The sequence below is a fragment of the Hemiscyllium ocellatum genome (genome assembly GCF_020745735.1).
Source record: "Hemiscyllium ocellatum isolate sHemOce1 chromosome 27 unlocalized genomic scaffold, sHemOce1.pat.X.cur. SUPER_27_unloc_1, whole genome shotgun sequence".
NCBI lineage: Eukaryota > Metazoa > Chordata > Chondrichthyes > Orectolobiformes > Hemiscylliidae > Hemiscyllium > Hemiscyllium ocellatum.
In genome coordinates this window covers 5,362,806-5,418,757 of record NW_026867476.1, presented here as the reverse complement: position 1 = coordinate 5,418,757, position 55,952 = coordinate 5,362,806, and the positions used below count along the sequence as shown (strand labels likewise).

The window sequence follows — 55,952 nt, the reverse complement described above, 5'->3', positions numbered from 1 at the left end:
ATCCTTTTTAGGGAAGGAACTGCCGTTGTGGGAAAGGATTCACTCAGTCGTCCCAGCTGCATCCTTTACCCGGTCTGGCCTTTGCGTGACTCCAGACCCACAGCAGTGGCACAGGTTTTCTGTGAGATCTGAGGGGCAACTTTTCCCACACAGAGTATGGTGCATGTATGGAATAAGCTGCCAGATGAAGTGGTGAACGCTCGTACAATTGCAACATTTAATAGGCATCTGGATGGGTTTATGAATAGGAAGGGTTTGGAGAGATATGGGCTAGGTGCTGGTAGGTGGGACTAGATTGGGTTGGGATATCTGCTTGGCCTGGACAAGTTTGAGTGAAGGGTCTGTTTCTAAGCTGTACATCTATGGCTCTATCTATTTGATTACAGATGCTGCTCCTCTCTCTCAATGAAGATTGAGCTTCATCCCAGACTGCAACTTTCTTCCTCTGTCCAACATCTGTGAGTACAACACACTCTTTTCTCACCTACTTTTTCAATTTATTTGTCATTCTGGGGTTCAATTGTTGACTTGCAGCAACTGAAAGGAAAGCGAGTGACCCCAGGGAGGGGACAGATTCTGGAACAGTTGGTCCAGGTTGTGTCTCAATTGGTAATATAGACAGGCAGGAGGCTGGAAGAACACAGCAAGCCAGGCAGCATCAGGAGGTGGAGAAGTCGACATTTCAGGCGTAACCCTTCTTCAAGACAGGGGATGGGTGTAGGGGGAGATGCAGATAAAAGGGTGCCGGGGACAGTGTGTTGAAGTGGGGACTGGTGAAGACAGAGGGTGCAACCTAGTTGGTCAATGGGAGAAAGGAATCTAGTTGATGGCAGGGAAGAGTGGATAGGAGGGGCAGAGGCTGCAAAGGGAGTCAGGGGGTGGGAGGGGAGAAATTAGAGAACTCAATGTTAAGTTCTCAGTGCTGTACTGTGCCCAGGTGGAAGATGAAGTGGTGTTCCTGCAATTTGCAGATTGGTTCATTGTGCAATGAATGAGGCCAAAGTTGGTCATGTCAGAAAGGGAGAGGGAAGGGGAATTAAAATGGGTGGTGACTGGGACATCTGGTCAGCCTCTGCAGACCTTCTTGCCCTTCCTTGTTTTAGCAAAATGCAACCTGTGGCTTTTATGCTCTCTCCTATTTCCTTGTTTTAGCAAAATGCAACCTCTCCTATGCACATGCTCTCTCAGCCACACACACAGCCCTAATACTTACCCTTGCACAGGCTGATACTCCATGACACTCACTTCACCAAGCAACCACACATGCAAAAATGCTCTTATGCGCATTCTCACGCACAAACTCACATGGAGATACCTGTGCTGCCCTGCATGGTTTGCAGAAATCTCTTCCCTTCAGTCAAAGCTTCAGCAGAAATCTGGTAGAGTTGAGAACAGACTGACATCTCATGCTGTGGGAGCAGGGAGATCAGAGGTCAAAGAAATGAGGACCTGAAATCAGAGCAGACACCAGATTATCCTGTGGTCAGTGTTTTGATTAGCAGCACCAACCCTCTACCTAGCTTCCCACTTGACTACGTCCTCGATATTCAGGATACAATCCTTGTCATCCCGAAGCCATGTCTGTGTAAGGAGTCTCAGATCATAATTCATCTCTTCGGTGTGTACAGTCAACTCATTTACTTTTGCTACAGTGTAGCACACATGCAGACACAATTTCTTTTTCCATTTTTGTGATCTTTAGAATTCGGTTTTGCTTGCTGGTACATTTACTCTCCTTATCCCTTTATCATTCTCTGATGCTCATTTTCCACATCACTACATTGCTCGCCGGTCTTGATTTGGATTGGCCTGGCTAAATTACCCATGTCCAGGGATGTGCAGGTTAGGTGGGTTAGCCATGGGAAATGCAGGGTTATAGTTTCATAGTAATAGAAGCAGGAGTAGGCCTTATGGCCCATCCAGCCTGCTCCGCCATTCATTAAGATCATGGCTGAACTATCCATCGTCTCAGCTCCTCCTCCCTGCATTATCCTAACTACCCATAATTAATCTACCATGCAAAAATCCAACCAACTGTGTCTTCAACATACTTAGTGAAGCAGCCTCTACTGCTTCCTTGGGCAGAGAATTCCATAGATTGGCTACTTTCCAGGAAAAGTAGTTCCTCCTCATCTCTGTCTGAAATCCAGTCCCCCAAATTATATGGCCTAATCTAATCCATCAGCAGAAATGACTGGATAGGGTAGGGTTTCATCCCTACAGTGCAATGAATTCCCACTTTCCACCAAAGTCCCAGATTTACTCACTCAAGTTGCTGTCTCACAAATGAAAGATTTCATTGTAACTACTTCTGCTCCCAGTAAGGGCAAGACATCTTTGAAAGTCCAGTCTTCACAACCACATTTCTGCTTTCACTGAAGACTATTAGAATCGTACAGCACGGAAATAGATCCTTTGGCCCAACTTGTCCTTACCAGGCAAACATCCTGAATTAATCTAATCCCATTTGGCCCATGTCCCTTTCAAACCTTCCAATATATGTACCCACCCAGATGCCTTTTAAACGTTGTAATTATACCAGCCTCCACCATTCCCTCTGGCAACTCATTCCATACATGCACCACCGCCTGCGTGAAAAAATTGCCCCTTAGGTCCCTATTAAATCATTCCTCTCACCTCAAACATATGCCTCTTCATTTTGAACTCCACCATCCTGGGGAAAAGACCTTGGGTATTCACTGTATTCATACCCCTTGTAAACTTCTGTAAGGTTACCTCAGCCTCCGATGCTTTAGGGAAAATATCTGTGGCCTATTCAGCCTCTCCCTGTAGTTCAAACCCTCCAACTCTGGCAACAGCTTTGTAAATCTATTCCGACCCCTTTCAAAGTTTCACAAGTTCTTTCCAATATCAGTGAGACACAGTATTTCAAAAATGCCCTAACCAATGTACAGCACAACAAGACCTCGCAACTCCTTTACTCAATGCTCTGACCAATAAAGGAAAGATTACCAAATGCCTCCTTCACTATCCTATCTACCTGCAACTCCACTTTCAAGGAACCATGAACCTGCACTCCAAGTTTCCTTGCTTCTGCAACACTCCTCTTAACTGTGTCAGTCTTGCCTGGATTGCTTGACCAAAATGCTACACTTCACATTTCTCTAGATTAAACTCCACCTTCCACTCTTCAGCCCATTGCCCATCCCATAAATACTAATTTACAGCAAACTCTCATTCCTCTTATTACTGAGAAGCTGAACATCTCCATCCCACACACTCCCCCTCAGTAGTCACTTTTCTGAACCTAATCCCTGCTCTAACTTAGCATCAAAATACTGACTGGCCTGGACAGAGGGGACGTTGGGAAGATGTTTCCATTGGTAGGAGAGACAAGGACATGATGGTACAGCCATAGAGTAAAGGGAAGACCTTTTAGAACGAAGATAAGGAGAAACTCCTTCAAGCCAGAAAGTAATGAATTTATGGAATTCATGGTCATAGAAGGCTGTGGAGGCCAGGACACTGAGGATATTTAAGACTGAGATAGATAGGTTCTTGAGTAACATCGGGATGGGGGGTTATGGGGAGAAAGTGGAAAAATGGGATTGAGAAACTTATCAGCCACAATTGTGGTACAAGCAGACCTGACGGGCTGAATGGCTGCTTCTATGTCTGATTGTCTCTTGCTGGCCTGGACACACAGGGTGAGAATTGGGAGCAGGAGTAGGCCATTTGGTCTTTCCAACCTGGACCAGCATTGAACCGATCATAACTGATGACCCGCTAACTGCAAGAAGACATCCCACTTCTGAACTCAATTCCTCTTGCGAAGGTACCACTTGCTTTGCTGATTGCTTGCTGCACCTGTCTGACAACTGGCATTGACTGGTGTGGAAGGACACTGAGCCCCCTTTCTACATCCACACATCATTCCTGATGAAGGGCTCGTGCCTGAAACTTCAAACTATCCTGCTCCTCGGATGCTGCCTGACCTCTTGTCCTTTTCCAGTGCCACACTTTGACTCTGATCTCCAACATCTGCAGTCCTCACTTTCTTCACATTTGATTATATATCACCATTTAAACAAAGCACATGCCTTCTGCTTTTTTTTTCACAGCAAAAGCTATAACTTCACATTGTGGTACTGTATTTGCCCCATGTTTGCCAACTATGGTCTTCTCTACAGCGGGAAGACTGAGTGTAAACTTGGGGAACAATTCGCCAAGCATGGCAGCCAAGTCTGCAGAGGCTGCCCAGACCTCCCGATCACCATCCACTTTAATTCCCCTTCCCACTCTCTTTCTGACATGACCATCTTTGGCCTCCTCCATTACCACAACGAACCAAACCATACATTGGAGGAACAAACCTCATCTTTGGCCTAGACAGTCTACTGCCCGGAGGACTCAATATTGAGTTCTCCAATTTCAAATAACCTCCCTTTCCATCCCTGATTCCCTTCCCAGCTCCCCTCTCCCTTCCACTCCTCCTTGCCACTAACCAGATTCCTTTCTCCCATTGACCAACCAGGTTGTACCCTCTACCTTTCTTCACCTATCCCCACTTCACCACCGTGCTCTGAACACACCCTTGATCTGCAGCTCCCTCTACACCCACGTCCAGTCTTGAGCAAAGATCACACATGAAATGTTGACTTCTCCACCTCCTGTTGATGCTTGGCTTGCAGCGTTCTTCCAGCCTCCTGCCTGTCTATTTTGCCAATTGAGATAGGCCTGGGCCAACTTTTCCCAAGGCTGTCCCCTCCCTGGATTCACTCTTTCCTTTCAGGTGCTGAAGTCAACAAGTGAACCACAATGAGAAAATAAATGAAAAAGGGGATGAGAAAAAGAGAGTGCCATACTCAGATGTTGGACAGAGGAAGGAAGTTGCAGTCTGGAGTGAAGTTCAATCTTCATGCAGAGGGAGGAGCAAGAGCAGCAGCGGTGTCGGAAGCTCATGGTCCACTTTCTGCATTCAGATAATAGGTGAGCTCTGTTTGGCAGGAGGACAATCTCCTTCCAGTCCTCCCTGTTGGTCCATTAAAAGAAGGTCTTGAGCCTTTTCTGCCGACAGCAAGGAACATGGCCAATGTTTAGGTTATACCAGTGAACATGCACCCTGCTTGTTGACACGAAGGAGTCTACACAATATGCTCTGTGGCAATGCTGACATTATTGACAGATTCCAAGTGTCCGAATGCCAATGAGAAAAAAGGGTAGATTGTTTTTTATCCCCACGTGGCTTGACATTTTATTGCTTTTGCATTTTGTCTAGCTGCTCAACTTTTTATGTCTTTTCCCCAGTGTAGGGATGAAGTTCAGAACTAGAGGGCATAGGGTGAGGGTGGCAAGATATAAAGTGGCAACTTTTCCATGTAGAAGGTGGTGCGAGTATAGAATGAGTTGCCAGAGGAAGTGGTGGAGGCTGGTACAATTGCAGAATTTAAAAGGCTTCTGGATGGGTATATAAATAGGAAGGGTTCAGAGGGATATGAGCCAAGTGCTGGCAACTGGGACTAGATTAATTTGGATATCTGGTCGGCTTGGATGGGGAGGATGAAAAGGTCTGTTTCCATGCCGTACATCTGCAACTCTAAATAATAGAGTACACTTTCACAAATAACAAACTATATCCATGTTAACAAGGATTAGTACACCATGTACTTTACTAACCATTCTCAACACGTCCTGCCCTTGGATGACTGAATAACATATACATGCTGCTGCATAATCTCCTTCACTAGTATTTACACACTAGCCTGAACTAGTAACTCCAACAGTAAACAGCACAAGGATAAAAAGAAAGTGAGGGTAAAAAGCACAAGCGCCAGTAAAAGCAGATGGAAAGTGAGTGTAAAATGTGACTATGACAGGACAGGCCCCACATTCCTTCCCCTCCGTCCCCCCCACAACCTGCCTCACCTTTCACCTCCCGGGCCCAGTACCTTCCAGGTGGCCCCATAGTTGACACAGGGGCCGCCCCACGACCAGTAGAACTCCACCACCCAGGCGGCCGACCAGTTCCCAAACAGGCCCTTAACCCCATCCGCCTCCAGAATGGTCACCGGCTCCTGCCTGCTGTACAGCCGGCCGGTGTGGCCGTGACACAGCAGCTGCGCCAGGAAGGCGGCGGTGACCAGTGACGGGGGTCTGCCCCGGGCCGCACGGCGCCATTTTCCTAACGGCCGCCGCTTCCCCGCTCGAGCAACTTCTCCTCCCAACCGCCTTCACCCCCGCGTGACGTCTGCACGGGGGGATGGGCGGGGCCGGGGGAGCCTCACCGTCACCAAGCAACAGCCACCTCGCGCTACAACTGCTCATTCACAAAAACAAACTCTCCTGTCTCGCTCTGCAGCTGCAGGGGGGACACTGCCACGTTTCGAGGAGTTCTGTCTATATTACATTGAGCCGTGAGCTTTCACAAAGAGATATTCCTTTAAATGGTCATCTCTACATGGGGAAATTAGCATTTTAAAGGGCATGGACATTTTAACGGATTATTGCTGCAATCAAAGAGATTTAAATGAACAAGATTATATTTCAAAGGGATGAGGGCACATTCAAAGGTGTATCTTATTATCTAAAGTGATGCCGTCAAATCGAAATCAATCTTCATTTCGAAGAGATGTTGCCCTATTTATAAACAGAAATATCCCTTTGAGACAATAGGTGCGAATTCTGTCTGTGTCCCAACCTTGAGTCAGACTGACATTTTTCTTAGAAAAGCTCTGAGAAGTTAATTTACAGATTGGCTGTGCTAAATTGCCCAATCTACCCTATAGTGTCCACGGATGTGCAGGTAAGGGTGAATTCGCCAACAGAAATACGGAGTATGGGGGTGAGCATGGGTAGGATGCTCTTTGGAGGGCCAGTGTGGAACAGATGGGCTGAATGGCCTGGTTCCATATTGGCAGGATTTCCCACAAAGGAGCGTTTTATCTGTATCTGTCCTGTCAAGTCCCTTTCAGAATTCTGCTGGTTTCAATAAGATCAGTTCTGGTTCATAGAGACATACAGCACAGAAACAGACCCTTCTGTCCAACTCATCCGTGCCGACTAAACTAGTCACATTTGACTGCATTTTGGCCCATATCCCTCTAACCCTTTCTATTCATGCACCTATCCAAATGTCTTTAAATGTTGTAACTGTCCCTCTATCTACCACTTCCTCAGCAAGTTCATTCCACATGCAAACCACCCTCTGTCAAAACATTACCCCCTCAGGTTCCTTTTAAATCTCTCTCCACTCACCTTAAAGAAATATGCCTCCTAGTTTTGAGCTCCCCTACGCCATAGAAGAGCCATTTGCTATCCACCTTACCTCCATTACTCACAATTTTATAAATCTCAATGAGGTCACCCCTCAACTTGCTGTGCTCCAGTGAAGAAAGTCCCACCTCTCCTTATAACTCAAACCCTCCAGCCCTGGCAGCATCCTGGTAAGTCTTTACCAAAGCCTCTTTAACAGTATTCTTCCTATTACAGGGCCACTAGAACTGTACCCAGTACTCTGAAAGTGGCCTCACCAACATTCTGAACAATTTGAACATGATGTCCCAATTCCTATACTCAGTGGTGTGAACAATGAAGGCAATGGTGCTAAATGCCTTCTTAATCACCATGTCTACCAGTGATCCAACTTTCAAAGAAATATGAAGCTGAACACCCCCACACCTTTGTTTAATGTGACCCAAAGCCCTACCATTAACAGTACAAGTTCCGCCCTTGCTTGTTTTAGCAAAACACAACCCTCGCATTTATTCATACCGCTCTCTCTCAGACACACACCCCAACACACTCTCAGGCTAAGACTCCATCAGACTCTCACTTTACCAACCATGCACGCACGCACGCGCGCGCACACACACACACGCACACACACACACACACACAAACTTCCATGCACACACACTCTCATATCTCTACAGAGTGACTTTGTATTGGCAGAACTATATTTGCACATACATTCAATTTTGCTTAAAACGCGCACAGTCTACAGGCAGTCAATCCATGTAATATTTTATAAATTCCTACTTTGGGAATAGAACCAGTCTGATTTAAGACTGGGATACTGAGACTCACATCACACACTAATGCATTTTCTGAGCTGAGTTGTCAATTTTTCTTTAAATTAAACCTTAAGTCATCTCAAAAACGTGACTTAAAAGATGTTTGGGAATTTACATATTAATGAACTAAAACCTGCAGCCCATTCTAAAGATGAAAGACTTAACAGCAATCTAGGTTTTTCAATATTTCCCATCAGTTGCATGACACTGATCTTTTGCTATAAAATCTGCGTCTTATGATCCTACTCCACAGCTATCTGATAAAGGAGCAGCGCTCTGAAAGTTAGTGCTTCCAAATAAAACTGTTGGACGATAACCTGGTGTTGTGAGATTTTTAACTTTGTCCACCCCAGTCCAACACAGGGACCTCCGCATCATTTATCGTGAACACAGCCCACACCTCCCGGTGCTGCCATTAAACTTTACAATGCAGATGAAACGACGCAGTCTGCAATCATGAAAGATTTACAATTTCAAACAATTCTAGCTACTCATTCATTGCTCCATCTGATACGTGACATTGTCAGCTTAGTGCAGGAGACTGAAAGAAATGAACAGCTTTAAAACAAAAACCTCTTAGAGTTCAAAGCTTTCAATGAGAGCCTGAGCCCTGGTAACCTTTATTGTGAACCAACTTTGTTACAGCTTCCAATCCCCTCACCAAAGAGGCATACAAAAAGTAACTGGTTTTTAAACAGCTGAAGGTCAAAGTGCGCATGCTCCCTCGCTTTCTTTACTATGGTCAGCATTGAGTTGTTCCATTGTAAATGGATCCTTGGTACAGCCTTAACCCAGAGGAATTATTGCCTCACTAAGCAATTTCAACCCATACCCTGTATCCAAGTAAGTTTCTCCCCACTCATTTGCCAGGGGTGGAGGCAGTATCGAGTCAACCACACTGCTGTGGGTCTGGAGTCACATGTGAGCCAGACAGGGTAAAGGATGCACCTGGGACGACTGAGAGAATCTTTTGCTACAACTGCAGTTTCCTTCCCTAAAAAGGACGTGAGTGAATCAGATGGGGTGTTTCACCCCCGTTACACCCCCAAAAATGGTTTTATCGTTAGATTCTGAACTCCAGATTTCTGACTGAATTCCAATTCCACCATATGCCACGGCGGGATTCAAACCTAGGCATCGCTGGAACTGGGTCAATAATGGCACTCTACCATCACTCCTTCAAATCCCCCTGCGATGGTACATGAACCCGCTGGTGCCTGCGCAGGTTGGAGGAGCGGGTGAAGCCTTTCCTGCACTCAGGGCAGCTGAAGGGCCTCTCCCCAGTGTGGATCTGCCGGTGCGTCAACAGGTTGGATGCCTGGGTAAAGCCCTTTCCACATTCTGGACAGCTGTAGGGCCTCTGCCCTGTGTGGACCCGCCGGTGGGTAAGCAAGTGGGAGGCCCGGGTAAAGCCCTTCCCGCACTCGGGGCAGCTGAAGGGCCTCTCCCCAGTATGGACTCGCTGGTGCCTGAGCAGTATGGAGGAATCGCTGAAGCCCTTCCCACACTCAGGGCAGCTGAACGGTTTCTCCCCAGTGTGGACTCGCTGGTGCCTGAGCAGTATGGAGGAATCGCTGAAGCCCTTCCCGCACTCAGGGCAGCTGTAGGGCCTCTCTCCCATGTGGAGCCGCTGGTGCCTCAGCAGGTTGGAGGAACTGCTGAAGGCCTTCCTGCACTCAGGGCAGTTGAAGGGCCTCTCCCCCGTGTGGATGCGCCGGTGGGTCAGCAGGTCGGAGGAATGGCTGAAGCCCTTCCCGCACTCAGGACAGCTAAAGGGCCTCTCCCCTGTGTGGACTCGTCGGTGGATCTGGAGGGTGGAGGCCTGCGTAAAGCCCTTCCCACACTCAGGGCAGAAGAATGGCCTCTCTCCGGTGTGGATGCGCCGATGAGTCTCCAAGGCAGATGGGACACAGAAACCTTTCCCGCAGTCACCACACTTCCACGGTTTCTCCACAGGGCGGGAGTCCTCGGGTTTCTCCATGGCCGAAGCTAAGCAGCACACAAATGAGTGTAGAGCCTCTACCACGGTGAATTCCTCTTTCCAGGCTGTATTATTGATTCAGGCTCCACACTCACTTCACTGCAACAGTATGGTCTCTTATCCTGTCCTTCTGCTGCTGAAAATGTACTAAAACACGAACCAAAAAAGCTTTGCTCCTTTTCACAGAACCTTAGTTGAAAATCGTGGTCCAGATGGATTCAGTGACTGTCAGACATCGACGTCAAAGTGAGGACTGCAAATACTGAAGAGTCAGAGTCGAAAAGTACAGCACTAGAAAAACACAATGGGTCAGGCAGCATCCAAGGAGCAGGAGAGTCAATGTTTCAGGCATAAGCCCTTCATCTGTTGACTTTGAAACTTCTGTCTTCAGATCTCCAAATACTCTAAAAAGAGATTACAAACATCAATGTCAGTCCAAGGTAGAAATTCAGAACAACGTATTCTACTTTCTGTGGAATATTTTCTTTTGTTATGCCACAAAATTGAAAGCACCATCCCATTCACTCTCTCCCACTTTGTTCTCACTCTGCTCGAACTAATTCTCCTAAAAGGTGCTGATTTAGGATCTCACAGGGCAGAAAAGCTCTCTGAATTTTGGATAACTTCACCTGAGAGTTAATATCTATCACAATATTGGGATAGTGCTGAGAGTAAGCAGGTCTGATTTTGGGAAGCAAAATTAAGAAAAAAAGTGTCTCTATTCAAGGTGAACCTGCAAAGCAGCTTCTTGAGGAACAGCCAGACACAAAATGGTTAATGTACCCAGGAACAGGGGAGAAAATGAGACATCAAGGTATTAATACCAACACCAGAGAGAAACTGAACATAAAGATGCAGCAAATGTTCATGGAAAGCCAGATTCACAAAGATATACAGCACAGAAACAGACACTTAAAGCAAACTCTTCTGCGCTGATCAGATATCCTAAATTAAGCTAGTCGCATTTGCCAGCGTTTGGCCCATATCCCTCCTGAACCCTTCCTATTCATATTCCCATCCTTTTCAATGTTGCAATTGTACCAGCCTGCATCACTTCCTCTGGCATCTCATTCTGGCACCACCCAATGCGTGAAAACAATACCCTTTAGGTCTCTTAAATCCCCACCACTCCCACCCCTGTCCTCACCCTAAACTTATTAACCTCCAGTTTTGGACTCCCCCAACCCAAAGAAAAGACCTTGTCTATTTACTCTGACCCTCTGGATTTTACAAGTCTTTCAGGTCACCCCCGCCCCGCCCGTTCTCTGGCGCGCTGGGGAAAACAGCACCTCCCACCATCCATCCGGTTTTCCTCACCTTGAGTTTGCAATGTCTGCTCCCTCCCTGGGTTCACTCCAGTTGCTACAAGTGAACAGATGCCCCCAGGATGAAGAGTTGCTCAGAGGGAGGAAGTGAGTTTCATTCTGAAACGGACATGGCCACTTCCGTGTTGTGACGTCACCACTGCTGTACTGCGCCTGCTCCGGACGGCGGCCGCCTGGCCCCGCACAGTTTGCAAAATTCTTTCCCTTCAGAGAATCTCCAGCGTGTGGAAGCAGGCCATTCGGCCCATGGAGTCCACACCCATTAGCTTTACATTTAACCCTTACTAATGCACTTCACCTGCCCATCCCCAAACACTATCGATAATTTACCATGGCCAATCTACCCTAACCTGCACATCCCTGAACCCGACGGGACAACTTAGCATGGCTTATCCACCCTAACCTAGACAGATGCCGGCCAGACATCCTAAATTAATGTAGTTCCACTTGCCAGCATTTGGCCCATATCCCTCTAAACCTTTACTATTCATGTACCCAGATGTCTTTTAAATGGTGTCATTTTCCCTCAGGCAGCAGGTTCCATACATCCGCCACCCTCTGCGTGAAAGTTTCACCTCACGTCCCTTTCCCCATTCACCTTAATCCTAAGCCCCTCGAGTTCTGCACTCTCCTACCATGGGGAAAAGACCTTGGGTATTCACCCTATCCATGCCCCTTATGAACTTCTATAAAGTCAGCCCTCAGCCTCTGATAGTCCAGGTAAAATATACCTGATGGGTATTCAGCCTCTCCCTGTAGCTCAAACCCTCCAACTCTGGCATCGGCCTTATAAATCTTTTCCCACCCCTTTCAAAGTTTCACAACATGTTTCCTACAGCAGGGAAACCAGAACTGAATGCAGTATTCCAAAAGTGGCCGAACCAATGTCCTTCACAGCCGCAGCAGGACCTCCCAACTGCTATACTCAATGATCTGACCAATAAAGGAAAGCATACCAAGGTCTCTTTGTTCTGCAACACTCCCTTTAACTATGTCAGTCCTGCATGGATTGCTTGACCAAAATGCAAATCACATTTCTCTAAATTAAACGCCATCTGCCACTCAGCCCATCTGAACAATATAATTTATATCAATTTCCTATCTTATTCCAGAGAGGCTGCAAATCTCCAACCTACACACTCTCCCTCCATTCTCACTTTGCAGAATCTAATCTCTGCTGTGTCTCATCCTAAAGGGTCTGGTTCATGCTGATTAACAGGCCCACACTCAGGGGGGATCTAATTGAAACATACAGAATACTGAACAGCCTGGACAGAGTGGACATTGGGAAGCTGTTTCCACTGGTAGGAGACTCTGGAACCTGAGGGCATAGTCTTAAAGAAAAGGGAAGACCTTTTAGAACAGATCTAAGGAGAAACTTCTTCAGCCAGAGAGCGGTGAATCAATGGAATTCCTTGACACACAAGGCTGTGGGGGCCTGGTCAATGAGGATATTTAAGACTGAGACAAATACATTCTGGAGTATCAAGGGGTACTGGAAAAAAGTGGGAGAATGGGGTTAACAAACTTATCAGACACGTTTGAATGTAACAGCAGACCTGATGGGCTGACTGGCCTAATTTCTGCTCCTATGTCTTAGTTTCTTACTGTCCTAATCACACTGAGAATTGGGGACAGGAGTATGCCATTTGGTCTTTCAAGTTTGCACCAGTGTGGAACAGATCATAACTGGACATGGATCTACCTACATCTAGGGGATAGGCTGGAAATTTTTCACAAGAGGTTGAGAGATGACCTTATAGAGGATTATAAAATCATGAGGGGTATAGATGAGATGAATGGCAGGTGTCATTTCAAGATGAGGGGCAAATTTTTAAGGTGAGTGGAGAAAGATTTTAAGACGATATGAGGAGCACCTTTTTTTCTTTTAAGAGAGTAGTTTGTGTGTGGAATGACTGTCCAGAGGAAATGGTGGATGCAGGTAGAGTAACAACATTTAAAAGATATTTTGATAAGTACATGAATAGGAAAGGTTTGGAGGAATATGGACCAAATCAGGTGGGACTAGTTTAGTTTGTGAAGATAGTCAGCATGACTTGTTGGACTCAAGGGTCTGTTTCTGTGCTGTATGACTAACTGATTTTAAAACCCTTCTATTGCCTTTGTCCATAACCATCCACTTCTTTGTTGTTCAAAAATCAGATAAACTCAGCTTTGAATATATTCAATAACCCTCCAACTGCAGGAAGACATCCGCACTTCTGAACTCAATTCCTCTTGTTAATATACCACTTGCCTTGCTGGTTGCCTGCTGCACCCTGACTGACAACTGGCATTGACTGGTGTAAAAGGACACTGATGCCCCTTTGTACATCCACGCATTATTCCTGACAAAAGGCTCAGACACAAAACATTGACTCTCCTACTCCTTGGAAGCTGCCTGACCTGCTGTGCTTTTCCAGTGCCACACTTTTGACTCTGATCTTCAACATCTGCAGTCCTCACTTTCTCCACTTCCCAATATCACCATTTAAACAATGCCCCTCCTTCCTGTTTTTTTTTCCCCACAGCAAAGGATATAACTTCACCTTGAGGTATTGGATTTGCCAATTGAGACACAGTCCTGGACCAACATTTCCCGAGTCTGCTCCTCCCTGGATTCAATCCTTTTCCTTTCAGTTGCTCTAAGTCAGCAACTGTAGCCCACAATGAAGAAAAGGGCATGAGATAAGAGAATGCCATACTCTCAAATGTTGGACAGAGGAAGGAAGTTGCAGCCTGGAGTGAAACTCAATCTTCATTCAGAGAGATAGGTGCAGGACAACTTCCGCATTCAGACAATAGGGGATGTTCTAATTGGCAGGATGACTATCGAACTTCCGGTCCTCCAGGGATCCCGAGTGGCTTCTAAAGAAGGTCGCGCCTCGTTTCAGCGGACAACTAGGAGCATGCGCATTTTTTTGGTGACAAACTTGAACAAGCGCCGTTCTTGCTGACACCGAGGAGCCCGTGCCGTATGCTCCGTGGAAATGCTGCTATTACTGACATTTTAATGGTCCAAATGCTAATAGGAGAAAAAAAAGGGTCGACCCACAATTTATGTTCCTCCGTGGCTCGACATAACCACGCATGCTCCTCACCTTACCTACACCCCTCACGATTTAAAAAAAATCAATAAAGGTCACCCCACAACCTCCTATGCTTCAGTGAAAAACGTCCCAGCCTCTCCTAATTCAAACCATCCAGTCCTGGCAACGTCCTGGTACATCTTTTCCAAACCCTATCTGTTCTTCCTATAACAGGGCCACCAGAACTGTACTCAGCATTCTAAAAGTGGCCTCACAAACATCCTGTACAACCTCAACATGATGCCCCAACTCCAATATTCAAATGACGTGAACAATGAACGCAAGTGTGCTAAATGCCTTAACCACCCTGTCTACCAGTGATGCAACTTTCAAAGAACTATGGACTTAAACCACGCCCCCATGTCTCTGTTCTACAACGTGATCCAGGGCCCTACCAGTAACTGTACAAGTCCTGCCCTTTGTTTTTGTAGCAAAATGCATTCCTTGCTTTTATTTATACCTCTCTCATACACGCTCACCACCCAATATTCACACCTTCTCACACTCGTCCATTACAAAACACACACTCTTACGCGAACTCTCAGACACAAACTCACATGCGCACACACACTCTCATGCATGCACAGACACACAAGTCCATGGGATAAATATGCATTTGCAGATACATTCAATTTTGATGAAAAAACACACAATCTGTAGGTAGTCAATCCATGTAATATTTTAAAATTTCCTACTTTGGAAATGGAACCAGTCTGATTCAAGACTGGGATACAGACAGACTCGAACCTCACACCGTTCATGTACTGAGCTGAGATGTCACCGATTTTTATAAAATCTTCAGTCATCTCAAGAACGTGACTTAAAAGTACTTCTGGGCTTTACATTTTAGTTACCCGAAACAGCAACCTATTTTAAAAGATGGAAGACTAAACTGCAATCTAGGTTTGTTCAATATAGCCCATCAGTTGCACTACACTGTGATCTTTTCTATAAAATCTGTGTCTTATGATCCTGCTCCACAGCTACCTGATGAAGGAGCAGCACTCCAAAAGCTAGTGCTTCCAAATAAACCTGTTGGACTATAACCTGGTTTTGAGAGATTTTTAACTGTATCCACCCCAGTCCAACAGCAGCTCCTCCACATTGTTTCCAGTGAACACAGCCCACACCTCCTGGTGCTGTCTCTAAACTTTACAATGCTGATGACATAATGCAGTACCTGCACTCCTGAAAAATTTCTAACGATACTGGCTATGCATTCACTGCTGCAACTGATACACAACATTGGAAACTTAGTGCAGGAGGCTGAAAAATATGAGCAGTTTTAAAACAAAAACCTGTTGCAGCTTAAAGCTTCCAACAGGAGTCTGAGACTGGTGGTAAGTTCAGGTAACCTTTATTGCAACCCAACTTTACTACAACTTCAGATCCGCCCAGCAAAAAGGCATAGAAAAAGTAGCTGCTTTTTAAACAGCACAAGGTCAATCCAGGGTGGAAATTCAGAACATGCAATTCTACTTTGAGGAACGTTTTTTGCTTTTGTTATTGCACAAAATTGAAAGCACCATCCCACTCTCCCGCTCAGTGTTCTCACTCTGCTCAAACTAATTCTCCTGAAGGTGCTGATTCAGGATCTCACAGGGACAGAAAAAGCAAAAACGTCAAAACTGACATCTCTCTGAATTTTGGATAACCCCATCTGACAGTTAATTTCTTTTATAACACTAGGGTACTGCTGAGAGTGAACAGGTCTGATTTTGGGAAGCAAAAACAAAAGGGTGTGTCAATTCAGAGTGAACCAGCAATGCAGCTTCTTGATGAACAACCAGACATGAAATGGTTAACATCCCCAGGGGAAAAAAAGGGTGGGTGTGGAGGAGGTGAAATATCAAGGCATTAACACCAACACTCAAGAGAAACTAAACATACAGACATGGCAAGCATTGTTGGAAAGTCAGGGTCGTGGAGACATACAGCACAGAAACAGACCCTTCAGACCAACTCGTCCATATAGAAAAGATATCCTTAAATCATTCTAGTCCCATTTGCCAGCACCTTAGCCAACAACCCTTTAAACCCTTCCTACTCTCTTTCCTTATTCAGATGCCTTTTCAAAGTTGTAATTGTACCAGCCTACATCACTTCAACCCTCAGCCTCCCACGCTTCAGGGAAAACAGCCCAACCTTTCCCTGTAGCTCAAATCTCCCAACTCTGGCAATATTCTTGTAAATCTTTTCTGAACCCTTTCAAGTTTCACAACATCTTTCCAATAGGAGGGAGACCAGAATTGCATGCAACATTCCAAAAGTGGCTGTGGTTCTGTTGGGCAATGATAATTTAATTCCAAAATGTTAATTCCTTCACGAGAAGGGAATAATTTGCAATGTAGCTGTGACAGGCCTCTTGCGGAAGAGTGAAGAACTGATTGAGGTGGACAGGAACAGAGTTGATTCGGAGACTGGGGACTTAAATCTAAAGCGAGAAAATTACAACAGGAAAGGCACGAACTGGCTGCAACAATTGAGGGAGCATTATTGAAAGAAATGACAAACATTTACATAGCACCTGGAGGAACTGCAATAGTTGTCCCTTACTGTCTGACAAAATAAAATACAAAAGGTGGCCAGCCACAACAAACAAGGGACATCATGGATCGTACTGAATCCAAAGAAATAGCGTACAAATTGGCTTTAAAAAAGCAGCAGATCTGAAAACTGGGAGAAGTTCAGGTTTCAATAAAAGGATTGATTAAAATGGGAAAATGGGGTATGTGAAGACAAAAAAAAAATTGGTGAAAATAATTATGATTTGGAGATCCCGGTGTTGGACTGGGGTGTACAAAGTTAAAAATCACACCACACCAGGTTATAGTCCAACAGGTTTAATTGGAAGCACACTAGCTTTTGGACCAACGCTCCTTCATCAGGTGATTGTGGAGGGCTTGATTGTAACACAGAATTTATACAACTTTAAAAAAAGGGTTTTGTGATTTACACATCTAAGAAGTGAAACTATCACTGTATTCTAACAGAAGAAAGGCTTAACAGACAATCAATTTTTCAATATATAATTTCGTTACATCACACTGCAAATTTTTGCTATAAATTCTGTGTTACGATCGAGCCCTCCACAATCACCTGATGAAGGAGCGTCGCTCCGAAAGCTAGTGTGCTTCCAATTAAACCTGTTGGACTATAACCTAGTGCTGTGTGATTTTTAACTTTGAAAATAATTACACTGAGAACAGGCAAAGTTCTCATGTGGAACGAAGAGATGGCAGGCCAATTAACCACTACATTGCTTCTATCATCACAAAGGAGGACACAAGTAACATCCCCAGAATGTTGGGAAACACATGGTCCATTGAGAGCAGAACTGAGTAGTTGTGGGGAAATGGTGTTGGGGACACTGATGGGATTAAAAGTTTACAAATCCCCAGCACCTGGTAATCCAAACTCCACACTATGCACGGAGATAAGTCATTCAATTGTCAAATCTTGGGCTGATCTTAGCAGGGCTCACACACTTCACGGGAAGGTCCTGGGGAGTGTTACTGAACAATCAGACCTTGGAGTGCAGGTTCATAACTACCTGTGACTCTACTTCCAAGGAGTTATGATAGTGAAGGTGGCGTTTGGTATTCTTGCCTTTATTGTTCAGAGCATTGAGTACAGGAGTTGGGAGGACATGTTGTGGCTGTTAGACCACTTTTGGAATATTGCATGCAATTCTAGTCTCTTTCCGATCAGAAGGATGTTGCTAGGGTTGGAGGATTTGAGCTTCAGGAAGAAGTTGAACAGACTGGTGCTGTTTTCTTGGAGAGTCGGAGTCTGAGCAGTGACCTTATAGAGGTTTATAAAATCATGAGGGGCATGGATAGGATAAATAGACAAAGTCTTTTCCCCGAGGTGAAGGCTTATGTTTAGGGTGAGAGGGAAAAGATATAAAAGAGTCCCAAGGGGCACCTTTTTCCACATTGAGGGTGTTGCATGTATGGAATGACCTTCCAGAGGAAGTAGTGGTGGCTGGTGAAATTGCAACACTTAAAAGGCATCTGGATTGGTATGTGAATACGAAGGGTTGGAGATATCTGGGCCAGGTGCTGGCAAGTGGGACTAGATTAGGTTGGAATATCTGGTTGGCATGGATGGGTTGAATTGAATGGCCTGTTTCCGTGCTATACATCTCTATGACTCTATGATGTTTGTCTTGAGTTTCCCATCTGAAACTTGTGACATCCACTAAACGAAATGTACAAAAGATGTCACCGTGAGCACTAGATTAAAGGCACAAGGGACAGTTTTACTTTCCAGGAAACACTTTTCTTATCTACTAGCTGGAAAGTACTAGATTTGAATCCTACACATTATCTCTCCTCCTGCACTGAAATTTAAATTCACTTCCTCCTGGTGTTCTCTTTTTTTCTTCAGTCAACAAACTGAAAAGAACATCAACGCGTCAATGCTCTCCAGGTCGCTGCGATTACCACTTTCTGTTCCAGCGCCACAAATTATCACATTCAACTCAAATTCACAGCCCGCCTACTTGTTTTTCAGGATCTCTCTCTCTCACCCCCTTTTCCTGAGTTAAGGGCAGATGTACCAAGCTCAGCGCCAGGTCTCTCAGAGTGAAATGAGGAAATTCTAGTTGTCACAAAGGCTGCCACGAGGTTGGAAATCTCTCCCGGAAATGACCGCGGATGGTGCCTTCACCAAGATGGCCGCCCGACCCAAGACAACATGCGCCTCAACCTCACAAAGATGGCGGCCGGTTGCCCGGGCAACCCGAGAGTGCCTTCTCCAATAAACACTATCCCCGTGGGGCTTTTATTCGCGGACTGCGGCCTCCCCCTAGGAGTTTATAAACTCCCCAGTATCCCTCCTCCCGCGGTTCCCAATCCTACCCTGTCTCACTGTCTCCTCTCCCGGGGGCAGGAACCAGGTCTTGGCGCTCGGGCCTGGCGACCTCCCCGGGATGTTTCTGAAACCTGGTCCTGTTCTGAAGAAGGATCCCCGGACCCGAAACACGTCCTCGGATTTTTCTCAACAGGCGCTACCGAACCTGCTCAGGTTTTCTAGCGGTTTCTGTTCTTGGTTCCTTCAGCCGGCGGCATCATTCCTCTCCCACACTCAGTAACAGCGCCTGTGTCGCGCTGCAGAACTTACACTGCACATGCGCCAGCTCACGTGTTTGGGAATGAGAATGGGGGGCGTCATCACCGGCTGAAGGGGCGTGGTTGGAAGAGTCATCCAAGAATTCGGAGAAAATGGGGGCGGGGCGATAGCTTTGCCCGCCCCCCCGTCACCTGATAGGTGGGTTTATTTTCAGTTTGAACAAAGTATGTTTTCAATTTTCAGCCTATTCAGAAATGGTATTCCAGACCTCTGGAAAGCTGAAACGTAAACATAAACAATGGGATACTAATAAAATGAATAAAAGCAGGTAAGGTAAATTACGAAAGAAGTTGAAAATGTGTTGCTGGTTAAAGCACAGCAGGTTAGGCAGCATCCAAGGAACAGGAAATTCGACGTTTCGAGCATAAGCCCTTCATCAGGAATGAGGAGAGTTTGCCAAGCAGGCTAAGATAAAAGGTAGGGAGGAGGGACTTGGGGGAGGGGCGATGGAGATGTGATAGGTGGAAGGAGGTCAAGGTGAGGGTGATAGGCTGGAGTGGGGTGGGGGCGGAGAGGTCAGGAAGGACGGTGCTGAGTTGAGGGAACCGACTGAGACAAGGTGTGGGGAGGGGAAATAAGGAAACTGGAGAAATCTGAGTTCATCCCTTGTGGTTGGAGGGTTCCCAGGCGGAAGATGAGGCGCTCTTCCTCCTACCGTCGTGTTGTTATGTTTTGCCGGTGGAGGAGTCCAAGGACCTGCATGTCCTCGGTGGAGTGGGAGGGAGAGTTAAAGTGTTACGAAAGAAACCTAGCACAAAATATCAAAAAGAAAAACAAACGCTTCTGGTCGTATGCTAAAGGGAACAGAGTAAATGTTGGTCCCTTGGAAGGTGAAACCGGTGAGGTAATCGGGGGAATACTGAAATGGCAGAGCTTCTAAATTAATACTTTTCCTTAGTTTTCACCTTGGAGGATAGCAGTACTATTTCAATTGGAACGGCCAAGTCAGAGGCCATAGAAAGCGTAGCACTTAAACAATCAACATCGATAGGTGCACTATGAGGATTAAGGGCAGACAAGTTCACTGGGGCTGATGGCCTACATTTTAGGGTACCAAAGGAAGTAATGGCGGAAATAGTGGCAACATTAGTTGCAATATTCCAAAATTCCCTTTTAAAAAATCACACAACACCAACAGGTTTAATTGGAAGCACACTAGCTTTCGAAGCGACGCTCCTTCATCAGGTGATTGTGGAGGGCTCGATCGTAACACGGAATTTAAGGCAAAAAATTGCAGTGTGATGTAACTGAAATTATACATTGAAAAATTGATTGTCTGTTAAGCCTTTCTTCTGTTAGAATACAGTGGTAGTTTCACTTCTTTCATGAGAAAGATTAATTGAGTGTCTTCAAGACTGAGATAAATCGATTCTTGATTGACAATGTGAACAAAGGTTACGGAGAGAAAGCGGGAAAATGGAGTTGAGAAACTTATTAGCCATGGCTGAATGGCCTGATTTCTGCTTCTGTATCTTATGATCTTAAGTTTCCAGTTGATTGGAAAAATGCTAATAGAACATAGAACAATACAGCACAGAACAGGCCCTTCAGCCCACGATGTTGTGCCGAACATTTGTCCTATCTTAAGCACCTATCCATGTACCTATCCAATTGCCGCTTAAAGGTCACCAATGATTCTGACTCTACCACTCCCACAGGCAGAGCATTCCATGCCCCCACCACTCTCTGGGTAAAGAACCAACCCCTGACATCCCCCCTATATCTTCCACCCTTCACCTTAAATTTATGTCCCCTTGTAACACTCTGTTGTACCCGGGGAAAAAGTCTCTGAAAAGGAGGGAGGAAATGTATGGGAAATTGCAGACCAGTTAGTTTAGTATCTGATGTTGGGAAGGTGTTAGTATCAATTATAAAGGAAGCAATATCAGGACTTTTGGAAATTCAAAACTCCATCCATCAGAGTCAGCATGGTTTTATGAAGAGCAAATCTTCAAAGATGTAATAAGTGAAGTGGATAATGGGGATCCTATAGAGGTAATATATCTGGCCTTTCAGAAGGCATTTGTGAAATTACCACACAAAAGATCAATTCACAGCTGAGATCATATGGGATTAGGGGTGATTTATCAGCTTGGATAGGTGACTAGCTGATGGGCAGGAGACAGACTGTCTGAATCGCTGGCTTTTTTTTCTGAAGGCAAGATGTAACTGTTGAGGTACCACTGAGTTGGGTCCTTGGAGCCCCACTATTTACAATCTACATTAGTGACTTGAATACAGGGGTAAAAGGCACTATAGCCTCATTTGCAGATGACACAAATCTGCAAAGGCAGGATGGTAAATTGCAATGAGGAAATAAGAACCTTACAACTAGATATAAATAGGTTAGGAGAGTGAGCCAAAATTTGGTAGATGGAGTTTGGTGGATAATATGAGGTCATACATTTTGGTCACAAAAACAGGAAGGAGACCTGTTATCTAAGTGGTGAGTGACTTTGGGGTGCTCTGGTGCAGAGGGATCTGGGTATCCTCATTCATGAGTCACAGAAAACTAATATGCAGGTACAGCAGATAATAAAGATAATAAAGATAACAAATGGAATTAGATTAGATTACATGCAGTGTGGAAACAGGCCCTTCGGGCCCAACAAGTCCACACCGACCTGCCGAAACGCACCCCCCAGACCCATTTCCCTCTTCACCTAACACTATGGGCAATTTGACATGGCCAGTTCCATAAGACCATAAGACACAGGAGTGGAAGTAAGGCCATTCGGCCCATCGACTCCACTCCACCATTGGGCTGATGGGTATTTCAACTCCACTTACCTGCATTCTCCCTGTAGCCCTTAATTCCTCGAGACATCAAGAATCTATCAATCTCTGCCTTGAAGACATTTAGCGTCCCAGCCTCCACTGCACTCTGCGGCAATGAATTCCACAGGCCCACCACTCTCTGACTGAAGAAATGTCTCCGCATTTCTGTTCTGAATTGACCCCCTCTAATTTTAAGGCTGTGTCCATGGGTCCTAGTCTCCTCTCCCAACGGAAAGAATTTCCTAGCGTCCACCCTTTCCAAGCCATGTATTATCTTGTAAGTTTCTATTAAGTCTCCTCTTAATCTTCTAAAATCCATTGAATACAATCCCAGGATCCTCAGCTGTTCCTCGTATGTTAGACCAACCATTCCAGGGATCATCCGTGTGAATCCAGTGCCAGTATGTCCTTCCTGAGGTGTGGGGACCAAAACTGGACACACTACTCCTGATGGGAAATAATTCACCTAACCTGCACATTTTTGGACTGTGGGAGGAAACGGGAGCACCCGGAGGAACCCCACACAGACACATTGAGAATGTGCAAACTCCACACAGTCAGTCACCTGAGGCAGGAATTGAACCTGGGTCACTGGCGGTGTGAGGCAGCAATGCTTATCACTGTGCTACTGTGCCAACCACATGTTGGGTTTTACAGCCAAAGGAATAAGATATAAGGTTAAGGAAGTGTTGCTGCAACTGTGCATGGCATTGTTGAGACCACACCTGAAGGATTTGAGCAGTTCTAAACCCCCTATTTCAGAAAAGATGTAATGAGGTAATTTACAGGAGGTCCACTAGATTGATCCTACAGTTGAGGGGGTTGTCGATTGAAGAGTAATTGAACAGTTTAGACCAATACTTTTGAGAATTTAGAAGAATTAGAGCAGATCAAATTGAGATATTCAAGATGATAAAAGATGGATAAAGTAGACATGGAATGGATACTCCCTCTTTTCGGGCATTCTAGGACGAGACGTCACAGACTTAGGATTAGGGGGAGCAAATTTAAAACAGATCCAAGGGGAAACTACTTTTCCCAAAGGGTTGTGAATCTCTAGGATTCGCTCCCACAAAGTGGTGGACGCTGGGACAGTGAGTAAATTTGAAGAGGTGTAAAATAGGTTTTTAATTAGTGATGGGTTGAAGAGTTATGGGGAGAAGGCAGGAAAATGGGGGTGAGGAGCATATCAGCCACGATTGAATGGTGAAGCAGTACGATTTACAGGGATGTTGCTGGGACTGCTGGTTTTGAGTTATAGAGAGAGGCTGGGGCTTTTTAAACCCTGGAGTGTCACAGTCTGAGTAGTTATGAGAGGTTTATAAAATCATATGCGTCATAGATAGGACGAATAGCCAAGCTCTTATTCTCCAGGATGGGGGAGTCAAAACTAGAAGGCATAGTTTTAAGGTGAGAGGGGGAAAGATTAAAAAAGGACCTAAAGGGCAACGTTTTCACACAGAGGGTGCTGCTTGTATGGGATGAGCTGCCAGACGAAGTGGTGGTGATTGGTACAACTACAATATTTAAAAGGTGTCTGGATGAATAGTTTGGGTGTAGATGGATTTGGGCCTGGGTCTGGGTCAGTTTGGGACATCTGGTCGGAATGGATGAGTTGAACCAAAGGGTCTGTTTCTGTGCAGTGTGACTCTATGTCTCTCACTCAATGACCGAAACCAGACCATTTTTTACTGATAATCTTCCTGTTGGAATTTTTTTTTGTGCAGTTTCAGGAGATTTGTGATGGGTGAAATTGGCACATGTCCTGTATCCTGGAAATTCTGGAAAATAAAAATAAATAATTCTCTGTGAATGGTACAATCTACATCCCCCGACGTGAATGGTACAATCCTCCTATCCTTCCCCTATGCACCCCCCACCCCACCCTGAATGGTACAATCCTCCCATCCTTTCTACCATTCTCCATGAATGATGCAATCCTCTCCCTCTCAATGGTACAATCCTTTCCTCCTTCACCCATGTTGGGTGCAATTCTCCCGTTTCCGAATGGTACAATCCGTCCAACTGTCAATGGTAAAGTTCTTCCCTACCCACATCCGCCATGAATGAAACAACCCTCCCTGTCTGAACTGTACAGTTCTCCTCTTCCCATGTCCATGGGATGATTCTTCCTCATGCCCACCCCCATGAATGACAGCATCCTTTTCATCCCCATTCGCTGCCCCCCACCACCACCCCGACCAGGAATGGAACAATCCTCCCTCTGAGAATTGACTTGTGACTCCAAAGTCCCTTTGTGTTTTCCATTTCCGAAGCCTTTCCCATTTTGAAAATAGTCTTTGCTTTTGGTCTTACTACCAAACTGCATAATCTCAGACTTTACCACATTGCATTCCATCTGCCCCTTCTCTGGCCATTCTCCTGGCCTGTCCAAGCCTTCCCAGCATGGACTCCACCTGTCCTATGCTGGAAAAGGCCCTTTATGCCAACTGTCTGCCAACTGCCAGTCAGGCAATCCTCTATCCATGCCAGTACCTTGCCCCTCACACCAGGAACTCTTATTTTGCAGCCACCTGCATAGCACCTTGTCAAAGTCCTTCTAGAAATCCATGTCACTCACATCCATTGACTCTCCCTTTGTTTAACGGACTTATTACCTTCTCAAAGAACCCGAACAGATTTGTCAGACATGTCCTCTTCTTGTCAAAGCCATGCAGACTCAGTCCTGTTTTACCATGCATCTCTAAATATTCCACACTCTCATCCTTCATAACGCCTGTTGAGTTTACCCATTTTATCCTAAGTAAGCTGTTCTGTTCATTAGAATGTCATCAAGTTTGGGAAGTCATGTTGCAGCTGTTAAGAACATTCGTTAGGCCACTTTTGGAATATTGCTTGCAATTCTGGTCTATCGGAAAGATGCTATGAAACTTGAAATGGTTCAGAAAAGATTTACAAGGATGTTGCCAGGGTTGGAGGATTTGAGATATAGGGAGAGGCTGAACAGGCTGGGGCTGTTTTCCCTGGAGAGTCGAAGACTGAGGGGTGACCTTATAGAGGTTTACAAAATTATGAAGGGCATGGATAAGGTAAATAGACAAATTCTTTTCCCTGGGGTCGGAGAGTCCAGAACTAGAGGGCATAGGCTTGGGGTGAGAGGGGAAAGATATAAAAGAGACCTAAGGGGCAATGTTTTCACAGTGGGTGGTACATGTATGGAATGAGCTGCCAGAGGAAGTGGTGGAGGCTGGTACAATTGCAACATTTAAGAGGCATTTTGATGGGTATATGAATAGGCAGGGTTTGGAGGGATATGGGCCGGGTGCTGGCAGGTGGGACTAGATTGGGTTGGGATATCTGGTCGACATGGACGGGTTGGACCGAAGGGTCCGTTTCCATGCTGTACATCTCTATGACTCTATAAGTTTAAAGACTTCATATTATGTATGTACACTATCTTTGCCGCATGTAATATTTCATCCTTCTGAAGAAGTCCTTCAAAAAATATTAGCACAAGGTATGAAACTGACTGTGTGACTACTTCAAGTGAAGGAGTTAGTAAGAATGAGAAAGGAGCGGCTGAATATCCAAACCTACCCATGCAACAGTCAAGAAGGCACAACAATGCATCTTCTTCCATGAGGCTTAAGAAGTTCAGCATGTCCATGAGGATCCTCACCAACATTTACAGATGCACCACAGAAAGCATTGTGTCTGGGTGCATCACGGCTTGCAACGGCAACTGCTCTGCCCAGGACCAGAAGAAACTACAGAAGGTTGTGTGCACAGCACAGTCCATCCTGGAAGCCAACCTTCCATCCAGTTTTGAGAATACCTTCTTCCCTGCCATTATTAGACTGTTGAATGTAACTCATGAATTTGAAATCTGATCCTGACCTTGCTTTTGTGCACCTTCTGTGCAGCCCTAACCCTACACACCTTGCTCTGTCTATGCACAGTATAACCTGCATGTCCTTGTTTGCTAGGATCTGATTGTACTGCTCACAAATCAAAACTTTTGACTGTACTTAGGTACATAGAACTTAGAACAATACAGCACAGTACAGGCCTTTTACCCTACTCTTAGATCAGACTAACCTACATATCCTTCATTGTATTAACTTCTATGTGCCTATCCTAGAGTTGCTTAAATGTCCCTAATGTATCTGACTGTATTATCACCATTGGCAGTGCATTCCATGCACCCACCATTCACTGAGTAAAGAACCTACTCTGACATCTCCCCTGAACCTTCCTCCAATAACCTTAAACTTATGCCCTCTTGTAATAGACATTTCTGCCAAGGCTATCCACTCTATCTATGCCTCTCAACATCTTGTACACCTCGATCAAGTCACCTCCATCCTTTTTCGCTCCAATGTGAAAAGCTTGAGCTCCCTCAACCTTTCTTCATAAGGCATGCCCTCCAGTGCAGGCAGCAGCCTGGTAAATCTTCTCGATATTGCAAGTGTGGTCTATACAGGATTCTACGGATCTGCAGAATAGCCTCACATCATTTACACGACGTCCTCCTGGTAATGAAAGCTAACATACCATACACCTTCTTAACAACCCTATCAATTTGCATGGCAACTTTGAGGGATTAGTGGACATGGACCCCAAGATCTCTCTGTTCCTCTACACTGCCAAGAATCTTGCCTTTAACCCTGTATTCTGCATTCAAATACAACCTTCCAAAATGAATAACTTCACACTTTTCCACGTTGAACTTCATCTGCCACTTATCAGCCCAGTTCTGCATCTTGTCAATGTCTAATTGCAGTTGAAAATTGTGATGCTGGAAAAACACAGCAGGCCAGGCAGCATCTGAGGAGCAGGATAATCGATGTTTCGGGCATAAGCCCATCTTCAGGAATGCTGCTGGTGTGCCAGGCGGGCTGAGATAAAAGGTTGAGGGTAGGGGATTTGGGGGAGGGGCGCTCGGAATAAGATTGGTGGGAGGAGGTGAGGGTGATAGGCCAGAGAGCGGGTGGGGCGGAGAGGTCAGGAATAAGACTGCAGGTCAAGAGGGCAGTGCTGAATACAGGGGTTGGGACTGAGAAAATGTGGTTCATCCCGTGTGGTTGGAGGGTTCCTAGGTGGAAGATGAGGCGCTTTTCCTCCAGGCGTCGTGTTACCATGGTCTGACTTTAACTACCTCAACCTGTCCACCCCTCTTACCCACTCCAACCTCTCACCCTCGCAACGTACAGCCTCCACTCCCTCCGCTCCAACCCTAACCTCACTATCAAACCAACAGACAAGGGAGGTGCGGTGGTAGTTTGGCGCACCGATCTTTACATTGCTGAGGCTAAACGCCAGCTCGTGGACACCTCCTCCTACTGCCCCCTTGACTATGACCCCACCTCCCACCACTAAACCATCATCTCCTAGACCATCCATAACCTCATCACTTCAGGGGATCTCCCATCCACCACCTCCAACCTCATCGTCCCACAACCCCGCATCGCCTGTTTCTACCTCCTGCCCAAAATCGACAAACCTGACTGCCCCAGCCTGCTCCTGCTCCACCAAACTCCTTTCTGCATACCTCAACACGGCCCTGTCTCCCTTAGTCCAAGAACTCCCCACCTACGTTCGGGACACCACCCACGCCCTCCACCTCCTCCATGAATTTTGCTTCCCCGGCCCCCAATGCCTTATCTTCACCATGGACATCCAGTCCCTATACACCACCATCCCCCATCATGAAGGCCTCAAAGCCCTCCGCTTCTTCCTTTCCCACCGACCCAACCAGTACCCTTCCACTGACACCCTCCTTCGACTGACTGAATTGGTCCTCACTCTAAACAACTTCTCTTTCCAATCCTGCCACTTCCTCCAAACCAAAGGAGTAGTCATGGGCACCCGAATGGGCCCCAGCTATGCTTGCCTCTTCATCGGATATGTGGAACAGTCCATCGTCCGCAGTTACACTGGCACCACACCCCATCTTTTCCTCCTCTACATCGATGACTGAATCGGCGCTACCTCGTGCTCCCATGAGGTTGAACAGTTCATCCACTTTACCAACACCTTCCACCCTGACCTCAAATTTACCTGGACCATCTCAGACTCCTCCCTCCCCTTCCTAGACCTCTCCATTTCTATCTCGGGTGACCGACTCAACACAGACATTTACTATAAACCGACCGACTCCCACAGCTACCTAGATTACACCTCCTCCCACCCTTCCCTCTGTAAAAAACGCCATCCCATATTCCCAATTCCTTCGCCTCATCTGCTCCCAGGAGAACCAATTCCAATCCCAAACAACCCAGATGTCCTTCTTCTTCAAAGACTGCAATTTCCCCTCAGACATGGTTGACGATGCTCTGCACCACATCTCCTCCACTTTCCGCACCTCCGCCCTTGAACTCTGCCCCTCCAATTGCCACCAGGTCAGAACCCCACTGGTCCTCACCTACCACCCCACCAACCTCCAGATACATCGCATCATCCTTTGTCATTTCCGCCACCTCCAAACAGACCTCACCACCAAGGATATATTTCCCTCCCCTATCTGCCTTCCGGAAAGACCGCTCCCTCCGCGACTCCCTTGTCAGGTTCACACCCCCCCACCAACCAAACCTCCATTCCCGGCACCTTCCCCTGTAACCGCAAGAAATGCAAAACTTGCGCCCACACATCACCCCTCACTTCCCTCCAAGGCCCCAAGGGATCTTTCCATATCTGTCACAAGTTCACCTGCACCTCCACACACATCATTTACTGCATCCGCTACACCCGATGTGGCCTCCACTACATTAGGGAGACAGGCCGCCTACTTGCAGAACGTTTCAGAGAACACCTCTGGGACACCCGCACCAACCAACACAATCGCCCTGCTGCTGAACACTTTAATTCCCCCCCTCCCACTCCGCCAAAAACATGCAGGTCCTTGGCCTCCTCCATTGCCAGACCATATCAACACGACGCCTGGAGGAAGAGCGCCTCATCTTCCACCTAGGAACCCTCCAACCACAAGGGATGAATGCAGATTTCTCCAGCTTCCTCATTTCCCCTCTCCCCACCTTATCTCAGTCCCAACCCTTGGACTCAGCACCGCCTTCTTGACCTGCAGTCTTCTTCCGGACCTCTCTGCCCCCACCCCCTCTCCAGCCTATCACCCTCACCTTGACCTCCTTCCACCTATCGCATTCCCAACACCCCTCCCCCAACTCCCTCCTCCCTACCTTTTATCTTAGCCTGCTTGGCACACCCTCCTCATTCCTGAAGAAGGGCTTATGCCCGAAACATCGATTCTCCTGCTCCTTGGATGCTGCCTGACCCGCTGCACTATTCCAGCAACACATGTTTCAGCTCTGATCTCCAGCAACTGCAGTCCTCACTTTCTCCAACTTCAATCAGGTCCCCCCTCAATCTTCTTTTTACTAATGAAAACAAACCTAACCTACTCAACCTTTCTTCAGAGCTAGCACCTTCCATACATGGCAACATCCCCGTAAACCTTCTCTGCACCCTCTCCAAAGTGTCCACATCATTTTGATAATGTGGCGACCAGAACTGTACACAGTATTCTAAATGCAGTCGAACAACGTCATTTAAACTTTTAACATGACCTGCCAGCTCTTATATTCAACATCCCGTCTGATGAAGGCAAGAATACCATGTGCCTTCTTGACCACTATCCACCTATGCAGCAACCTTCAGGGGACAATGGACCTGCACTCAAGATCTCTCTGCTCATCAACTTTTCCCAAGGCTCTTCTGTTCACTGTATAATTTGGTCTAGAATTAGGTTTGTCAAAGTGCATCACCACATATTTGCCTGGATTGAACTCCATCTGTCACTTCTCTGCCCAACTCTCTAGTCTGTCTCTATTCTCGTGTATTCTTTGACAATCCCTTACGCTTTCTGCTACTCCACCAATCGTCGTGTCATCTGCAAACTTGCTGATCATACCAGATCACTTATGTATATCACAAACAACAGCTGCCAAAGCACTGATCCCTGTGGAACACCACTAGTCATCTTTCTCCATTTCGAGAAACTCCCTTCAACTACTACTCTCTGTCTCCTGTTGCTCAACCAGTTTTTTTATCTGCCTAGCTAGTACACCATGTGACTTCACTTTCTCTCTTAATTTACCATGGGGAACCTTATACTACAGCCCTTCCTTCATTTATCAACTTGGTCACTTCTTCAAAGATGTTGGACAGAGGAAGGAAGTTGAAGTTTGGGATGAAGCTCAATCTTCATTCAGAGAGAGAGAGAGAGAAGATGATCATCAGCTTCTGAAGCTCATGGCCCAACTTCCGCATTCACTCAATACGGTGGGGGGGGGGCGGTGCGGGACTCTGATTGGTTGGAGGACCAGGCTCTTTCCAGTCCTCCAGGGTTTCCCAAGGTTGGTGAAGGCGAAAGTGAGGACTGTATAGGCTGGAGATCAGAGTTGTGCTGGAAAAGCACAGCAGATCAGGCAGCTTCCGAGGAACAGGAAAATCGACATTTCAGGCAGAAGCCCTTCATCAGGACCAAAGGTTGGTCTGCCGTCCATTCCGATCTCACACATACGCACTGCCCTTCGACCGATAGAGCGGTTTCTGCAGCGCATGGGATTGTGGGAGATATATCCGTCAGTAACGAGGTGCAATGAAGTGTCCCACATGCCGTCTTAAACGTACTATTCACGTGGTATTGAACTACACGTTAGGAGCCAGCCTTTAATCGATTTTAAATGTATACACTGAATGAAACACTATAGGTGTTTAACTCTAAACTCTATTCCTAATTCAGTGCCAGTTTATTGCTCCTTATCTATCCTCAAATAAGGACCGAATCAATGCCGTCCATAACGTTCATTTTTTTTTAGTTTGCACAATTCAACGCTGTGGTTCAACGATTTATTAAAAGTTACTCGTGGTAAACGGGAGTTGCTGGCTGGCCAACATTTTGTTCCCCTTGTGATGGTGGTGGGCTGCCTTCTTGAATCGCTGTGGTCCACATTAGATTAGATTACTGACAGTGTGGAAACAGGTTCTTCAGTCCAACAAGTCCACACCGATCCGCAACCCACCCAGACCCATTCCCCTACACCTAAAACCACAGCCAATTTTAGCACAGCCAATTCACCTAACCCACGCATTTTGGACTGTGGGATGAAACCGGAGCACCCAGAGGAAACCCATGCAGACATGGGGAGAATGTGCAAACTCCATACAGTCAGTCGCCTGAGGCGGGAATTGAACCTGTGAGGCAGCAATGCTAACTGCTGTACCATTGTATCGCCCACACGTTGTTTGATGAGCCACAATGTCCTTAGAGAGGGAATTCCAGGATTTACACCCAACAACACTGAAAGAATAGTGATACATTTCCAAGTCCAGATGGTGAGTGGCTTGGAGGGGTACTTGCAAGAGATTGTGTTCCCAAGTATCTGTTGTCCTGGTCCTTCTAGATGGAAGTAGATGGTTTGGAAGCTATTTTCTAAAGATCTTTGGTGAATTTCTGCGGTGCATCTTGAATATAGTACACATTACTGCTTCTGAACAGTGGAGCAGAGGGAGTGGATGTATGTGGACATCGCACTAATCGAGGTGGTTATTTTGTCCTGGATGGTATCAAGTCTTTGCTTGAAAACTGTTGAAGCTGCAGCCATCCAAGCTGATGGGAGAGTATTCCAGTACATTGCTGACTCGTGCCTTGTAGAAGATGGACTGATGAAAATATTTGACAAATTCACTGCTTCCACAAGACCTAGTGTTCCCAAAGTTAAAGTATTTTTAATAACCCCTTTATATTTTCCAGAATTTCCAGGATTGGGGACTTGCACCACTTTTACCCACCACAAATCTCCTGAAATTGGGTGCACTAAAAAAAAAATTCCAGCAGGACGATTTTCAATTAAAAGGTCTGGTTTTGATCATAAAAATCATCAACTTATAGAGTGACACTGCATAGAAACAGACCCTTCGGTTCAACACATCCTCGCTGACCAATTGTCCAAATCTGACCCAATCTGAATTTCCAGCATTTGGCCCAGATCCCTCTCAACCTAAATTATTCATCCAGGCACCTTTTTAATGTTGTAATTGTACCCAACTCCACAACTTCCTCTGGCAGCTTGTTCTACAGCTACACTACCGTCTGCATGAAAAGATTGCCCTTTAGATCCCTTAATCCACACCCCTGCCACCCCGTGACAGCACCACCTGTCCATTCAAGCCCATCACCTGCAGTGTCCCGTGTCTCTTCCCCCTGACCACACACGGCGCCCCCAATCCAATCTCCAACGCCACCCACAGCACCTCCTCTCCCCTCCACCCCGCCACACACAGCGCCCCCTGTCTATTCCCTTTGGTACCCACTGCAGCCCTATCCATTCCCCATGCCACCTACCATGCCCCCATCCATTCCCTATGCCACCCAAAGCGCCCTCTGTCTAGTCCCCCCGCCACTCACTGCACCCTCTGTTCAATTGCCCATGGCACCCAAAGCTCTCCCGGTCCATTGCCCCCATGCCACCTACAGCACCTCCTGTCTATTCTGCTCTGCGACAAACAGCATCCCCTGTCCTTTCTGCACCGCCACCCACAGTGCCCGGCCATTCACCCATGTGACCCACAGCAACCCCGTCGATTCCCCCGCCACCTCAGCGCTCCCTGTCTATTTTCCCAAAACCCCCAGCGCTCTCTGTCCATTCACCTCCACAATCCATAGCATCCCCTGTCCAGTCCACCTGACACCCAATGCACTCCAAGTCCATTCTCTCTCTATCCCCAGCTTCTTGTCCATTATCCGTCTCTACCCCGACCTTCTGCCCCCGTCCTTTCTCTCCCCACTCAGTGCACCCCAACCATTCGCTCTCTCCTCACACTCTTCACCCACACTATTCTCTCTCACTCCTCCTCAACACACTGCCTCCCCCATTCTCTCTCTCTGGCCCCCTCTCCCATTCTCTGTCCTGCCATCCTCTGTCCCCCCAGTCTTTCTCTACCCCCACCCTCTGCTCCCCTGTCCATTCTGTCTCTTTTCTCCTCAGCCCACAAACCCATCCCCGTCCTTTCTCGTGCCTTGAGCCTTCTTTGGTCGCTGTATCAAGCCCTAAGAAGAGTGAGAGAGTGAGAGAGAGATGTAAGGGAGAGAGAATTTCTGAAGTAGGGCACGAGAAGAAATCTGGGAGACTCCTATTTCTGATTTACTTCCTTATGAACAAACATGAAGCATGAGCACCAATTGTACATTTGTTTCTAATTTGGTTTCATTGTTCTTGTTTGATTCCCTGCTATGATGACACTCTGTCAGGGTGGTTGACAGACTGGGAGATTGTCGGACCTTGATTGACTGAACGTTTCATTTTTCCGGAAGGTGTAAAAGGTGGGGGGTCAAAGCTTCAGCAGAAATCCTGCAGAACTGAGAACAGATGACATCTAACTGTGTGGGAACAGGGAGATCAGAGGACAGAGAAATCAGGACTGACTACTGTGTGATCAGTGCTCTGGTTAGCAGTGCCTACCCTCTGCCTTTACCTAGCTTCCCAATCAACTAGAATGCCACATACCCCCCTTGATATTCAGGATCCAATCCAGGTCATCCCAAAGCTGTGTCTCAGATCATAATTATTCTCTTCACTGTGGGCAGTCAACTCATTCACTTTTGTTACAATGCAGCATTCATTCAGGCTCTCAGATATTAGTTTCAATTATTGTGATCTTTAGAATCCAGTTTTGATTGCTGGAATATTTACTGTGTCTCTTTCTATCATTCTTTGATAGTCATTTTCCACATCACGACATTGCTCACCTGCCTTGGCCATGCTTAAATGCCCATTGTGGCCAGGGATGTACAGGTTAGGTGGGTAAGCCATGGGAAATGCAGGGTTATAGCTTTATAGTAATAGAAGAAAGAGTAGGCCATTTGGCAATTCATTACGATCATGGCTGATTGATTTATCATCTGTGCTCCTCCCACCTGCATTATCCCAACTACCCTTAATTCCCCTACCCTGTTAAAACTCATCCAACGTGTCTTGAGTATATTTAATAAAGCAGCCTCTGCTGCTTCCTTGGGCAGAGAATTCCATAGATTCACCACTCTCCAAGAGAATAAATTCTTCCTCATCTCTGTCTGAAATCTACTCCCACAAATCGTGAGGACTAGTCTCACCCACGAATGGAAATGACCTGATAGGGTGGGGGTGTCGTCTGGGTGGTATGCTCATCGCAGGGGTCAGTGTAGACGTGATGGGCCGAATAGCCTGCTTCCACACTGCAGTGCTTCTATGATTTACTGCAGTTGTGGTTGACCCAGATCACAGCACCTAGAATCTCACACCTTCTGCCAATCCAAAGACAAGTCCAACCCTGCTCTCTCGTATGTGTTATCTAAATGCTTAATCATTTCTAGTGAATACAGCCCACACCCCTGCTGCTGCCAGTAACCTTTACAATGCTGATTAAACAATGCCATTCCTGCAGTACTGAAAACCATAAGGTTTCTAACTGATTCACTGCTCCTTCTGATAACAGCACTGGAAATACAATGTTGGAGGCTGACTGAAGTGAGCAGTTTAAAACAAAAAATCCACCTAGCCCTTCACTGGGCTCCCCACTCAGCACACTGTCCTTCCTGCTGGTAAACCTTAAATTACTTCATCCCCACAGTGCAATGAATTTCCACTTTCCACCAAAATCCTGGATGCACTCTCTTACTCAGTTGCTGTCTCACAAACGAAAGATTTCATTGCAACTTCTGCCTCCAGTAAGGGCAAAACATCTTTGAAAGCTGTTCTGAAAGCCCAGTCTTCACAACAACACCTCTGCTTCTACCAATGACTGATTAGAGTCATACAGCATGGAAACAATCCCTTCTGTCCAACTCGTCTGTGCTGACCAGATATCCTAAATTAAACTAGTCCCATTTGCCAGCATTTGGCCTGTACCCCTCTAAACTCTTCCTATTCATATACCCATCCAGATGCCTTTTAAATGTTGTAATTGTACCAGCCTCCACTACTTCCTCTGACAGCTCGTTCCATACACACACCATTGCCTGCCTGATAAAATTGCCCCTCGGGTCCCTTTTAAATCGTCCCCCTCTCACCTCAAACTTCTGCCCTCTACCTTTGGACTCCCATATCCTTGGGAAAAGATCTTGGATATTCACCCCATCCATGCCCCTTATAAACTTCTATGAGGTCAACCCTTAGGCTCCAACACTCCACGTAAAAACAGCCCCAGCCTATTCAGCCTCTCTCTGTAGTTCAAGCCCTCCAACTCTGGCAAGAACCTTGTAAATTTTTTCCAAACCATTTCACAAATCTTTCCGACAGCGGGGAGATCAAAACTGAGCGCAGCATTCCAAATGTAGCCTAACCAATGTCCTATATAGCCACAACATGACCTCCCAACTCCTGTACTCAATGTTCTGTTCAGTAAAGAAAAACATTCCAAACACCTTCTTCATGATCTGAACTACTTGCAATTCAGTTCAGGGAACTATGAAACTGCACTTCAAGGTTCAGCAATGCTCCCCAGGACCTTACCATTAAGTGTATAAGTCCTGCCCTGATTTGCCTTACCAAAGTGCAACAACTCACATTTATCTAAATTCAACTCCATCTGATCATTTCTAATTTACATTGAATTCTCTTTCCTCTCTTATTCATAAAAGCTGAAAATCTCCATCCTACACTATCTCCCTTCATTCTCACTTTGTTGAACCTAATCCCTGCTGTACCTCATCTTGAATGGTCTAGTTCATGCTGATTAACAAGCCCACACTCGGGGGGATCTAACTGAAACATACTTAATACTGAATGGCCTGGATAGAGTGGACATTGGAAAGATGTTTCCATTGGTAGGAGAGATTATGACCCATGGGCACAAGCCTCAGGGTAAAAAGAAAGACCTTTTAGAACAGAGATAAGGAGAAACTTCTTCAGCCAGAGAGTGGTGAATCAATGAAATTCACTGTGACTGAAGGTTGTGGAGGCCAGGTCACTGAGGATATTTAAGATGGAGATAGATAGGTTTGAGTGTCAAGGGGATCAATGGTTATGGGGAGAAAGCAGGAGAATGGAGTTGAGAAAGTCAGTCATGATTGAATGGTGGAACAGACTTGATGGACTGAATGGCCTAATTTCTGCTCCTGATGGTCTCTTGCTGTCCTGGACACAGAACGAGAGAACTGGGAGCAGGAGTCAGCCATTTGGTCTTTTGAGCCTGCATCAGGATTGAACAGATCATAATTGGAAATGAATATACCTACATCTAGGTAGATAGGCAGGGACTTTTTTCACTGGAGCATAGGAGGTTGAGAGGTGACCTATAGAGGTTTAGAAAATCATGAGGGGGACAGATGAGATGAACTGTGGGTGTGCTTTCCTGAGGGTGGGGGTTTCAAGATTAGGGGGCAAAATTTTTTTAAGGTGAGTGGAGAAAGATTTTTAAAAAGCATGAGGAACACCTTTTTTTTTGAAACAGAGTGATTGTGTGTGGAATAAATGTCCAGAGGAAGCAATGGATGCAGGAAGAGTTACAATATTTAGAAGACATTTCGATAAGTACATGAGTTGGAAAGGTTTGGAGGGATATCGGCCAAACACTGGCAGGTGAGATACATAGTCAGCGTGGACTAGTTGGACTGAAAGATCTGTTTCTGTGCTGTCTGACTCTGTAACTGTTCTATATTGATTTTAAAACCATTTTTTTGCCTTCTCCCATAACCATCCACTTCTTTGTTGTTCAAAACTCAGATGAACTCAGCCTTTGCATATATTCAGTGACCCCCTAACTACAGGAAGACCCCTCCATTCTGAACTGAATTCCTCTTGTTAATATACCATTTGCCTTTCCGATTGCTTGGTGCATCTGTCTGACAACTGGCATTGACTGGTGTAGAAGGAAGCTGAGACCCCCTTGTACATCCACACATCATTCCTGGTGAAGGACTCATGCCTGAAACGTTGACTTTCCTGCTCCTCGGATGCTGCCTTACCTGCAGTGCTCTACCAGTGCCACACTTTCCGATTCTGATCTCCAGTCCTCATTTTTTTCCACATCCCAATATATCACCATTTAAACAGATTTAACACCATTTACACCTGCTTTCTGTTTTTACCTCCTACGGCAAAGGCTATAAGTTCACATTGTGGTACTACATTTGCCTTGTGTTTACAAACTGAGACACAGACCTGGACCAATGTTTCCAGAATCTGTCCCCTGTTTGAATTCATTCCCTTCTCTTTCAGTTGCTGCAAATCCACAATTGTATCCCAGAATGAAAAAGAAATGGAAAAGTGGGTGAGAGAAGAGAGTGCCGTACTCACAGATGATGGATAGAGGAAGGCAGTTGCAGTCTGGGCTGAAGCTCAATCTTCATTCAGAGGGAGAGGAGCACCAGCAGCCTCAGAAGCTCATGGTCCAACTTCTGTATTTAGACAATGGGAGGTGGCACTGATTGACAGGAGGACCAGTCTCCTTCCGGTCCTCCAGGGATCCCCATCAAGAGAAATTTGCGTGGCTTATCTGTGGACAGCAAGGAACGTATGCAGTGCTTTGCTGACACCAGCGCGCATGCACAGTATACTCTCTGGAAATACTTGATGTTATTGAAATGTCCAAATGACAATAGGAGAAATAAAGGCTGGAGCCACAATTTGTTTTAACCCTGGGGCTCAACATTTTATTCCTTTTACATTTTGTCTTGCTGCTCAACGTTTGTACATCTTTTCCCTGGGGTAGGGGAGTTGTGGGAGAGGGGAAAACTATTTTGCCTACAGAAACCATGTTTGTCCCTAGCTAAAGAAGGGCCTACCCACAATGCCATTCGTGCCTGAATTGAGCTACACTCGAACTGACAGTAAATGAGCCATTACTTCATCGGAAGAACATGTTATCTAAATTACCCCCTAATGGGATTCCTGAACTCACAATAACACTGCCCCCCCAGAAGCCCCAAAGGCTCTCGCTGCCTTCCCAGGAATCCATCGATACAATAATCCTGCAGACTAGATAATACCAAGATTTTCAGTGTGGATGACAGCAGCCCTATAGGAGTATTGTGAACAGGATATTCCCAAATACTTTGTTAATGCCTTTACATTAACTAACCTCCTTTATCTGATTATTTAGCTGATTGATACTGTTTAAGCATTTCAATATCACTAAACTATCAAGTGTAATTAAAACTGGATTGTCTTACAATCAATTGTCAATCTCTTGTAACCCATTATAAACTGCATATGCCTGTACCTGGGTGGGGAGGTTATGACGCATTAGTTCAGAGCAGTCATTCTATACTGTGTGGTCATTGACTGCTTCCCACTATACAGTGAAATAACCAAACAGCAATTTCATAAGCTTTATTTATAATTGGACAATTCTCCGAAAGGAGTCCCAAACTAGAGGGATATAAAAAAAAAAGCACATGAGCGTTTCATCAGGAACGAAGTGCTTATGCCCGAAACATCAATTCTTATGCTGCCTGACCTGCTGTGTTTTTCCAGCATTACATTCTCGACTCTGATCTACAGCATCTGCAGTCCTCACTTTCTCCTAGAGGGGTATAGGTTTAGGGGGAGGGGAAAGATTTAAAAGGAGCCTGGGGAGTAACTTTTTCATGCAGACAGTGGTGCATGTATCGAACAAGCTGCCAAAGGGAGTGGTGGAGGCGGGTACAATTACAAAATTTAACGGCACCAGGATGGGTATATGAATCAGAAGGTCTCAGGGGGATATTGGCCAAGTGCTGGCAAATGGGTCACTAGATTAATTTAGGATATCTGGTTGGTGTTGTCAGAAGGGTTTGTTTCCATGCTCTTCTACTCTATGACTCAATTTCTACACAGTTGGAACCAATTTCACAAGGGTATGAATAGGCCATTCACTCCTTACACCCTGGGCGGCACGGTGGCACAGTGGTTAGCACTGCTGCCTCACAGCGCCTGTAGACCCGGGTTCAATTCCCGACTCAGGCGACTGACTGTGTGGAGTTTGCACGTTCTCCCCGTGTCTGCGTGGGTTTCCTCCGGGTGCTCCGGTTTCCTCCCACAGTCCAAAGATGTGCGGGTCAGGTGAATTGGCCATGCTAAATTGCCCGTAGTGTTAGGTAAGAGGTAAATGTAGGGGTATGGGTGGGTTTCGCTTCGGCGGGTCGGTGTGGACTTGTTGGGCCGAAGGGCCTGTTTCCACACTGTAAGTCTAATCTAATCTAATCCTGTTCTGAGCTGTGGCCTAACTGCACATATTTCAAAATCGAAGAGTATGGTGCTGGAAAAGTCACAGCTGGTCAGGCAGCATCTGAGGAGCAGGAGAAATGATGTTGCGTATTTCAGTGCAAGTTTCAGAAAGCTGTCTGCAGCTTTTTCTTTTGAAATTGAACATGCTTTCAGACTTTAACAATATTTCTGAATATATCATTTTAGATATTCTCAATTTTAAAGATCAGTCATTTCTTGCACACCTCAGTTGTCCAGGTAGAGTCATCACCATCCATTTTCTCTATCTCCTTAGAAGGGCTTGATACAGCGATTAAAGAGGATTCAAGGCACGAGAAAGGACGGGGGTGGAGCAGTGAAGGAGAGAGAGAGAATGGACAGGGAGGCAGATGGTTGGGGAGAGAGAGGAAATGGACAAGGGGACAGACAGTGGGGCGTAGAGAAAGACTGGGGAAACAGAGGGTTGGAGGGAGAGAATGAAGGGGAGAGAGAATGGGGAGGTGCAGAGTGTGAGGCGAGAGAGAATGGACAGAGGGACAGTGGGTGGGGGTAGAGACAAATCCCACCATGCCCAGGACCAGTGGAGATGTCCCATGAATTGGAACCCACTGCTCCCACAGCAGACTTTGGGCAATCATTTCTCAATATACATATGGCTAAGGCAGTGGAATCATTTAATCTTTACAGAACATTCGGCCCATCAAATTCACAAACAGCATCCCACCCACTTACCCTACAGCTTTGCAGTTCCCCATGGCTAACCCACCCAAACCTGTTCATCCCTGAACACTTTAGCATGGCTGATCCACCCTAACTTGCAGATCTTTAGACTGTGGGAGGAAACCTGGAATTAACCCACACAGACACAAGGGTGAGAATATGCCAAAGTCGATACGGGCAGTTGCCTGGGTCTCTGGCACTTGAGGCAGCAGTGCTAACCACTGAGCCACCATGCTTTGAGGTTCTTCTAACTTCTCCTGCGTCCTCAGCAGAGGCTCTCTCCTCCTGACATTGTTGGACCACACTCACTGCAACCTCCCTTTCCCACTTCTCCAGCCTGAACACATCAATTCTCGAATCCTGGAGCCAGACAGACACCAATACCATCTGGCCTCCTGCTGCCAACTGCAGAGAATGGTGACAATCCCTGTCACTATCCTGTTCCTTCCCACCACCTCCCCAAAGTTGTTCTTACTCCCACCACCCAGCCAATTAGTTCCTCCCCCCTGCAGCCCTCTCTCAGGTACCCTTTACCTGCCTGACCTGGACTCTCACCCTCCTGACCCTGTCCACTCACCCAGTCAGAAGGCTCTGTCTGGAGGGGAATGACCATCTCCCAGAATAAAGTCTCCGGTTAACTTTCCCCCTTTCCCCCCAACGTGTCTGCAGCCCGGCTTCCAGCTGTATTTCTTTGAGCCAAGGTCCTGCAGCATGAATTTGCCCTGGATCACAGCATCCAGAGCCTCCCAACTTCTGCAAATGGAAAGACAAGTCCCATCCTACACTCTCCAATGTGTGTTGTGTAACTGCTTCATCGTTTCTAGTGGCTGAACAGAGGCTGATAGCCATGAGAATGACCTCAACTGGGACCGTGGGTTCATGTCACACTGCAGGTAACACCACAACATTATACATGCTGTCTCACACACACGTGCAGATCCTCTCCCATACATATTCTCTCTCAAACACAAATGCGTACATCCCCCACATTCACATGCTTATATTCCATCACACACGTTACCAAGCATGCACACTCACAAACACACACTCTCTGTCACATATCCATAAGGATGCATTTGCATTTGTAGATTCATTGAACTTTGCTCAAAATGTACACAATTTTCAGGCAGAAAATCCATGTAATAGTTTATAAATTCCTACTTTGGAAACGGAGCCAGTCTGATTCAAGATTGGGATACAGATGACTCAAACCACTTACCTTTCATGCATTGTCTGAGCTGAGATGTCACCTCTTTTTATAAAACCTTAAGTTGTCTCCATACTGTGACTGAAAAGAAATTCTGGGATTTAGACATTAATGAACCAAAATCTGCAACCCATTTTAAAAGATGAAAGACTCAGGGGCGGCAGGGTGGATCAGTGGTTAGCACTAATGCCTCACAGCACCAGGGTCCCAGGCCCGATTCCAGCCTCGGGCGACTGCCTGTGTGGAGTTTTCACATTCGCCTCATGTTTGTGTGGGTTTCCTCGAGGTGCTCCGGTTTTGTCCCACAGGCCAAAGATGAGCAGGTCAGGTGAATTGGCCATGCTAAATTGTCCATAGTGTTAGGTACATTAGTCAGAGGGAAATGGGTTTGGATGGGTTATTCTCCGGAGGGTCGATGTGGACTGTTTGGGCGGAAGGACCTGTTTCAACACTGTAGGGAATCTAATCTAATCTAATCTAGGATTGTTTAATATATAATTTCAGTTGCTTGACAGAGATCTTTTGCTATGTATTCTGTGTTGTGATCGTGCTCCATAGCTTACCCAATGAATGAGCAGCGCTCCGAAAGCTTGTGTTTCCATATAAATCTGTTGGACTATAACCCGGTGTTGTGTGATTTTTAACTTTGTTTCTCGCGAACACAGCCCACACCTCCCGTTCCTGCCAGTAAACTTTACAATGCTGAGGAAACGATGAACCTGCAGACCTGAAAAATTTACAATCTGTAATGATATTAACTACTCATTCACTGCTCTGTCTCACACACAACATTGGAAACTTAATGCTGGAAACTTAGAGTTTTAAAACAAAAACCTGATGGATCTCTCAGCTTTCAGTGAGAGTCAGAGCCCAGCCGTAAATTCAGGTTCCCTTTATTGTGACCCAATTTTGTTACAGCTTCAGATCTCCCCAGCAAAAAGGTTTACGAAAACTAACTTTACCTTTTAAGCAGCTCAACCTAAAAATGCACACATACCCCGTCCACCACTTTCTTTACTATTGGTCAGCACTGAGTTGTCCCTGTGTATCTGGATCCTTGGTACAGCCTTAGCCCGTATGAAGTATTGGAACATAGAACATAGAAAAATACAGCGCAGTACAGGCCCTTCGGCCCTCGATGTTGCGCCGACCAAATCCTACCTAACCTACACTAGCCCAATAACCTCTTTATGCTTATCCAATGCCCGCTTAAATGACCATAAAGAGGGAGAGTCCACTACTGCTACTGGCAGGGCATTCCATGAACTCACAACCCGCTGAGTAAAGAATCTACCCCTAACATCTGTCCTATACCTCCCACCCCTTAATTTAAAGCTGTGTCCCCTAGTAACAGCTGACTCCATTAGTGGAAAAAGGTTCTCACTGTCAACCCTATCTAAACCCCTAATCATCTTGTAACCCACACATTGTCTCACCCAGAAATTTCAGCCTCTACTCTGTATCCAAGTAAGTTTCTTGCTGCTTAGTTGCCAGAGGGCAGTCAAGAATCATCTGCCAAGGTGGGATTCGAACCCAGAAGTCCCCGGAACTGGGTGGATTGTCCAATCGATAGCGGCACTCAGCCGTCACTCCTTCAATCCCCCTGCGATGGCATGTGAACTCGCTGGCGTCTCTGCAATTGGGAGGAGCAGGTTTTACCTCGTTGTGAACTCACTGGTGGATCAGCAGGCTAGAAGAATTGGGGTTAAAATCCCGAATCCCTGCCCACAATCGGAGCAGGTAAATGGCCTCTCCTCATGTGCATCTACTGATGCTTCTGCAAAATAGTATAGGGGCTGCTTAATTGTGGATCGCCTGAAAAATCTGGGAGGCGGCATAAAGAGAAAAGGGAAAGAAAAGAGACTGGAGAATAAAAACAGACAAAAATAACCTGATTCCACCTGCCTACTCTTAGCCCATGTCCATCCAAACCCTTCCTATTCATGTCATTATTAAATGTTTATTATTTAAATTATTCATGTATTTTAAATGTTGTCATAGAGATGTACAGCATGGAAATAGACCCTTCGGTCCAACTCATCCATGCTGACCAGATATCCCAACACAATCTAGTCCCACCTGCCAGCACACGGCCCATATCCCTCCAAACCCTTCCTATTCATATACCCATCCAAATGCCTCTCAAATGTTGCATTTGTACCAGCCTCCACCACATCCTCTGGCAGCTCATTCCATACACGTACCACCCTCTGCATGAAAAAGTTGCCCCTTTGGTCTCTTTTATATCTTTCCCTTCTCACCCTAAACCTATGCCCTCTAGTTCTGGACTCCCCGACCCCAGGGAAAAGATTTTGCCTATTTACCCAATCCATGCCCCTCATAATTTTGTAAACCTCTACAAGGTCATCCCTCAGCCTCCAACGCTCCAGGGAAAATAGTCCCAGCCTGTTCAGCCTCTCCCTATAGCTCAAATTCTCCAACCCTGGCAACATCCTTGTAAATCTTTTCTGAACTCTTTCAAGTTTCACAACATCTTTCCGATAGGAAGGAGACCAGAGCTGCATGCAATTTTCCAACAGTGGCCTAACCAATGTCCTGTACAGCCGCAACATGACCTTCCAACTCCCGTACTCAATACTCTGACCAATAAAGGAAAGCATACCAAACGCCTTCTTCACTATCCTATCTACCTGCGACTCCACTTTCAAGGAGCAATGAACATGCACTCCAAGGTCTCTTATGCAAACCATACTGTAAAAAAGAAAAAAAAATGCCCTTCATGTCATTTTAAATTCTCTTCCCTCTCACTTTAAAAATAAAACCTTAGTCTTAGAATCACTTGTCCTAGGGAAAAGACAGTATTAACCCTATCCATACCTCATTATTTTATAGTCTCTAATGTCTCAATCTCCTGCAGTCCAGTAAAATAAATCCTGGCCTATCCGAACTCTCCTTAGAACTCAAACCCTCCATAACCAGCAACATCCTGGTAAATCTCTTTGGAACCCTCTCCAGCTTTATAATATTCTTTGTATTATATTGGTGGGCAGAACTAAACAGTCCTACAGAAGAGGCCTCACCAATGTCCCATAACATCCCAACTCCTACACTCAAAAGGACTGAGCAATGAAGACTTAATGTCTTTTTTAAATGATCCTGTCTATATGTGATGCAAACTTCAAACAATTATGTCACTGAACCCAAAAGGCAGAGAGTGGGAGTGGGAGTGGAACAGAAGAAGAAAGAGAGACGGAGAGTGATCAAGAAAAGGGGGCAAAAGGTCAGAAAAACAGACAGAAGTTAAGGAAAGACATGGAGAGACTGAGGAAGGGACACCATTCCAGTGGGTCCGAGCATTGTCTATGGTTTCACACACTCCCTTTCACCCATGAGGGACAGACCCTGCTCCTGGAGTCTGCTTCAGTCCAGATGGTTCAGGGAGGGTGTGGGGGTGATAGAGGGTGGCTAATCGATCAAAACTCGCAGAGATTCCAAGAGTATCTACACTCATTCATTCACACACACAGAGAAACCCTCCTGCTCCATCCACATAGCAAAGGGAACTATGGCTGACAGGACCTACTTTAAATACCTTCAGGTCTATCACTTAAAGACCCCTCTGTATCCAAATCTCAGCTCATCCAGTCAGTTCCTTTTACCTTGGGCATACCTCCCCCAGGGATGCAGCATTGCAAGAGTCATCTTTGTGAGCTGAGAGGAGGCAGGGAGCAGGTGTGAGAGAAAGCAGCAACTCAATAGTTTAGTCCAAACTATCTGTCTGTCAGTCTCTCTCCTCCCTCCCCCACCTCCGCACCTCACACACAGATTCCAGACTTAAAATCCACCCAGAGTCAAAACTGCATTTTCAAAACAGCAGCAGCCACAACACACGTGCATTTAGACAACAGAATGCAGTCTTCTGCGCCAATGGACACACATTTATTTCACAAGAAAATACAAGGATTTTTCACAAAAATGAACACAACATTGTGTATTTCTCTGTGACATCTTTGTAAAAGTCAATAATTCTGTATCTCACTTTGTCTGTATTACACTTGCGAATCTGTGTTAATGTCTGTTTTTCTGTGTTGGTGTGACCATCTCTGCAAGCAGTGGGACGCAGTTTATCTTGGAGGGAAGTTTGAGTGTTTCTGTCTGTGTATGAATGACAAACTCTGTCTGCAATGGCACACACTGTCCCAGAAGTGTTTTTTGAAAGTCTCATTACAGCTATCCGTGAATCTGATTTTGTGCCTGTGTCCCCCCGTGTGTTTGTATGTGCCCAGCTCTGCCTGCAATGAGACAAACTTTGACAGATCGAATTAAAATGTGATGAATCAAAGTTAGGGTTTCTCTCTCTCTGACAAGTATCACATGGGTAGGCATTGTTATCACAAGCGCCATATTTCTCTGATCCTCTGCATCTGTTTCCCCGGCCTACTGGGGAAACTGGGTGGACCCATCAGAATTTTGTTGAGAATAGCAGCAGCAGCACACAGCTGCCTGCAGTCAAGTGTGAACTTGCTGGTGTCTCAGAGGGTGAGATGACTGAGTAAGTCCTTTCCCACAAAAGCAGCAGGTAACAGCTTCTCACCAGTTTGTTTGCGTTGGGGTTTCAGAAGATGTTTTGAATGGACAAATCGTTTCCCACACCCAGAGCAGGGGAATGGCCTCTCCCCAGTGTGAATGTACTCATATCAGCATTTCATGTCTGCGTTTAAAGCTTTTCTCACTGTGTGAGCATTTGAAAGCTCTCTCATCAGTGTGAACCAGTTGGTGTGCCTAGAGGTTGATGACAGAGGTTGCCTTGTCTCACAGAGCAGGGGAATGGCCCCTCTCCAGTGTGATCCCACTGGTGCATCAGCAGGTAGGATGAGTCACTGAATCCCTTCCCACAAACAGAACAGATGAATGGCCTCTCCCCCTGTGAGTGCATTCATGTTTCTCACGGTCAGGTAATTAAATCTCTTCCCACAAAGAGCATATGGGTGGTTTCTCCCCAGTGTGACTGCATCAATGAGTTTCCAGCATGGATGGGCATTTGTATCCCTTCCCACAGGCTGCACATTTACAGGTTTCTGTGGTGCAGGTGTCCTCATGTTTCTCCATATTGGACTCTTCACCCAGACACAGGACAGGGTCAATAAATTTATAGAATCCCTACAGTGTGGGAACAGGGCCTTTGGCCCAACAAGTTCACATCAAGAATAATCCACCCAGACCTATCCCCCTACCCCATTACTCAACATTTACCCCTGACTAATGCACCTAACCTACACATCTCTGAACACTATGAAAATTTGACATGGCCAATTCACCTAACCTGCACATCTTTGAACTGAGGGGGGAAACCGGAGCACCTGGACGGAAACAACATAGACCCAGGGAGAATATGCAAACTCCATACAGACAGTCGCCAAAGGCTGGAATTCAACCCAAGTGCATGGTGCTCTGAGGCAGCGTCAGTTGAGTGTGGGTGCTGGAAAAGTCCAGCAGGTCAGGCAGCATATGAGGCACAGGAGAATCAACATTTTGGGCATAAACCCTTCATCAGGAATATCAGACTCATGCTTGAAACATTGATTCTCCTGCGCCTCTGATGCTGCCTGACCTAATGTGCTTTTCCAGCACCACACTTGCGACCCCATGCCGGTCCAAGACTGGCTGCTCCATATTGTTTCTAATGAACACAGCCCACACTTGCCACGGCTGCCAGTAAACTTTACAATGCCAATGAAATGATGCAGAATCCGTACTCCTGAAAAATTTACAATTTCTAATGATACTAGATACTCATTCACTACTCCTTCTGACACATGACATTGGAAACTTAGCACTGGAAGCTGAAAGAAATCAACAGTTTTAAAACAGAAACCTTTTGGATTTCACAGCTTTCAATGAAAGTCAAGAGTGTGGTACTGGAAAAGCATCTGAGGAACAGGAGAATAGATGTTTCGGGCAAAAGCCCATCACCAGGAGTAGAGCTGGGATGACTGAGTGAAACATTTCTTGCAAAGTCAGTTTCCTTCTCTAAAAAGGATGTGGTTTCATCAGTAGATTCAGAACTCCACATTTCTGAGCAAATTCTAATTCCATCATCTGCTGCTGTGGGATTATAACCCTGGAACCAGGTTGATAGTCCGGTCGCTAATGGCACTCTGCTGCCGCTCCTTCAATCCCCCTTCGATGGCACGTGAACTCGCTGGTGCCTCCGCAGGTGGGAGGACTGGGTAAAGCCCTTCCTGCACTGAGAGCAGGTGAATGGTTTCTCCCCGGTGTGAACCCGTTGGTGGGTCAACAATGTAGATGAACAAGTGAACCCCTTCCCACACTCGGAGCAAGTGAAAGGCCTCTCCCCGGTGTGGACCCGCTTGTGGCTCAGCAGTGTAGATGAACAAGTGAACCCCTTCCCACACTCAGAGCAAGTGAAGGGCCTCTCCCCGGTGTGGACATGCTGGTGCCTCAGCAGGGTGAACGAATTCATGAACCCCTTCCCGCACTCAGAGCAGGTGAATGGCCTCTCCCCAGTGTGGATCTGCCTGTGGATCAGCAGTGTAGATGACTGAGCGAACCCCTTCCCACACTCAGGGCAGGTGAACGGCCTCTCGCCCGTGTGGACCCTCTTGTGGACCAGCAATGTGGATGAATGAGTGAACCGCCTCCCACACACACAGCACATGAATGGCTTCTCTCCCGTGTGGATCCGCTGGTGGGACCGCAGGCTGGAAGGACTGATGAATCCCTTCCCGCACTCTGAGCAGGTGAATGGCCTCTGCCCGGTGTGGACCCACTGGTGGGTCTGCAGGGTGCACAGTCGAATGAAGCCTTTCCCGCACTCTGAACAGGTGAATGGCCTCTGCCCTGTGTGAATGCGCCTGTGAGTTTCCAGCATCGACGGATAAAGGAATCCTTTCCCACAGTCCCCACATTTCCACGGCTTCCCCATGAGGTGAGCTTTCATAGTGTTGCTCTGGGTTTGAAATTACAAAAATAACGGGTACACAGTCTGTCCTCACGTGAGGGGTGAGATCTTGATCGTCCAAGCTAAGTAAACAGTTTGAAGCACTTTTCACAGTCGGCACACCAAAGCTCTTTCACTTGGGCGGCTCAGTATTCTTCCTGCCACCCGTGTTCAAAATCTCTCAAGCAGACAAAAGCAATGAATCAAGTGGCTCCTTCAGAAGTTGATGTCTCATTTGCTTTCAGATTTCTTTCCCCATATCTTCCTGTAAAAATAAAAGAGATCACTGCCAGTACAGTTAAACAAACATAAGTGGCAATTCCTGTAGATTGCCAGATGCCTGCTGATCACATATTATCCAGGAAAAAGAAACCTGAAAACCCTCATGCAGCCAGCTAGCCTTAAATTAAGATTTCCTCATACACACTTAAGTGACAATGACCTGGAACAAGCTGCCTACAAAGGTATTGGAAATGGAGCTGAATCAAGGACATGATAATGAAATATCAAGGCTGCTTGAGAAAAGAAAGCCAGTAAAGTTGCTGAATGGCTTTCTGCTGTCCTATCAAATAAAAAAAAATCAGAAATCCAGGACGTAAGTCCATTACTATCTTAGAAGGTGAAGAGTAATTGCAAAGAAGCTTTTACAACAGACAATAATATCAGGAAATACACCATATGAAGCAACACATGTCTCCATTTTATATCAGTGGCGCCAATCCCTTAAAAGCTGCTGAGTTCCATGAAAAACTACCTTTTTAAATTGTGAACACGAGGAAAGAAGCAATCTTTTTCTAGGGTGCAAACTGTATACATGCCAAACTGAGGGACCACACAATAAAAATACCTTTGAGAGGGAGAGACCACATTGGCAGACTCTGCTCCCTCCCTGGATTCACTCCAGTTGCTACAAGTTGCCCCCTCCCTCCCAGGATGAGGAACAGAAAGGAGGAGATATTGCTTTGCTCCCAGACGTGGCCCAGAGGGAGGGAATTTCACTCAAACTCGCAGAACAACTTCCGCGTTGTGACGTCCACAATACTGGGCGGGGCGGACAATGGGTCCTCAGTGCGCCTGCGTTGCTCTGCAGCTGAGGCACGTGGGGAGAGGAGGACACTTTGTAAACTCCCTTCACACTCCTGCAAGTCAATGCAGTTTGAGTTCAAACAAGCACGGGGTTTAATTTTAGCTTCACACTCTCAGAAAACCACGTCCTCCATGTATCCAACACTTGACTCCCCCCTCCAGTCCATGGAAATAGCAATTTTTGAGGCTCCAGAGTTGGATTTGCTACGAAACCTGCTTTAGGGGATTTAGTAGAAACTGTTTATTTTATGAATCATTTCAATTCAACCCCATCCTTGCGATTCAAATACTAATTTAACACAGAGGGATTTTGCACCATGCATAGGAAAGGTTGGGAGGGATACAAGCCAGGAGCAGGCAGGAGGGACTGGTTTAATTTGGTTGGCCAGGCGGCCTGTTTCCATATTGTGAAACTATAACAGATTTATAGTTTCTTTGAAGTGGAGTCACAGGTAGACAGGATCGTGAGGATAGTTTGTATACTTGGCTTTATTGCTCAGAGCATTGAGTACGGTGGTTGAGGTCATGTTGTGGCCTTACCAATATCAGTGAATTGGGGAGTGAATCCAGGGAGGGAGCAGAGTCTGCCAATGTGCTCAGGTGGTCTCTGTCCCTCTCAAAGGTATTTTTATTGTGTGGTCCCTCAGTTTGGCATGTATACAGTTTGCACCCTAGATAAAGATTGCTTCTTTCCTCGTGTTCACAATTTAAAAAAAGGTAGTTTTTCATGGAACTCAGCAGCTTTTAAGGGATTGGTGCCACTGATATCATGTACAGCTACTTTTGGAATAGTGCATTTGATTCTGGTCTCCCTGCTATAGGATAGGAAGGATGCTGTGAAACTTGAAAGGGTGCAGAAAAGATTGATAAGGATGTTACCAGGTTTGGAGGATTTGTGATACAAGGAGAGGCTGAACAGGACGTGACTGCTTTCCCTGAAGTGTCAGAGGCTGAGGGGTGACCTTATCAATGTTTATACAATCATGAGGGACAGGGATAGGGTAAATGGGGAAGGTCTTTTCCCCAGGATGGGGAAAGTCCAGAACTAGAGGGCATAGGTTTCAAGAGAGGGGAAAGATTTTGAAGGGACCGAAAGGACAATCTTTTAACACAGAGGGTAGTGCGTGTATGAAAATGAGCTGTCAGAGGAAGTGGTGAAGGCTGATGCAATGACAGTTAAAAGTCATCTTGATGATGTGAATAGGTAGGGTTTGGAGGGTTGAGAGCCAAATGGAAATGGATTTATACAGGATATCTTGTCGGCATGGATGTGTTGGATCGAAAAGTCTATTTCCGTGCTATATATCTATTTGATTATAGATGCTTTATTTCTGTTGATGTAAATATTGTTATAAATCATACCTGGGTACTAATAGTTAGATGTAAGGGAGAGAAAATTCCTCAAGAGTCCACTATGAGTGTCCCAGGAGACTCTTGTTTCTAGTTTACTTCCGAATGAACAGTCATAAGAACTAGAACCTATCGATTTTTAATTTTGTTTCATTTTTCTTGTTTTATTCCCTGCTATGACAACACTGTCTGCATGATTGACAGGCTGGGAGATTGTGGATTGTGCCTTGATCGACTGAATGTTTTATTGTTCCAGAAGGTGGTGTAAAACGGGGTCAAAGCTTCAGCAGAAATCCAGCAGAGCTGAGAACAAGTGACACTAACTCTGTGGGAACAGGGAGATCAACAGAGGACAGAAATCAGGACCTGAAATGAGAGCTGACACCAGACTACCATGTTATCAGTACGTTGATTAACAGTGCAACCAACTTTACCAAGCTTCCCATTTGACTACTCCCTCAATATTCAGCATCCAGTCCTTGTCATCCTGAAGCCATGTCTTTGTAAGGCGTCTCCGATCATAATTATTCTCTTCAATGTGTGCAGTCAATTCATTCACTTTTGTTGCAATGCAGCATGCATTCAGTCATAAAAATTGAAATGAAAAGCTGTGATCTTTTGAATCCAGCATTGATTCCTGGTTTATTTATTTGCCTTCTGCCTTTTTATCATTCTCTGATGTTCATTTTCTACATCACTAAATTACTCATCTGCCTTGATTTGAGATTGGCCATGCTACATTGCCCAGTGTCCAGGGATGTGAAGTTTGATGGGTTGGCCAATGGGAAATACAGGGTTCTCCGTTTGTAGTAATTGAAGTAGGAGGTGGCCATTTGGCCATCAAGCCCGCTCTGCCAATCAATAAGATAGTGGCTGATCTATCCATTGTCTCAGCTCCTCCTACCTGTATTATCCAGGCTACCTTTAATTCACTACCAGGCAAATACCCATCCAACTGTCTTAAATATACTTAATGCGCTGCCTCTACTGCTTCCTTGGGCAGAGAATTCCATAGATTCATGACTCTCTGGGAATAGTGGTTCCTCCTCATCTGTTCTAAATCTACTCCCCATAATATCGAAGCCATGTCGCCTCATCCTAGCCTAACCCACAAGCAGAAACGACTTGGTAGGGTGGGAGATGCAGACTGGTGGCATGCTTTTCAGAGGGGTCAGTGTGGACGTGATAGGCCGAATGGCCTGCTTCCACAATGTAGGGATTCAATGATGCAGTTGTGTTTGCCCTGGATCACAGCACCCAGAACCTCCCACCTTCTGAAAAATCAATGGACAAGTGCCACCCTGCCCTCTTATATGTGTGTTATCTAACTGCTTCATCATTTCTAGTGAATACAGCCCGCACCTCCTGCTGCTGCCAGTAAACCTTACAATGTTGATGAAACAATGCAGTACTGAAAATCATAAGGCTTCTAACGATACCAGTTACAGATTCACTGCTCCTTCTGATGCACAACGTTGAAAATACATTGTTGAAGGCTGAAAGAAATGAGCAGTTTAAAACAAAAACCCACCTAACCCTTCAATGGGCTTCCCGCTCAGCACACTTAACTTATTGCCAGTAAAACTTAAAGCACTTCAACCCACAGTGAAATGAATTCCCACTTTCATTCAAAATACCAGATGAACACCCCATTCATTTGCAGTCTCACAAATGAAAGATTTCAGTAACTTCCTCAGCTCTCAGTAAGGGTAAAACATCTTTGAAAGCTGCTCTGAACATCAGCCTTCACGACAACATTTCTGCTTTCAATGAAAACGATTAAGAGTCATACAGCATGAAAACACACCCTTCATTCCAACTCATTTGTGCTGACCAGTTCTCTGAAATTAACCGGCTCCCATTTGTCAGCACTTGGCCCATATCCCCCCGAACCCCTTCCTATTCATGTATCCATCCAGATGCCTTTTAAATGCTGTAATTCTAACAGACTCCACCACTTCCTTTGGCAGCTTGTTCCACACTTGCCATACCCTCTGTGTGAAAACTTTGCTAATCAAGTTCCTTATAAATCTTTCCCCTCTCACCTCAACCTTAAGACCTCTAGTTTTGTATTCCCCTGTCCTGCGGAAAAGATCTTGGCTATTCACCACATCCATGGCCCTTATACATTTCTATAAAGTCACCCCTCAACCTCTGATGCTCCAGAGAAAACAGCCACAGCTCATTCAGCCTCTCCCCTGTAGCTCGAACCCTTGAACTCTGGCAATAACCTTGTAAATCTTTTCCAAACCCTTTCAAAGTTTCACAGCATCTTTCCTACACCAAGACAACCAGAACGGAATGCCAAACCACTGTCCTGTACATCCTCAACATGATCTCCCAACTCCCATAGCCACTGACCAATAAAAGCAAGCATACAAAACATTTTCTTCACTACCATATCTACCTGTGACTCTGCTTTCAAGGAACTATGAACCTGGACCATAAAGTCTCTTTGTTCGGCAACAATTCCCATTAACTATCCAAGACCTGCCCTGGATTGCGTCACCAAAATTCAATCTCTCACATTTATCTAAATTAAACTCCAACTGCCACTCCATGGCCCATCAGCCCATCCAATCAATTACAATTCATAGCCTTTTCCTCTTTCATTCCTTAAAAGCTGAAAATCACCATCCCACACACACTCCCTCCATTCTCACTTTGCTGAACCTAATCCCTGGTGTTCCTCATCCTGAAGGGTCTGGTACATGCTAACTAACAGGCCTGCATTCTGGGGGGGATCTAACTGAACCATGCAGAATACTGAATGGCCTTGGCAGAGTGGTTGTTGGGAATATAGACTAGAAGAAACTTCTTGTGCGAGAGAGTGATGAATCTGTGGAATTCACTGCCACAGAAGACTGTGGAGGCCAGGTCACTGACTATATTTAAGACTGAGATAGATCCAAGGGGATCGCAGGTTACTGGAAGAAAGCGGGAGAATGGGGTTTAGAAACTTATCAGCCATGATTGAATGGTGGAGCAGACCCAATGGGCTGATTGGCTTAATTTCTGTTCCTATGTCTTCTGGTCTCTTGCTGTCCTAGACAAAGTGAAAGAGAATTGGGAGCAGGACTAGGACACTTGGTCTTTTGAGCCTGGACCAGCATTGAACAGATCATAACTGAATATGAATATACCTACATCTCAGGGGATAGGCTAGGATTTTTTTCACTGGAGCATTGACGTTTGAGAGGTGAGTCAAGATTAGAGCAGTGCTGGAAAAGCACAGGTCAGGCAGCATCCGAGGAGCAGGAAAATCAACGTTTTGGTGAATGGCGGGTATTCTTTCCCTAGGGTGAAGGTTTCAAGATTAGGGAGCAAATTTTTTAAGGTGAGAGGAGAAAGATTTTAAAAGACGTGAGGGACACCTTTTTCCCCCACAGACTGTGGTTTGTGTGTGGAATGAGTGTCCAGAGGGAATGATGGATACAGGTACCGTTACAACATTTAAAAGACATTTGGATAAGTACATGAATAGGAAAGATTTAGAGGGATATGAGCCAAACACAGAGGTGATGAGTTTAGTTTGAGAACATAGGCAGCATGGACTCATTGGACTGAAGAGTCTGTTTCTGTGCTGTCTGACTGAGTGTTCTATACTGGTCTGAAAACTATTTCTTTCCCCTCCCCCATAACCATCCACTACTTTGTTGTTCAAAAAACAGATGAACTGAGCCTTGGACATATTCAACGACTGTCTAAATGCAGGAAGACATCCCCACTTCTGAACTTAATTCCTCTTGCTAATATCCCACTTGCCTTGCTTATTGCTTACTGCACCTATCTGACAACTGGTGTAGAAGAACATCCATTCCTGCCCAAAAAGTCGATTCTCCTACTCTTTGGATGCTGCCTGACCTTCTTTCGACTCTGATCACCAGTATCTGCAGTCCTCACTTTCTCCACATCCCAAATAACTGGATATCACCACTTAAACGATGCACCTAGAATTAGAATGTGGGTCAGTGGTGCTGGAATAGCACAGCAGTTCAGACAGCATCCAAAGTGCAGCGAAATCGACGTCTTGGGCAAAAGCCCTTTATCAAGAATAAAGGTTTTTACCCTTTTTACCTAGAATTAGAATCTAGGTTGTGTGGAAACAGGCCCTTTGGCCCAACAAGTCCGAAGAGTATTCCACCCAAACCCCCGAACACTGTGGGCAATTTACCATGGCCAATTCCACTCACCTGCACATTTTTGGATTGTGGGAGGAAACCGGAGAACCCCCGCAGACTCGGGGAGAATGGGTAAACTCCACACAATCATTGTACCGGCCTCCACCACTTCCCCCTGCCATCTATTCCATACACGCACCCACCCGGGTCCCTGGGTCAATGAATCGGCAGTGCTAACCACTGAGCCACCGTGCTGCCTCAGCTCTGCCTTTTGTTTCCACAGCAAAAGCTGTAACTTCACATTGTGGCAGTGCGTTTGCCAATTGAGACATAGTTCTCGACCAACTTTTCCAGAGTCTGTTACTTCCCTTTCCCTTCAAGTCAACAACAGAATCCCACGTGAAGAGAAATGGAAAAGGGGTGAGAAAATAAAGCACTGTACTCACAGATAGCAGACAGAGGAAGGAAGTTGCAGCCTGGGCTGAATCTCAATCTCTACGCAGAGGGGAGAACTTTCAGATGCTCGTGACCCAACTTCCGCATTCATACAAACGGGCCTCTCTGATTGGTAGAAGGACCAGGGCTCTTCCGGTCAGTGCAGCGCTGCCCATCGGTTCATGACAAGACGGTCTCTGCCGTTTTAGCGGACAGCGACGAGCATGCTCGGGTTCTTTTGCTGACACCGTCGCACATGCGCCAAGCTTGCTGACACCGAGAAGCATGCGCAGTATGCTCTGTGGAGACACCCGTGTTACAGATTTTAAGTGTCCAAATCCCAATGGGGCGAAAAAAAGACTGGAATCAGAATTTTTTTTCCCCCCCTGTGCCTCGACGTTTTTTCCTTTTGAATTTTGCTCAACTTTGTCTTTTCTCCAGGGTAGATGAAGTCCAAAACTGGAGGACAGTGTTTTCGGGTTCGGTTCGGTTGGGTTGGGGTGGGTAGGTTTAAAAGGAACCCCAAGGGATAACCTTTTCACGCTGGGGGAAGTGGAGGCTGGTACAATGACAACTTTTAAAAGTCATGATTTGGAGACGCAGGTGTTGAACTGGGGTGAACAAG

At 45.9% G+C, this 55,952-nt stretch overlaps 1 protein-coding gene across 1 annotated transcript; it reads right to left on the bottom strand.

Annotated features, from left to right (window-relative positions):
- Nucleotides 1–8,623: 8,623 nt before the first annotated feature.
- Nucleotides 8,624–55,561, bottom strand: LOC132807108 (gastrula zinc finger protein XlCGF26.1-like). The gene is made up of 4 exons (XM_060821407.1): nt 55,339–55,561; nt 47,568–48,600; nt 40,535–40,543; nt 8,624–9,981 (listed from the first exon to the last, which is right to left on the bottom strand). The coding sequence occupies exons 2-4, from the start codon at nt 48,333–48,335 to the stop codon at nt 9,205–9,207; spliced, it is 1,554 nt and encodes a 517-aa protein (XP_060677390.1). The 5' UTR covers nt 48,336–48,600; nt 55,339–55,561; the 3' UTR covers nt 8,624–9,204.
- Nucleotides 55,562–55,952: the final 391 nt, after the last annotated feature.

What these genes read in the sequence shown, in the direction of transcription:
- LOC132807108 (XM_060821407.1), bottom strand. Translation starts at nt 48,335, where the DNA reads ATGAAAGCTCACCTCATGGGGAAGCCGTGGAAATGTGGGGACTGTGGG.